At 52.7% G+C, this 70546-nt stretch overlaps 1 protein-coding gene and 1 long non-coding RNA gene across 4 annotated transcripts; one reads left to right on the forward strand and one right to left on the reverse strand.

Annotated features, from left to right (window-relative positions):
• Window positions 1-15772: 15772 nt before the first annotated feature.
• INCENP (inner centromere protein) lies at window positions 15773-43039 on the reverse strand. 3 transcript variants are annotated; one of them, XM_075545622.1, is made up of 20 exons: window positions 42882-43038; window positions 42624-42694; window positions 35496-35642; window positions 34849-34959; window positions 33211-33923; window positions 28669-28720; window positions 28382-28439; window positions 28189-28279; window positions 27477-27528; window positions 26954-27071; window positions 26584-26718; window positions 26159-26170; window positions 21947-22056; window positions 21744-21864; window positions 21375-21497; window positions 20143-20330; window positions 19656-19719; window positions 19443-19529; window positions 17550-17700; window positions 15773-16311 (listed from the first exon to the last, which is right to left on the reverse strand). In XM_075545622.1, the coding sequence occupies exons 3-20, from the start codon at window positions 35633-35635 to the stop codon at window positions 16094-16096; spliced, it is 2544 nt and encodes an 847-aa protein (XP_075401737.1). In that variant the 5' UTR covers window positions 35636-35642; window positions 42624-42694; window positions 42882-43038; the 3' UTR covers window positions 15773-16093. The 3 variants fall into 3 exon arrangements, with proteins under 3 accessions (XP_075401737.1, XP_075401736.1, XP_075401738.1); XM_075545621.1 differs by lacking the exon at window positions 42624-42694 and having other exon boundaries at window positions 42882-43039; XM_075545623.1 differs by lacking the exons at window positions 26159-26170; window positions 42624-42694 and having other exon boundaries at window positions 42882-43039.
• A 3744-nt stretch (window positions 43040-46783) lies between these two features.
• LOC142446266 (uncharacterized) lies at window positions 46784-56059 on the forward strand. Its single transcript, XR_012784040.1, has 3 exons — window positions 46784-46858; window positions 49172-49362; window positions 53163-56059. It is a non-coding gene; the product is annotated as an uncharacterized LOC142446266 (long non-coding RNA).
• Window positions 56060-70546: the final 14487 nt, after the last annotated feature.

The following is a 70546-nucleotide window of genomic DNA, read 5'->3' on the forward strand; positions in this document are numbered from 1 at the left end:
CTTCACACCCCAACTCCAGAGATATACATTCTAATTCTCTGGCGAGGCAAGTCTTAAACTTACCTCAAATTACAGCGACACAGTTCACAGATTAGGTGTCCCACAGGTAGTGCAGGGTGTAAATTGAGGCACAGAAAAAGCAAGGCAGCCGCGCACTGGTCCGATGATCAAAGAGCAGACATGAAAGGCAAGGCTCATGGAGCCATTTGTCTCTCTCTATCCTTCAATTAATCCCACATGTGCTTATCAGCCGGGCTGGCACAATAAACTATCTCACCATGTTTTAGGGAATTAAGATCAAGTTCGCCGTTAGAATTTTCAGTAGCTATTCCACATTGGCTCTTCTGATACTTCCACCAGTTTCTTCTTTAGTTAATTAACCTTTATATCTGGGTACTCCAGAGTTCAAACTCACTGCCTTCAAGTCCATGCTGACTCCTAGTGACCCTCTAGGACAGGGCAGAATGAGCCCCGTGGGTTTCGGAGACTGTCACTCTTTACGGGAGTAGAAAGCCTTGTCTTTCTCCCTAGGAGCGGCTGGTGGTTTTGAACTGCTGACCTTGTGATTGCCAGCCCAAGTCTAACCCACTGCATCAGATCTCCTGCTTCAGGGTTAAGGTGCAGCAACAGAGGAGAGACAAAGGCATATAGAACATTCCTAATGAGCCACAGTTCTTTGCATGGTTCAGCTTCTTTTAGCCTGACAGTCTTTCTCTCATGGGATACTTTCAGTTTGTCATTCAGACATCCCACCTTAGTGAAAACAAACCTGCAAATAAAATACCCCAAACTCACTGCCAGAGAGTTAATTCCCACTCATAGGCACCCTGTAGCACTGTCCCAGTGGGTTTCTGAGATGGTCACTCCCAGCCCCCCTCCCCACTGTTGTCCCCACCAACTTTGAAGAGGCCCAGCTGCCAAGACCTTCACCCCTCTGGGAGTAGAAGTCTTAATTCTGCTATGAATCGAGCTTGCCTCCATGGCAGTGGGTTTTGATTTAGGGGTAGCTTCTGTGGGCTACACTGCCCTCCTTGTGTCATCCATCCTGCTAGGGGGCTGGCCCAGGTACCATTTGGAAAACAACCTAGAATTTGGGGAAGCTTCTCATGCCTGCAGATGTGCTTCATAGCCCATCTCATATCAAGGGGATACTGTGACCCGTCAATGACATGTACAGTCTCTGGATGGCCTGAGACCTTCTCCCCAATGAAGGTGGAAGCTTGGTTCTTCACCATATGTCGTGCCTCAGGAATACAATCTCCTGTATTGGAAGGGAGCTTCAAACGTCCAGAAAATTGGCAGTGATCAGTGGAGTTGAATTGACGTCTGCAAACTTTTAAGCAGATTTACCAATTGTTGGCATTTGCTTCGCTCTACACACTCTTTCAGAGAATTCCAGCCAACACAGGCACCAGCTAGGGTCTCTTGTGGGACAAAGGCTTAAACATCACATTACAACCATTATACCGCACATCAGCCCATGTGCTCTGGCAAGAGCCAACACACAATCATTGGTGAAGCAACGATGAAATACACAACGGGAGGCTTTCCAGTGTCCTAAAGTTCTCCCCAAATCCCGATGAAGCCAGCTGCATTCAAACGATCTGCTGAGCTCTGCTGGTAGGAAATTAGCCCAGCCCGCAAATAGCACCCCAGACGTTTTCTTCCTCCATGTTGAACACGCTGGGAGCCAAGGGCTCCCCTTCCATCCTACGATTCTTTATGGCGTGAGAGGTGGCTGCCTCACCAGCGTGCGGGCTGTTACCAATTCATCTCTCCTCCTTGTACAAGGATTTCACCTCAAGGAAATCTGGAGGAAGAATTGCCTAGAGATGAAAGGGGGTGACCCTGTAGCTTCCACAGCAATGAAGTGTTTCGTGTCTTTTACAATGCTATAGAGCTAGAGGTAGACATCCCGGAAGAACTGCAGGAAGGAGCTGGAAAATTCCCTCGGGAGACAGGCCAGGATCCAGTTGCACTAGAAGTTGTAGGATCCTTCAGTGTCTTTGTATGGCTTCTCTGTTTGCTTTGCTGTTGTTCCACAGACAGACCTTTGGGCCACAGCAGTGATGTGCAGGGGTGGGAACAATAGAAGCCCTGTCCTTTGGAGTTATTGATCCTCAATGTTGTTGGTGGTGTTGATAGACGTCATGTAATCGGTTCCGACCCATGGTGACCTTAAGGACAATAGATAGAAAGACTGCCTGATCCTGCCTCAACCTCACATTGGTCCCTGTGCTTGAACCCACCGGGGCAGCAATGGTATCAGTCTATCTCCTTGAGAGCCTTCCTCTCCTTCACCGACCCTGTACATTACCAAGCAGGATGTCCTGCTCCAGAGACTGGTCTCACCTGACAACACGCACAAAGTAGGTAAGACTGAGTCTCGTCACCCTTGCCTCTGAGGAGCACTCTGGCTGTACCTTCTCTCCCAAGACAGATTGACTTGTCCTTTGATCTGTCTGTGGAACTTTCCATATTCTTCTCCAGCATCTCACTTCAAGTCCATAAATACCTCTTTGGTCGTCTTTAGTCCGTGACCAACTTTCACATGTGTATGAATCCATTGAAATACCCTGGCTTGGTTCAGGTGCACCTGAGTCTTTTCAATACTCTGCAGAACTTGTGTGCAGCAGGTTTACCTAAGCAGCACATCCTTGATCTCTTGACTGCTGCGTCCATGAGCATTGACTATGGATCAAAGCAAGACAAATTTTTTTTGACAACTTCAATGCTCCCTTCCATTATGCAGGATGCTACCTATTGATCCAGTGGTGACGATTTGGGGTATTCCTCAATAAAGCTTATGTGTTTCGTTAGTGGATGCACCCTGAGATTCAAATCTTATTTACCAAGGGGTCAGCAGCCAATTTACCCACTGTGGCTTCCCCCAAAACTCAAATGACCCTGAAAAAAAAAAAGGCGCTCGACATTGCAGTCACTGTGTGGCACATGCCCACTGCTGCCCAGTGAATTCCAGCCCCCACACAACCTTCAGAGCAGAGTGGATCCACCCCATCAGGTTTCCACCGCTGTATTCTTCAAGGTCGCAGGCTGCCACGTCATTCTCCCACGGAGCCGATGGTGGGGTTGGACTCTTCCGTTACTAGCCAGACACCTTAGCGTCCAGGGCTTCCTCTGTTTTTGGTCCCTCATGCCCATGTTTCCTGAGGTCCAGAGTTCATCTCTCTGTTGCTGGAATTAAGACGTTTTGAGCAACCTAGGAAGGGGCTTCAAAAGTTTGTGGGAAAGTTCTATCAGCTTTTCATTCCATTTTGTCCTGAACTTTGGGAAGCCTCCTCCTCTTTACAGCCCTACATGCTCACAGTCTCTTTATTTCGTTGTTGTTTGTTTTGTGTGGTGAGCAACCATGCTTTGTGTGAGGCAGCAGAGGGCTCAGGGGGTGTGTAGTCTCTGGTTGTATGTTTCTCTCTCTGTCCTTTCCCCTCTCTGCCACGAGTGGTGATCAGAGCTTAGCCTCCACCATCTGTTGTCTCCTGTTCTGAAGGATTAGCTCTTGCCACCGAAAGGGGTCTTGCAGCACCCGCGTGAGCTTCAGTTTCCTCTGATGTTCTTGCTCTCCAAAAGTTTCTACCTGTCAAGGAATTCTAAACGCTTCTCCTCAGACCATGGCCTTCCCTGCATCCACTGCAGTGTGATGGGAAGCTCTTTGGGGCTGGTTTGAATGTCGATTTCCTAATTCGGGCGGTGTTTAAACCGATGCTCTACCAACTCGCTCTAATCCCCAGGGGGGTGCTGGCTTGTTGGGTTTCATTGTTGGCAGCTGGGACGATGGACAGGTCGTTGTGATCCCTGTGGGCTTGGGCTGCAGGGCAGTTTGGTCTCCTTTCCTTGAAGCAAATAGACTTCCTTCTGAAACTCTTCTTGATGTTTACTGTCAAGAAGAGAAAGTGTAAGCTCACACTTGGTGGTGTTGACAGAGTAAGTCTACGAAGGGAGGTGTTGCAACATGAACATGCTTCTGTGTCGCTTAAGGGGGAACATCAGCTCAGCTTCCCCATAATGCAGGGCAGTGCCCGCGTCCCTCGTGAGTTACCAAGACCAACAGGTCGAGGAGAGGCTGCGAGGACGTTGGCCTTAAGTTTCAACCCCTGGGCCTTCAGGGATCTCTAAGCTTGGGAAAGCCACGCAGCCTTTCCTAATCTCAGTGACTGAAGTGTCCCCTTGGGAGATGAAATGACAACGTGTGCATGAAGCATTGAACCCGGCCCTAGGGGCACCTACAATGTTCCCCTTCCTCTCCAGACACTCTTCAACCACGCCGCCATCCTCTGCAGTTCACCCTGCTAATACGCCCTCCTCCTTCAGCCCCTACCACCAACGCAACTGCATCCGAGCTTTTATTCCTTGGTCCCCAGCCCCCTGGATTCCTCCTCAGCCTCAGTCTCACCACCATTCCATCAGCCTACACTTCCATTTCTTCACCGCCTCCCCCATGGTGCTGAGCCAGGATGAAAGCCCTCTGTGCGCCTGCTGTGAAAATACAAAAGTCCTCTCTCCCCAGGTGACCAGAGCTGTCAGTTGTAAGAAATGAATACAAATCCCAGTGAAACATGCGTTCTATTGTAGTCACATGTAAAACCGCTCCAGACTGCCAGATTCTACAAGGAAAGGTCACCTTGACATTCCCATCTGAGCAGTTGAGTGTAAGAGAACACATTGGGTGTTCCTGCTGGAGGCCAATCCCTGTGCTAGGTGGAAGGTGAGCCTTACAGCGAAACAATGGTACCTAACTACAAATTATATCCTCATTCATCTTAATTTCTGACTGAACATGGCTGGAATAGACAATTGAATTTTCTATTGTGTCATCTATACGCTAGCTAAACTCACTTAGGTGTAATTGTTTTGTAGATTCCATCACATTTTCTGCAAGCTAGTTTCAAGTAATTTAATTCTTCCTCTCCAGTGCCTTGCCTGCAGCAAAATGTTACACAATAGTGATGAGAGGATATCTGGGCACTGGTCCTGACTGTAGAGACAGTTTGACATTGACCACTAAGAATTTGATTGTACATATTAAGGGCATCTCACAAGTGTGGTCATGAAGTTGCCATATGTTTTTGGTTTTCTCATTTTGGAGGGTATGAAAACCAGGTTGATGAACCTATCGAGTAGAATAAGGGGGTTGGGCTGAGGGGATAAAGGGGTGATGACGTCAAGGGGTTCTTATAGAAAATGAATGTTTGGAAACTGTGGTAGCAAATGCACAATTCTGCTGGACATGATTGGACTAGGGAATGATTTGATATAGGTATTAATCCTAATTAATTTTTTTAAAGAGTGACCTCAGTGCCATCAAGTCAATTCCGACTCAGAATAACCCCATGGACAGAAGAGAACTGCCCCTGCGGATGTCTGAGGTTGTAAATTGTTATAGAATTGTTACAGAAGTGAAAAGCTTCATCTTCCTCTCAAGGAGCGGCTGGCCTTTCAAACTGCTGACTCTGATACTACTAAGTATCAGACTTTCGAGTATGATGAACAAACACAAACCACTCACTGCCATCGACTCGATGGCCATTCACACTCCCCCATAGGACAGGGTGGAATGGCCCCTGCAGGTTTCCGACACTGTTGACGGAGTAGAAAGCCCTATCTTTCTCGCTCCGAGTGGCTGGTGGTTTTGAACTGCTGGCAGCCCAGCATGTAACCACTCTGCCACCAGGGCTGCTGACGAGTATGGAAATGTTGGAAATGGATAAAAAAACCACTTTATCAAATCATGCTCATTCCTACTTCTTGGTTAATTTCCCCACGAATAGTTGAACTATCAAACACATTTTCTACACTGATTGATGTAATATTTCTCTTATATTCTATATCAGGGGTCCTCAAACTTTTTAAACAGGGGACCAATTCATTGTCCCTCAGACCTGTTGGAGGGCCGGACTATAAAAAAAAAACTATGAGCAAATTCCTAGGCACACTACACATATATTATTTTAAAGTAAAAAAACAAATGGGACAAAAACAACCAGCGGGCTGGACAAATGCCCTCAGTGGGCTGCATGTGGCCCCCGGGCCGTAGTTTGAGGATATGGTCAATTGTACGATTTCCAAATGTGAAAGCTACCTTGTACTCCCGGGTAAATTCCGTTTGATTTTAGGTGTATCACCCTTTCCATAGACTTTATTTGCGAAAACTTAGTTAAGGATTTTGACATTGGCATGCATGAAGCATAATGGCATGCAAGTTTGTATTTTTTTCATAATTCTTTTTTCTAATCATTTTATTGGGGGAAACTCTTATCACAATCCATCCATCCACTGTATCAAGCACATTTGTACATTTGTTGCCATCATTATTTTCAAAACATTTTCTATTTGAGCCTTTGGTATCAGCTTCTCATTTTCCCCCTCCCTTCCCCACCCTCCCTCATGAACCCTTGATAATTTATAAATTATTTTTTCTTGTCTTAACACTGACCAATGTCTCCCTTTACCCACTTTTCTGTTGTCCATCCTCCTGGGAGATTATAGGTAGATCATTGTGATCAGTTCCCCCTTTCTTTCCCCACCTTCCCCTTACCCTCCTGGTATGGCCACTATATTGGTCCTGAGGGGTTTATCTGACCTGAATTCTCTGTGTTTCCAGTTCTTATCTGTACCCATGTACATGCTCTGGTCTAGCTAGATTTATAAGGCAGAATGGTGGACATGATAGAGGAGGGGGGACATTAAAGAACTAGAGGAAAGTTGCATGTTTCATTGGTGATTGGCTCATCTCCTCTCTGCGACCATTCTGTAAGGGGATGCCCAATTGCCTACAGATGGGCTTTGAGTCTCCACTCCGCAATCCCCCTCATTCACAATGTTTTCTTTTTTGTTCTAAGTATTTGATGCCTGATACCTTATCTTATCCACACCTCATTATCACACAGGCTAGTGTGCTTCTTCCATGTGGGCTTTGTCCCTTCTCAGCTAGATGGCCCTTGTTTATCTTGAAGTGTTTAATACTTCAGACATTATATCTTTTGATAGCCGGGCACCATCAGCTTTCTTCACATTTGCTTATGCACACATTTGTCTTCAGTGATAGTGTCAGGAAGGTGAGCATCATGAACGCAAATAGAACAAAGTGTTCTTGCATTGAGGGAGTTCTCAATGTCCACCTGCTACCTTAATACTAAACCTATAAATAAATATATGTACAAAGATTTATTTCCCCATTGGCATGTATAAATATATTTACATATGCACATGCCTGTATGTAGACCTCCATAAATGCCCTTTGCCTCCTAGTTCTTTCCTCTATTTCCTTTTGCTTTCCTCTGGTCCCACCATCATGCTCAGCCTTAATTTGGATTGCAGTAATTCCTCTCGGTTACATTGCCCTTGATCAAGCCCTACCAGGCCTCCTCCACCCTCCTTGTCATGGATTTTAGAACAGTTGTTCCCTTGTCTCCACTTCCTTTACCCCACCTCCCCCTCTCCTGTGTCTTTGGTCCTGTTTATCCTCTGGATTGTTTATCTTGCCTATCTTATCTAGATAGACATGCAGAGATAATATGTACAAATAAAAGACAGCAAAACAAAGCAACATAACAAGAAAAACCTACAAATAGTTCCAAGTCTGTTTGTTGACTTTTAGGAGTGTTTTCCAGTGGAGTCTGATGAGGTGCCAAACCCTGGCCCCAAAGTCTATTTTTGGTATTCCCCTCAGGGACTTCATTGCTCTGCTCCCCTTGCTGTTCTGTTGCACCCCCTTAGCGTTCCACCTCAGTGTGGTGGAGTCAGATCAGGCACAATTCCCACACTGTCTCCAAAGCTGTCCCCCACAACACTATGGATCAGTAAGGGACATAGTATCCTGTGGTGGGGCCCGCCCTATGGTCCTCTCTGTGCATTGGCTGCTCTGAGCAGGAATATCATCCTCATGGCTTGGTGGGCCAGGATGTGCTCCACTCTTTTACCCTCCCCATTCATTTATTCCCGTGTGCTCTGATCAGACATGTCCCTCTCCATGAGCTGTGCTTTCAGTGCTGTCCTCTGAAGTACATTCTTCTGGAGGTCTTTTCATAATTCTATTTGGTTCGGCCTTCAGGACAAGGCTGTCCAAACAGTTTAAGCTGGGGAATATCCCTTCCAATTCAATTTTCTGGGAATAGTTGTACAGAATTGGCACCATTTCTTCCTTAAATATTTGATAAATTTTACTACTGATACTTTCTGGGCCCTAAGTTTTATTTGGAGAATTTTAATTACAAAGTCAATCACGTTCATAGATACAGTGGTCCCAGGGTTTACTAAGTCTCAATAGGTGAAGTGCTGTCTTTTGTATCTTCCAAGTAGTTTGCTCATTTTACCAGTATTTCCAAATTTGCTGCCTGTTAGTTGTTTATATGTGAAGCCACTGCTTTTATCGTCTGCAAATAGAAACTCTAGTTCTTTATATTGATAGGTTTTTTTCTTTCCACTCATCAGGACAAAGGACTATCCATTTTACTGATCTTCTCAAAGAACCGGATTTTGGTTACATTCATGACTTGTTTTGTTTTTTAATTTTATTGGGGGCTTTTACAGCTATTATCACAACCCATACATATATCCATTTTGTCAAACACATCTTTACATCTGTTCTCATCATCTTTCTCAAAACACTTTCTTTCTACTTGAGCCCCTGGAATCAGCTCACTTTTCTCCCTCCCTCCGCCACTTGACTTCATTTCTACTTCATTCATTTCTGCTTTAACTTTGCCTCTGATTACACTGGATTTAATTTGTTCTACTTTATCTTGCATCTTGATGTAGAACCTGAGATCACTGAGTTGAGACCCTTTTCTTCTAATACAGGAACTTAGTGCTGAGTTTCGCTTTAGGTGCACTCCAGGGTGCAAATTTAACACACAACAAACATGCACACACACACAAGCTGTACTTACATACACCAGCATGAACAAGTCCAACCAAACCAACCCACTCCCGTCAAGTCAACTATGAGTCACAGTGACCTTGTACAGGGTTTCTGAGAATTTCTAAATCTTTACAGGGGCACATCACATCATTTCTCCAGAAAAGTGACTAATGAACTTGAACTGCCAGCTGCAGTGTGTGGTCAACACTTACTCGACAGCACCACCATTTCCAACTGTATACACACACACACATACACACACACACACACACACAAATCTAGCAATACTTGTATAAAATGTATATTCTAAAATCTCCAAGATGAAAAATCAAGAATAAGTGGAAAGATGTCATGTTCATGTATTATAAGATTCATGATAGGAAACATGTTAGCTCTCCCCAGATTTATCTACAGCTGTAAGGCAATTCAAATAAAAATTTTAACGGGATTTTTGTTCTGATTTTCTTTTGGGATGTTGTTTTAACTAACAGCCGATTCTCAGATTTTTACTAGCATACAAAGCATTGTATTACACAATAGTACAGAATAGTCAACACCATTTCGAAAAGGTTGGAGGAATCACATGATCAGATTCTTCAGATGTATTAAAAAGTCACAGTAATTTTGATCATGGGAGATTTGCCCAAGTACAGACAGACACAGATCAACAGAACAGGGAGTCTAGAAATAGTCCCGCGCAGACACAGCTAATTGGTTTTGACGCTTCCCCCATAAAAAATACACACACACACACATGTCTATATCAAAAGAAATTCTGTGGTGATGTGGAGAAAGGATAGTCTCTTCAATAAATTGTGCTGGGACAATTAGAGCACCATCAACAAACACATACACACACAAACCACACCTTATGAAAAATGAATTCAACAGGGATTACAGATTGAATTGTAATGTGTAAAGTTCACAAAACGGAAGAAAGCAGGAGGGGAAACTTCATCAGAGCTAGTGACTCTCCCTTGTCTTGTTGGGGACACATCTTACGGCTTGTGAACTCAGGCCTAAGGTGGTTCCAAGAGACCCTTTGGAATCAGGTCGCACCTTCAGTGGCACAATTTCCCAAACCGCTTCACCAGCCGTGCAGCAGGTGGGCAGCCGTTGGCTCAGGAGGCTGCGGGCTTGTCTAAAGCGAAGCTGTATCAGCAGCCTAGGTCTAGTGCGGCTATTTGCTTCCATGAATACAGAATTAGATAGTGTCCAGCTACCATTCTTGGACATTTTAATCAGACTCTTTAGGAGACTCCAGGGAAAACAGGAGAAAATGTGGAAAAGAATTTCAAATTATCATGGCATCCACAATTTCTGGAACCACGGAAGCTGGAGGAACCCCGAAAACGATTTCCCTCTGATCACATTTAAGCCCTAAAACAAAAGTATCCATGTTCCGACATCCCTCCATGATGCATAGTCCTACAGGGGACAACACTGGGAACACAGTGTGGGAATTGTGCCCCATCTCACCCAACCACAGAGGCAAAACACTAAGGGCGTGCAACAGAACAGAAAGGGGAGCAGAGCAAGGAGTCCCAAGGGAATAACAAAAACAGACTTTGGGGCTAGGGCATGGCACCCCATAAGACTCAACTAGAAAATACTCTGAAAGGTCAACAAACAGACCTTGAACTGTTTACAAGCTTTTCTTTTTATTGGTCATTGGTTAGGATTTTGCTTTCTTCTGTTGCTGCTTTGCTGTCTTGTTTTTGTGCATTTTATTATCTCTGCAGGTCTATCTAGATAAGATAGGCTGGATAAACAATCTGGAGAAAACAACAGGACCAAAGGTTCCAGGGGGACATGGGAGAGGGGGAAGTGGGGCAAAGGAAGTGATAACAAATCCAGGGACAAGGGAACAACAAGTGATCTAAAATCAGTGGTCAGTAGTGTGTAAGAGGCCTGGTAGGACTTGATCAAGGGCAATGTAACTGAGAGGAATTACTGAAACCCAAATGAAGACTGTGTATGATAGTGGGACAAGAGGAAAGTAAAAGGAAATAGAGGAAAGAACTAGGAGGCAAAGGGCATTTATAGAGGTCTAAATACAGGCATGTACATATGTAAATATATTTATATATGGTGATGGGGACTAGATCTATGTGCATATATTTATAGGTTTAGTATTAAGGTAGCAGGTGGACATTGGGCTCCAATCAAGTACTCTCTCAGTGTAAGAACACTTTGTTGTATTAAACTGGCATTCCATGATGATCGCCTCCCCGACATGATCCTGAAGACAAATGTGTGCATAAGCAAATGTGAAGAAAGCTGATGGTGCCCGGCTATCAAAAGATATAGCGTCTGGGGTCTTAAAGGCTTGAAGGTAAGCAAGTGGCCATCTAGCTCAGAAGCAACAAAGCCCACATGGAAGAAGCACACCAGCCTGTGTGATCACGGGGTGTATCAGGCATCAAAGAACAAAAAAATCTTATCGTTGTGAATGAGGGCGATTGCAGTGGCGAACCAGAGTCCATCTGTAGGCAACCGGATATCCCCTTACAGAATGGTTGCAGGGAGGAGACCAGCCAGTCAGGGTGCATGTAGCAACAAGGAAACATACAACTTTCCTCTAGTTCCTAAATGCTCCCTTCTCCCCGCCAACTATCGGGATCCCAATTCTACCTTACAAATCTGGCTGGACCAGAGGAGGTACACTGGCACAGACAGCAACTGGAAACACAGGGAATGCAGGACGGATAATCCCTTCAGGACCAGTGGTGAGAGTGGCAATACCGGGAGAGTGGAGGAAAAGTGAGGTAGAAAGGGGGAACCAGGTACAAGGATCCTGAGGAATGGACAACAAAGTGGGTGAAGGGAGACGTAGGACAGTGTAAGACGTGACAAAATAATTTACAAATTATCAAGGTTCATGACGGAGAGGGGAGCAGGGAAAGGGAAAATGAGGGGCTGATCCCAAGGACTCAAGCAGAAAGCTAATGTTTGGCGAATGATGAGGGCAACAAATGGACAAATGTGCTTGACACAACGGTTGCACGTATGGATTGTGACATAAGTTGTACAAGCCCCAAATAAAATGATTTTAAAAGATATATATCCGTGTTCTAAAATGGTTTGTGGAGATGACTGTTACCACTCCTAAATATGTTTAAACCATTGAATTGTAGGACGTGTGAATTATGTCAATGGAACCGTTCACACTTTTAAAAGAAAAAAAAAGACGGATATCCCCTGAAGCCATCTGATCCCTCTCTTAAGAACTGCACGCAATCAGCCCCATTCGTCTGTGGCAGCTCGGGCGTTGCCGTGATGCTGGAAACAGTGCCAGCTCGATTTCCCCTTCTAGTCGAGTCGCCCGTGGTGAACAGGTTTCAGCAGAGCTTCCGATCCAACCACAGCCCAGGAAGGAGGAAGAGGCAGAGCATTTCTGGAAGACTGGCTGCGGGAAAACCTTATGCACGGCCAAAAATCACTGTCGGATACAGAGCCTGAGGATGAACCTCTCCGGTTGGAAGGCACTCCAAACCCCTCCAGAGAAGAGCTGCCTTCTCAGAGCAGAGCCGACCTTAATGACGTGGGTGGAGCAATGCTTCCGGGACCTTCCCTTGCTGACGGGACACCACTCAAAATGAGCAGGGACAGAGGCAAGCAGCCGTGAAGAAGCAGAACGCAGAACCGAGGGATATTGGAAGGTGTTCAAAACGACACAAAAATAAAGATCAATGTCCTATAGGCATTAGTGAGCGGGAAAGGACCGGAATCGACCATCTTGAGTGACATGTCATCTGGTTTGCTAACAAATGCAAGGGAAACAGTGCTGCATTCGACATCACATACAGCAATTCAAGAAAAGCGAGGTCTGAGCTAGGGTAACATCTATGTATCTACAAGGAAGATGCGTGACAACAGCTATGATTCCAATTCCCACCCCAACCACGGCAGCCAATCATGGCCACATTGAAGTATCCTCCCAACCTCTGCCATCTGAAACTGACCACACATGCAGTCAAGAAATATTGAGAATCGTATGGATTGTGATAAGAGTTGTATGAGCCCCTAATAAAACTTTTTTTTTAAAGAAATATTGAGAATTGTTGGCAACTGGGATGCAAAAGTGGGAAACGAGGAGAGATCAATAGGTGGCAAAAACAGCCTTGGTGACAGATAGGAAGGTGGAGATTATGTTAGAATCTTGCGGGACCAACAAACTCTATTGCAAATTACCTTTTCCAACAACATAAAGAGGGACCTTTGCCAGAGGGAATGAATACATAGGAACTAAAGTGACTGGGTCTGTGAGATGTCAAAACAAGGCCAGGGGTCGCCTGGAACAGATCAACTGCTCACGTGTAAGTGCCATCGAATCCCTTCCGACCCCTCCGACAATTGTTCCCCTGCCTGAGCCCATGGTGGCAGCCGGGGCGTCAATCCATCTCCTTGCGGGCTGTCCTCTTTCCACTGTCCCCCTCCCCTTCACCATGCATGATACCCTTGTCCAGGGACTGAGCTCCCCTGGCAGTACCTCCAAACAGGTAGAACGAAGTCTCGCCATCCTCGCCTCTACTTCTTCCAAGACAGATCGGTTTGTCCTTTTGGCAAGTCTGTGGTACTCGATCACAGAACAAATGCATCAGTTCTTCTTCGGCCATGTGCAAGTTTAGGTTGCCAACGTTAGGACCTTTGAGAATAACCTGTCTGAATGAAGAGGCCATTTCAAGAAGCTATTTGATACAGGAGACACGCATGACCAAAGGCCGGACAAGTTCAGAGATGTCATCGAGAACATCATGCAGGAAAACAGCAGGTCATCTAAGACGGGAAAGGAAGACCAGAGCAGATGTCGCCGGAGACCACAAGACGCGCTCCTGAACAAATGACAGCTCGGGCCAACGGAAGAAATGAAGCAAAAGAGCGGAGGGGAAAATATCAAAGAGCAACGTCAAAAGATTATAACGAAGAAACCTGGAGAGCCCCAAAAACGAAAACACACTCACTGAATACTTCACGCTGAAGGGACAGGCGAAGGAAGTCAACGCTTGAGTTACAATGTGGACGCATTCGATGAGCACACTACAGAATGAAAGAGGCAGCATCCAAAGAAGTCGATCATTTTCAGAGATGGGGAGTGTATGAGCAAGAGCCAACGGTGCTGACTGAAGACGTCCAAACTGCGGGGAAGGCATTGGCTGAGCACTAGGCTCCGGGAACTGATGAGGTACCGACGGAAATGCTCCACTAAGCTGCTATGCCCAGAAATGTGTAAGATGGCTACATGGCCAACCAACAAGCAGGGATCCCCTAGTTATACCAGTCTAAAGAAAGGTGAGCGAACAGAATGGGAGAATTGTCATACAATCTCACGAATGTCAAAAGCAAGTAGACTGGTGCTGTAGATCCTTCAACAACAGTTGCAGCAGGACCTTGGCAGGAAGCTACCAGAAACCCGAGCCGGATTCCGAAGAGGCCGTGGCACAAAGGATATCCTGGCTGACATCAGATGGATCTGAGGTCAACGCAGAGAACAAGCACGTTTGTGCTTGACCGGCTATGCAAAGACATTTGACTATGCGGGTGCTGACGAACGATTAGGCCCAGAACACGTCGGTGTGCTCACAGAGAACCTACAAATGGACCAGCAGGCAATCATGTGAAAGAACAAGGAAAGGCCGCCTGGTTGAAAATCAGGAAAGGCGCGTGCCGTGGATGTAACCGTTCACCATACTCATTCTGCATCTTGGGCAAATCGTCGGAGAAGCTAGACTCTGCGAAGAACGCAGCATCAGCATTAGAGGAAGGCTCTCTAACAGTGGGCGTGCAGCCTGGCTTCTTACAAACAGAGGGAACTTAAGACGCTTATCGACCAAGACCAAAGACTGGTCTTCACTATCAATTCCAGTTCAGTGAAAACAAAAGCCCTCCCACGTGGACCAGCAGGCACACCCACACTCACGGAAGCGGCAGTCAAGAGATCAGTGTCTGGCATTTGGGCCAATCTGCTGCCAGAGACCTCGTTGATGTGTCAAAAAACAAAGATGCTGCTTGTGGACTAAGGTGCCCTTCACCCAAGCCACGGTGTGGGCAAATACTCCGTGTGCCTGCGAGAGCGGCGCCATGAGCAAGGAAGGCTGCGAAGTGCATGGGGACTACGGGGCTGGGGGAGAAGACTGACACCATCTCGGCAGCCAGCAGAAGCAGCAAGGCTGCCTCGGAGGAAGGCTCCTCAGAAGCAAGGACGGCGACACGTCATCCCAGAGGCGTCCGGGCCCTGGAGAAGGACAAGAGGAGAGCCCTCAACAAGGCGAGGGACACGGTGGCAAGGACTGCGAGGCTGGTGCGGGGCTGGGGAGTATTTTGTGGTTGCTCGGTGGGTCACTCTGAGTTGGAACCGATTCGACAGCACCTAGAGAGACCAGATCAGAACCACCGGGGCGGTGAGCTCATATGAGCGGGGAGGAAGCGCCCCGAGGAGGAGGGGTGAGAGAGGATGGCCCAAGGACTGGGATCGCCACCACTGAATCGTGCGCACGCCAATGGGTGAGCTGGTGTGTTTTGTGGCGCACATTCTCAACCACAAAAATACAATCTATTATGAAATGCAGAAGATGTCACGACCTCCACCCCAGAGCACCCCCAGTGCTCTGCCATCAAGACGGGAAGCACCTTTACCTGCCCTATTGGGGGGAAACACTGAGAGACCCGTGCTCCTCCGCCTGGTTATCGGAGTCGCTGGGGAAGTTACGAGGGATTCAGATCGTGGCCCAGAACTGCTGAACAAGTGCTACCTGGGTATCCAGGTGCTCCTGACACAAGAGCAGCAGCATCTTGGTCCCCAGACCACCCGGCGCTCAAGACACAGGCAGCAGGGACAGGGCCCAGGACATTATGGCAAGCCCTCGCCCCGTCTTCACCATATCCACAGCAGGCTTAAAGGAATATACTTTATTAACCTAGCTTTTCAACACCAGAGGCTAAAAGTCAGCAGAATTTTAACAACCTATTTACAGAGTGAGTGCTGCCTTCAGGCTGGGCTGGCCGGAGGCTGGTTCTAGTCAGCCTCTCACCAAGCCCAGCCTGCAAATAACCTTCCACCCGCAGCAGGGACTCCTGGGCCACAAAGGACAATCCGTACACCCGAGCAGTCCCTTGGAGCTGGGACCGTGGGTGGATGGGCACGAGAGCAGGAGAGAACAGGACAGACACACAGACAATGGCTGAGGGTGCCAGAGAGGGCCCTGGGGGTCTGCCTCAATAGTTCTTCAGGTTGCGAGTCAGGCTGCCAGGGACCCTGCAGGTGCTCTGCAGGGGCGGCGAGTTCCACACGGCGGAGCTGGTGCGTTTGTGGTAGCGGGGCTTGCTCTTCTTGAAGATGTCCTCCAAGTCCAGTGGGAGAATGGTCCCAAAGATCTCAGCGAGGTTCGGGGGATGGTAGTAATGACGGATAATGGCCTGGCTGAGCTGGGTGCCTGCAGGGGGCGTGGAGGGAAGGGATGAGGGTGGGGGGTGGAGTGTCACACCCTCATCAGCCTCTCTCTGAGGCTCCTGCCACTCCCACGCCCCCAATCCAGTCACCCACCCACTCAATGAACCCTGATGGGCGACTATTTCACAGGGCCAGGATGACCGAAGCTGAGCACAGGCCCCCTGTTCATGTGCGACAGGCCCCAGGCCCCACAACCCCCTGGGAAGGAGGGCCCTGTTCTCCCCAGCTGGGTTAAAGCTCTAGGAGGTGACAAGGACCCTGGGTGTCTGGAGGGACATGCCCCTGGCGCTGGCGCGGTCCCAGGCACCTTCCTCAGTGTGTGAAGCCCACCAACAGATGGCCTGGCTTTCCAAGGACTCCCCCAGTTTCTGACAGGGACTGGGCGCAGTCTGGCTGCTGCTCTAACTCGTGTCTGAGTGGAAAGTGTGTGCTGTCCATCTCTGGCAGGTTCCGGCTTTCTCGGTTTACTGGCAACTTGTTTCACCCTCAGGACAGCGGTTCAAGTGCAAGGGGACTGTCCCTCAGCTGACACGGGAGGGGAGCTGCATTATGGTCAACCCTGATCATCAGTTTCAGAGCCATAACCAGCCTGCTCCCTGAACACCTGCCTGAGGACTCCAGTCAGCGGTTAGGGAGGCGCACATGAAGGGGCGGGCACAAAAGCAGGCTGGCTCTGGTGAGCGCTTTCTGCCCTCCACCCCAGCCATGACCCTCCTGGCCCGGCCCCCAGCTCAGCAAACTCTGCAGAGCAGAGGCGTGCGCTGAGCCTGCTCCCCGCCCAGCAGGCCTGGCTCCCAGGTCAGGTCGCCCCTCCATCCCCCACCTCTGAGCATTTCCCGCCTGCCCCAGCTGGCTGGAACCCTAGCACATCTGCCCTCATGGGTCCATACCTCACCATCCTGCTGGGCAGAATGGAGGAGGGGGCTCTGGTCCAAGCTGGCTCACCCAGGGAGATGCCTGCCCCAGGGCCAACCCTGACTTAGGTATCTTTTGACAACAAGGAGGTCCAGCGATGTAGGTCTGGTCCTCAGGTGAGCCGCTGGCTCCAGGGGGACCCCCTTCTCTGGGTGCACGCCCAAAGCCCGGTGGAGCCTGGGCGTCTGGCCAATGCTGGAAGTCTCTCTCCTGTCACTCGGGCACCTCCCAGCCCCTGCAGTGCCCAGAGCCCATGAAGGAACAGGTGGGTGCCCATCTCCCAGGGAACACCGGGCGGCTGCTTACCACTGGCCCAGGCGGGGATGGGCTTCCGGGGGTGGGCCTCATCGTCAGTTGAGTCATCGCTGTTCAGATCCATCCCGTAGTTATCCGGGTTGATCTTGGGCGGGGCCCTGGGCCCTTGTGGAGTCATTTGGTACGAGGTGCATAGTGGAGACTGGAAGAGGTCGAAGTGGCCCATCACCTCCCCACCTCTGCTTCCTGCGCCCCAGGGGCACAGAGCCAGAAGCAGGTGACCCGGCTTCCAGCACCCCCACCTCTCACCCCAATGCAACAGGCAAGAAGAGCCTGCCTTTCAGCAAGAACACAGCAAGCCACCACGCTCCTTTCTCACGCTCAATCCGCGGCACGACACCTTCCAGCCCCGCGGCCGCGTCCACCTGCTCCTTCCCAGCTACTCCAGGACATTCTTACCACCACCCACTTTGCATGGGTTGCTGCCTAGCTTCCAGAACTCCCGACCCAGCTGCAGTGAAAACCCTCCCCAGTCTTGCATTTTGCACGTCTCGCAACAGCAAACTAAGCGGGCTCTCACTACGCTCCATCCTGCGGCTGCGGGAGGGGGGTTGTTCACTGCGGCCAAACTAGTGATTTTGACACCAAAAGCCCCAAACCAACCCCACAGCCCTCACTCAGGTCGATTCCAACTCAGAGGACCCTACAAGGCCAAGGCGGAGTGGACCTGCCCCCAGGGAACTCTTCAGGCTGGGATGGCCACGCCTTTCTCCCTCGGTGCCTCGGGGCCAGTTCAAGCCGCTGGCTGGCTGACTGGCTGTGCAGTTAGTTGCCGGGCACTTAAGGCTGTGCCCCGGGGCTCCTCCAAGGACTGCATCAGGTCGCTAAGTCGGAAGGCGTACAGGTACTGAGATGGGTGGCTTACGTCACACCAAGAAACCAAACTCACTGCCACCGACTCGAGGCTGACTCCTAGCAACCCCGACAGGGTCGAATAGCCCCTGAGTTTCTGACGGTTTCAAACTGTGGACCTTTCGGTTGGCAGTCCGATGGGGAGCCACTAGGCCACCGGGGCTCCTCGTGCCGACATCCGCTAAGTGAAAAAAGCCACACCCACCACAACCGCCCAGTCCAACTCACAGCGACCCTACGGAGGGCTGCCACAACCACAAATCTTTTCTGGACCAGAAAGGCTCACCTTTTGCCGGCAGAGCAACTGGTGGGCTTGGACTGCTCACCTTGCGGTCGGCAGCCCAAGGTGGAACCCACAGGCCCACCCGAGCTGCACAAGTGGGAGGCGAGGGGATGGGTGGGCAGACCAAGCTGTCAGATGCTCCACATACACTGGGGTCATTTTAAACTACACGTGTGTGCCACGCAGGGTGTGTGTGTGTGTGTGTGTGTGTAACAGATATATGAGGGGACGCCAAAAGTTCCGTGGAAAAGTTGGAATTGAAAGATTATGGGGCTTTTTGATGAACGTTTTAAAGCCCTTTAGATAGAAACATCTGGACAGATATAAAGCAAGTCAATCCGAGTTTCTCTCCAAGGGTAGGCGCCCTGGTGGCACAGCGGTTACACTTGGGGCTGCGGTCCACAAAGTCAGCAGTTTGAAACCACCAGCTGCTTTACAGGAGGAAGATGGGGCTTTCGGTCCCTTAAAGAGCTGCAGTCTTGGAAGCCCACAGGGGCAGTTCTACCCAGTCCTACAGGGTCACTGTGAGTGAGCAGGGGCTCGCTGGCCACGAGTCTGCTTTTGGTTTTTCTCTAAGGATATCTTACACACACACACACACACACACACACACACACACACACAACTTTGTACTCAAAGTTTTCACCACACAAAACCCTACTTGTAGAACAACAAAGCACATGTGTCAAAAGTATTCAAACCAAGCGGGCTCCTGACGCCCTTTCTCCTTCCGGCAGGGCCAGCCTCACCTGCACGTCCACGGTGGCGTTGAGAGCTTTGCTGGCCGCCTCCTTGGCCTTCCTCTCCTGCTCCTCTTGCAGCCGCTGCTGCTCTTCCTGGGCGGTCACCAAGTGGGGTGTTAGAAGCCCCCTCCCCACCCCCTGGGCATGCCCCCAGCCAGCCTGACCCTACCCCAGGCCACTCGGTGGGCCTGCCACCCTCAGAGGGGCCCCCCCCCTGACCTTGTGCTTCTTCTCCTCCTGCTCCTTCTGCAGCCGCATGGCCTTCTCCCTCTCCTGAGCCTCCCTGCAGGGCGCGAAGGCCAGTCAGCAGGGTCACCCACTGCCCCGCATCCCCTGCAGCCACCACACCAGGTTCAGGAGGCGCCACCATCTTGTGTTTAGAGCACGCATACAAACGCACGCACGCGCTCTCTCTCTCGGCCTACAGCTGCTTAAACTACACACACACACTCACACAGGGGCTTAGGATGAAGGTGGACACTACATGTATGCACACACACCTCAGCCTGCAGCCACTCCAGCTCCACAACACACACACACACACACACACACACAGGTGCATACACTCAGGAGGAGCACCGGAGTCCCAGCAAACGGTGGCCTGACCTCTCAGCCTGCACAGACACAGACGGACACACACGGACACACACACACACACACACACAGTGACAAGCGCAGGGGTCCCAGCGGGCGGTTGGCAGCTGACCTCTCGGCCTGCAGCCGCTCCAGCTCCCTCTTGCGCTCCAGCTCCTGGCGCCTCTGCTGCTCGGCCAGCTGCCGCTCCTGCTCGCGCTGCTCCGCCAGCCTCCGGGCCTCGGCCGCCCTCCGCAGCCGCTCCTGCTCCTCCTCCTTCCTCCTCAGCAGCTGCTCTTGGTGGCGCCGCTCTTCTTCCTCCTGAGAGTCCCCGGGGGCAAGGTGGCAAGGTCAGGCCTTGGGGAGGCAGGGGGGAAGTCCAGCATAGAGGATACCGTGCCCAGATGCGGGGGCCCCTCACAGACGGCTGCCACAGCCAGCCTGGGACGGCATCCTGCGACTCCTCTTTCATCAGGCCGGGGGGCAGCGGGCAAGCACTCAACTCGGTGGCCTTCTCCCCACTGACAGAGCAGGGCAAACAGCCCCTCGGGCGCCTGGGGAGGGGCTACGTCCATGCATGGCACACACGTGCTGCCCTCTGTGCCTGGGGCACTCCATCAGTGGGGCTCCTGGGTTTGAACCCACCAGCCGCTCTGAGGGAGGGAGGAAGAGGAGGTTTCCCTGTGCTGCAGGGGCTCTGTGAGCGCGTGGCCACATGACTGTGAGGGTGAGCGGAAGGAGCCCTGTGACACTTGGCGGCGGGCTGCGGCACCCAGGGTCAGAGAGGGGGCTGCCTGGGGACATGGAAGAAACTGCCCTGATCAGAACACTGTACCCCGAGCCCTTTCTGTGCCTGCGCTGTAACCTGTGCCTCCTTCCCTAACAAGCCCCTGAACCAGGATCGCCGTCAGCTGTCAAGCCCACGGAGAAAGGGGATGGAGACAGTGAACAGAGGGACGGAGGGCTGTCAGAAGGGTAAAGGGGGGCAGGACGATGGCACCTTTGCCCCTCCCCACCCCACCCTCCGACACACACACACAGGCACTGGCCTCCGGCTGACAGTAGTGGGTAGCCAGCGGCCAGATGCCTCCACATTCGTGGGCCGCAGAAACACAGAGATGGCCAGTCACCTGCCCAAGGCCACCGAGCCAATGAAGGGCAGAGCTGAGAGTGGAACCCAGAGAACTGGGTTCCAGGGAGCTTGCACTGGACCCTCACACTGCCACCTCAACAGAAAGCATGAGAGAGGTCACTGTGGCCCTCCCCACCCCATAGCACTCGCTGCACCTCCTTCGGGGTTTGAAGCCATCTACCAGGGTCAGCCCATCCAAGGGGAGGGCCTGGCGGCCGGCATCCCGTGCTCACCTGCTGCAGCCAGCGGAGCCGGCGGGCCTCCTCCTCCTGCTTCCTACGCGCCTCCACCTCCTCCATCTTCTTGGCCGCCGCCTTTTTCTTGGCCTTCTCCTCGGCCAGCCTCTCCTCCTTGGCCTGCGGAGCCCAGCGCAGGTGCCTGATGAGCAGGCGGGCCCAGCGGGCCCCGAACCCGCCCCGCAGACCACGCTCCCCCCAGAGTCCAGGGGAGAAGGTCCCAGAAGTCAGTCCTGCCCAGAAGCATCAGAGCACCAGCTCCCACGGGGGCTGCAGGGAGAGGTGGGCCAAGACCGTGCACCCAGGTCCTGGGCCGGGCAGACATAGGGGCTCCCACCAGACTCTCCGGGGCCCCCAGGAGCGAACCTTCTCATTCTTCTCGTCAAAGTGAGCCAACTTCTGCTCAATCTGCTTCTTCTTCTCCTCCTTCATCTGCTCCACCCGCTCCCGGGCCTGCAGCACCTTGCGGAGGCGCTCCTCGCGCTTCCTGCGGGCACAGGGCCGGGGCATCACAGGGTGCCCGATGCCCGATCACAGGGGCGGAGCCAGGGGCGGGGCCTGTCACTTACAGCTTCACCTCCTCCAGCCGCCTCCGCTTGTCCTCCTCCACCTTCTGCCTGCGGAGCTGCTCGGCCTCCTCCTTCCGCCGCAGGTTCTCCAGGCGCTGCCGCTCCTTCTCCTGGGGGTGGGCCGGGAGCATGAGCGTGCACAGCCGGGGATGGGGGGGGCGGGGGACGCAGAAGCAGCGGCGGCAGCCCCTCCAACACATGCCCCACCACTCCCCGCCGCCGCCCCCAACCAAGACCTGGGCCTTCAGCTCTTCCCTCCTCCCAAGGGCCTGAGCCGGGAGCACTGCTGACCGAGTCTCGCCAAGACCCGGATGGGCAGCGGCCAGGCCAGGGCTCGGAGGACAGCCAGGAAGAAAGCAGCTCTGGAGAGAGCTTGAAGAATGAGCCTGGAGAGGCCGCTCTGAAAGGCTGGCCCCAAGTGGCGACTCACTATTACTGCACTGTATGTATGGCTTGCGAGCCTGCTCTTTTCTTTCACCTCCAGCCACTCTAACCACCAAGCCCACCCCCATCGGGTAGACTGACAAACAGCAGCCCTCGAAAGGGCTTCCAGGACTGAAAATCCCACAGGCGCAGACGGCACAGCTTCCTCCCCGGGACGGCAGCCAGCGCCTCACCCACAGCGCCACCAGGGCTCCTTACTTATCCACGGCCCCACGGAAAGCAAACGGGTAAAAGGGAACACAGGCAAGAACTTGGATAGGTGCAGGATTGCACCCCTTCCGTAATGCCGCCACCTGGCCAGCAGTTCCACACGGCACCGTTGGCAGAGCTCCAGCCAGGGGCACAGCACACTGGTGCTTGGGACCGCCCTTAGCAGCCCAGACTCAGGCCTGGGCAACATGCTGGGCCAGGCTGGGCCGCCCTGGCTAAGGGTGAGGGCTGCGCCTTACACCTGCAGGGCGAGGGGTGTGGCTGGAGACTGGAGCCCCAGCTGATGGCCCCTTCCGGCCTCTCCCACACTGCTCGGCTCACTGGGGCCTCTGGAGGGGTGCACCCCCACCTGGACACCTGGCCCGGGTAATCAAATCCCAAAGACAGAGAAGGGCTTCCGACGGCAATGCGGGCCACACACCCTTCCCCACCAGGGGCGGCTAGAAAGCTGGCCAGCAGGCAGGCAGCCTTGGGGCGGGGGCATCTCTAAAGCTGTGGCAGCAGGCAACTTGGGGAAGCAGCCTGAGATCTGAGAGGGGTCAGTGCAGGGCCCGGGGTGGGGTTCAGGCTCCAGGCATGGAAAGGGGGCCCCTGACGCAGACACCCCACGTTGGCTCTTTCCCTCTCTTCCTTTCTCCAGTGCCTCGCCCTCCAGCATTCTGGTGACAACAGTGGCAGCAGACCCCAGGGGAGGCCCTCTGATGGCTCCTCTACCTGGGTCCCCTTCACTCCTGCCATGGTTCCCCTGCCCCGGGCACCCAGGCTGTGAGAAAGAGCCATCTTTGAAGCAGGGGAGGAGGGAGAAATCCCAGGGCCACTGGGATTTGAGATCCCGGCCTGATGGCAAGACCGAGAAAGAGACAGCGAGACAGAACAGAGGGGCAGTCCCAGGGGGCTGAGCAGTGGGCTGGCTGCTGGCTCATGGAGACGGAGGCCTCCCCCCCAATGCTGGCACGGTGAACCCAGACTTACAGCCTCCTGAACAATTCAGAGAGGACCTTCCGTTTGTGAACGTCAGCAGCACTGGGTCACGAAGACTCCCCCAAACTGCAAGGGCAGGGGTCCCACACCAACAAACTAACACCTAGCTTGGCTGGACCCGCACCCAGGACAGACCCAACGTCACGGCAAAGACTTTGACATTGGAACCAACGCTGGGACTCCACAGGAAGGAGAGTTGGGACTTGTGGCCCGAACCTAACTAAAAGAAAGGGCACTCATTTTTAAGATGCTGACAGGAAAAGAGCCGGCACCCCAGAACTCTGAAACCGCCCTTCACAAACGCAAGAGGAATCGACCCTCCCAGGTGACGGAAAATTAGCACATTTCTTGCCAGCCGGCCTGCTCAGAGAAGACTGCTACAGGACGCCCTCCAGACAGAAGGGCAGCACATCAAGCGGAACCTTGAGACATGAGGGATGAAGTAACAGAAGTGATCGTTTTCTGGGTAAATAGGAGTCTCCTCCGGCGTTCCTTAAATGTTTGACAGTGCAAGCAAAAGCTGCTGACACAAATGGGAAGCTGTCTTCAGAGGCTGGACGTGTGACATAGGAGACGCTGCAGCAGGCCGCTGGGTAAAGGGCCCTCCGTGGGGGTGAGCTCACGCTCTATGCCCCGGCCCAGCTGGTACGGTCCTGATTCGAAATGAGCTGGGAAGAGTATGGAAGACCCAGAGCAGCACCACCAACTCTCAGGGCGGCAGGGTCTGAATCAAAGTAACTGAAAACCGTGCCAACAGCAGCCACCCACCCTCAAAAAAATAAATAAATCGCAAGGGAAGGAAACAAAAAAAAGCAAAAGAAAATGAAGTTCCCAGGTTACGCGAGCCAGACAGCCCCTTTCACTACATGTCAATGTGCCCTGCCCTCAATTGGAAACGTGTCTTGTTTCAAATGTTCTGGAGAAAACAAGGCTCGGAGACTGCTCGTTCCCTTTTTACAGGCTGCTCCTCTGCCAGCCCTCAGCAGTGGCTAGGCGGGCCCTGCCCCTCAGGACCCAAGAAGCCCCTTCAGCCTCCAGAGGCCCCCAAGGAGCAGTCCCTGTCCACCAGCTGCCGTGGGCACTCACAAAGCGAAGCCCCGTGAGAGGCGAGGCGGGCTGAGATAGATGCTGGGCACACAGCTGTCTGGCCCATCAGCTCTCTATGAAGCATCAATGCAGGTCCCAGGTTGTTGCTGAGGGAACTTGGGCCCGGAAGTCGAGTGGAGCTGAGGTTGCTACTGGGACGTTAGCTCTTCATCCTTCCTGGGCCTCTCTGGTCTCTAACCAGCCCCCCAAACGCCTGGCTCCCCAGAGCAGGAAGTGTGGCGTCCTGGCCCTCTTGCTCATCACGATGAGGGCCTGAGGCTGTCAGTCTGGCTGGGGCGCTTCTCACGGGAGGTGCAAGTGCAAGTTTTAGTCCCCACTGAAGGCCTGGGTGCCTGGCTGGAGCCTGTCGGTAGACCATGTGGGCCCATTGGAAGGCACGCCATCATACCTGAGCCACTTGCCAGGTCCAGGCCCCGCCCTGCCCGGAGTGCTGCTCGGCCCAGGGTGAAGGCAGAAGCCACAAAAGGTGCTCTTCAGGGTGTCTATGGCAGAGGTCCTCAACATTTTTAAACAGGGGCCAGTTCACTGTCCCTCAGACCGTGGGGGGATGGGGACTGGACTATAGATTAAAAATAAACTGAGCAATTCCTATTTACACTGCACATATCTTATTTTGAAGTAAAAAAACAAAATGGGACAAAAACACCTGGTGGCTGGATAAATGTCCTCGGCGAGCCACGTGTGGCCCGCGGGCCATAGCTTGAGGACCCCTGGTCTATGGGATCTAAAAGGACAGCGGACAGGCTGTGACCCTGGCGACTAGCCAAGGAGACCCTGGGGAGCCGGCCGTCCAGACTGCCAGGCCCCCGTTCCCCAGGGGCTCCTTGTTCCGGCTAGGAAGCTGACAGACTCAGCGCTGAGGATGCTGAGAAGAGAACAGAGAAAGGCCTGGCTCCCAGAAGCCCCTGTAGGAGCCACCCCCCCCCCCCCCACCACAGTTCAGACCGGGGCTCCTGGGCCCACTGCTCCACACCCCTTCAAAGTACAGCTCAGAAAACTCAACACCCCCTGCCATGGAGTCGAGGCCGGCTCACGGCGACCCTGTAGGGCAGAGTCGGACTGCCCCCGTGGGTTTCCCATGCTGGGTTTCGAGTGACTCACTCGCCGCCAGGGCTCCCAGGCTGGTGCTAACCTCAGTGGCTCTGGGTTCACACAGACCTGTCAGTTCTCTCCGCAGCCCACACAGTCTGAGGGCAAGCTGGGGGGCATGTCAAGCGGTGGCCCTGGTGCACAGCTGCAGGTCACACACACACCCCACCTGCTCAGGGAGGCTTGGGGACCTATCCCCTTGGGGTCAGGGCCAAGGTCAGAGAGGGCAGCCTCCCCCCCGGCCACAGCCCGGCTCCCACCTCCCGAAGGCGTGTCCACCCACCGTATTAGTGTCCCCACGGGTGCCTGCTTGCAGGGAGGGCTACAGCGGGGAGTGCTAGGTGGAGCTATGTTACAGGGGCATAAAATGGCTTTACTTACGACAAAGCTGCACTGTGGAAGGAGACAAGGAAAGCCAAGAGTTAATGCAGGGCTGGGCCACAGCCCATGGGGCAGTCATGCTCAGGCCAGGCCAGCGAGTCGGCTGGGGTCTGCTGGGCACCTGCGGTGGCACTGCACCGTCTTACCCAGCCCTCGGCTCTCAGAGCGAGTGCATCCACCCGGGTCCCAGCTAAGCCACACACCACCCAGAAGCAGGGGGCAGTAGGCAGTGGCAGGTCAGTGGCCCACCTTTCTGACCAGGGCTCTGGCCCTAGGCCACAACTGGGCCAGCCACACCCACAGGCTACGGCCCAGGGCCCGCAGGTCAGGACAACATCCCAGGTGTCCCAGGGCCACAGAGGGTCAGGCTAGCCCTTGACCATCGCCCAGCCACCCGGGGTCAGAGGAGCCTACAGGGGCCTCACCTTGGGGTCCACACGCAGGGGAGTGTTCCGCTTGATGAAGGACTTCATGACACTGCCGCGGGACGCAGAGGTAGGGGTCATGAGCATCTGGTTCTTCTGCACGGTGTGCAGGAAGGTCCGCAGGGGCCGCACCACCTGCAGGCGAACAGGGTCAGACCTCAGGGTGGGGTCAAGCCCAGGGGAGGGACCTGGCCAGGCCAAGATGAGGTCAGGGTTCACAGGGCGGGGCCAGGCACAGTGGTGGGGCGGGGCCAGCCCTGGGGGTGCTCAGGGAGGTCAGGCACAGGGGCTGGTGCAGGCCTGAGGGCAGTCAGGCCCAGACAGGGTCTGGTCAGGCCGTAGCAGGCTAGCTTGGTGGGGTGCCACTCACCTTGTTGGCTGGGCAAGGTGGGGAGGGGGTCTTTCTCCGGGGGGGCTGCAGCTCCTCATCCTCCCCCTGCTGCTCCTCGTCCAGCTCGTTAACTGCCTGTTTGTAGCTGCGCTTTCTCCTGTTCGGGTGCGGGGGTGTCACAGGTGGATCCACGGGGGTAGGGGGGAGTCCTGCAGCCCCCTCGGGGATCCCCACTCACAGCCCACCCACGGAAGGTCCCTCATCCCTGAACAAAGGGGCCCTGCCCACAGGGATCCAGGACTGGCCCCCTGCTGCCTAGTCAGCAGGGACATAGCCAGCTCAAAGTCACGGAGGCAGGACAGAGGGGCGGGATCCACTGGCAGATCACCCCACTCCCAGGCCAGCGTGTACCCCAAAGCATCGCCCACTGCTTCATTACTTCAGAGCTCCCACTAAGAAGGGGAGCAGGGGACCCTGACCATACCCGCCCCCACCAGCCTGGCCTCAGGTCCCACAGCCTGAGCTGCCTGAGTCTGTCACCCAGCCCCTTCACTGAGCACACCTGACACTCTGAGGCGGCTCCACGGGTCCATCCATCTGGTCGGCCCTGGCCTCTGTGAAGAGAGCGCTCTTAGAATGATGGCTGCAGGGACAATGACGGCAGGGGGACAGGGGGCCTGCAGAAGGGACATGGACAGACACACGGACACACACACACACATGCACGCACACTCCAAAGGCAGACACCCGAGCAGCCAGTGGCAAAAGCTGCAGCCTGAGCAATGACTGGTGCCGGTGCTGGCCCTACCTAACACCAGAGCTCTGTGTGGCCTTTCAGGGACAGCCCCCCAAAGGGGGCTGTGGGGCTGGCCAGCCCATCATCCCTGAAGCCCTCGTAACCATAGGACAGCCTCCAGGCCACCCCCAAAGTGGCAGCAGGCAGGACCCCAGGCCACCTCCTGCAGGGGCAGGCACCAAGGGACCCCTCCCAGCACACAGTTCAACCTGCTGCCCCTTGGCCTGTGGCTCACGGCCGGACCTGTGAGTGTCCCCTGCCCATGCCCTGCCCCTGCCCAGTGTATCCTGCCCTTGCCAAGCTGGAGTCACTCGTGTGGCACTCCAAAGGCAGCTCCAGCCTACAGGGAGATGAGACACATAGACTAAAAGGAGATGGGGCTGCCTGGGCACCATTTAGCTGCCTCAGCCAGCCAAGCTGTGGTCAGGAGAACGGCCATACAGTGGGCATCTGCCTACGGCAGGTGGGGACCGCTCACCACGGGGCCTTTCAGGGGACTCCTGGTCACTGGCAGCGGTGTTTTTAGTGGCGCTCCGGGTCAAGAGAGTCTTCTCTTTGATATTGGGGACCTATGGGTAAAACCAAGGCTCTAAGGGTCTCCACCTGGTACTCTCGAGCTGAGGGTGGGCCCAGAAGTCCCTCAATTCCCCCTCCCTGGCCTGCCTTCCTACCTCCGGCTCCTCAGCCTCCAGCGGCTCCGCCTCCGGGCTGGACTCCCTTCTCTCGGGGCTGAAAGGTGGGCAGGTGGCATTGTGGGACTGCCCAGTGAGCCCAGACCCCACCAAGGAAGCCCTCCCACCAGTCCCTGGGGAAGGGTGCAAAGAGGGGTCCACCTCCGAGGCCTGAACTGAGCCAAGACCCCCAGGAGCAAAGGCCAGCAGCTCTCTGGAGGCCGAGGAGTCCAGCTGCTGGGGGTCTGCCTGGGCGCCAAGCCCTCCCCAGCACAGGCGTCACTCACATGACTCTCGGGGGCACCTCCACATTCAGGAGTCTCTCCAGGTAACTGTGACCTGTGGGGAGACAAGGACCCTTTCAAAGATGCTGTCAGGGTGCGCCGCCAGAGCCCCCCAGCCACAGACCCTCTCCGCCTACAGCCCCCACTCTCCACTGCCCACTGCCCACAGCACTTGGCCCATCACCCCACACTCAGTGGAACTCGCCCTGACTCCTCGCCTGGGTTGCGAGTATCTTGAGACCAGAGGCCAGGAATTCCTGGGGTACAATTTCGGACCCCAAGAGTCCCCAGAACACTTTTGGGGACCCATGAGCCTGGACCTCTTTTCACCGTAATAGTAATTATCGTTGCCCTTGACAAGTGCGTTCAGACAGATCTATACAGATGGCACAAGGGCAATGGTAGGTGAACTGCCTTCTTGGGAATCAGGAGCCCTGGTGCCACGGTAGGGCAGGCGCTGGACTACCAACCAACAGGTCGGCGGTTCGAACCCATCACCCTCTGGGCTCAGATAAGGCACAGGCTGTTTCCCTGAAGCTGCCCAGCCTCGGACACGAAGTGGAGCAGCTCTGCTCTGCCCCTCACTGAGTCTGAATCGGCAGATGGCGGGAAGTTCGGTGTTTGGTACTCTTCATTGCGAAGAGTGAGGAGGACATCCTGAGGATGCTCAAGGATTGTAGCCCTCAGCGTGGATGACCACTCAATGTCAGCAAGACCCAAACCCTCACAACTGGACCAGCAGACAGCATCATGGTAACTGGAGACGAGACTGGCGTTGTCAAGGATTTCATCTTGCTTGGATCCACGGTCAATGCTCATGGAAGCATCAGTCAAGAGATCAAGCGGGGCACTGTCCTGGGTAAATCTGCTGCACAAGAGCCCTTTGGAGCACTGAAAAGCCAAGGAGTGACTTTGAGGACTAAGGTGCCCCTGACCCAAGCCATGGCATTTTCAGTCACTTCTTAGGCACGTGAAAGTCGGACTTAGAATCGGGAAGGCTGCCGAAGAAGCCGTGTGTTTGGGTTGACGTGCTGGTGAAGAACACTGACTACGGTGTTAGGAACTGCCAAAAGAACAAACAAGTCCGTCTCAGAAAAAGTCCAGCCAGAGGGCCCCTGAGGGCGGCCCTGAGGGGCAAAGGTGCTGAGACTGCCTCATATACTTTGGGTTGTCAGAAGAGATCAGTCCCTGGAGATGGGCATCATGCTTGGTAAGGGCCAGCGACAAAGAGGATAGCCCTCGACAAGATGGACAGACACAGTGGCTGTATTGATGGGCTCAGACATAAGAGCAACCATGAGGAGGGCGCAGGACCAGGCCGTGCGTGTCCTGCTCTTCTGTGCACAGGGTCGCTGCAGGGCACAACCAACGCAGTGCCACCAAACAACAGTATCAGATAAATGAACTGTGTTGGCATTTGGATGCTCTGCATGCCTCCATGAAACAATACGTCCCTAAATGACACCTGGCTACAAGACCCATCCAAAGGTCAGTGTCGATCAGCGTGGCATTGACCGTGATTGCAGACTGACTGCACCTGACAGTGAACCTGAAGGCCCATCCCTGTGGGCAAAGAGCTACCTTTCCAGCTACTAAGATGCTCTGTCCCCCTTTGTCAGCTGTGAGGGAAGCCCTGGTAGCGCAGGGGTTAAGCGCTGGGCTGCGATCTACAAGGTCAGCAGTTCAAAATCACCAGCCACTCTGGAGGAGAAAGAAGGGGTTTTCTCCCTGAAAGTGACAGTCTCCGAAAGTTTCCGGGCACGTCTGCCCTGTCCTACAGGGTGGCTTGGAGTCGGATGGACCGGGCTGCTAACCATAAGGTCAGCAATTCGAAGCAAACCAGAAGGCGAGAGATGAGACTCTGCTCCCGGCGAGTTGGCATCTCAGAAACCCACAGGGGCGGTCCTGCTCTGCCCTAAAGGGGTGCTCTGCATCGGCACCGACCTCGCAACCTCAAGTGGGCCAGGATCTGGTCACGGCCAGACTGTCTTCTGCTTTACCCGGGCAACGGAATGCAACCGTCAGCGCAGAATCCAGCTGTCTTCGTTTTAAGTCCTCGCTGAAGTTTTGTTCCGAAAAAGTTATTTTTCAATTACAAAAAATAAATAAAATGCTTTCTTAGCAAATAGTAGGCTTATTCCTTTTTTTGCTTTGTCTTAAACCTCTGTTTGAATTTTTAATACATGAGTGCAGACCGCACCAGTAACCGAGAACCCCGGTCAGTCATCGAGAGCTCTTTGTGGGTCCCATGATTTTTTGGGGGGGGGCAATGAATTTTTCATCTAACAGGAGCAGAGGTGGAAAGGCAAAGACCAGAGGGTCCTGACCAAAAGCACACATGCGTGCGTGCATGCGCGCGCACACACACACACACATTCTTGAGGCAGGAGAAGGTGGCTTTTGCGGGGGAAGTGAAAGGCGGCCACCAGACCACTGGGCTGGGCATTCTGAGTCTGGGGGCCATGGCCACAGGCACAGCTGAAGCAGAAGCCCCCGATGAGGCCTAGCCCACAGCCACTGCCGGCAAGTCGGTTCCGATGCCCAGTGACCCCACAGGGTGGAGCAGGCTGCTCCTTAGGGTTCTTGAGACTGTAAACGGTTAGGGAAGCAGGCAGTCTCACCTTCCTCCCAGGGGCAGCTGGTGGGTTTGAACTAAGGAAGAGAAGGGAAATGCACCAGGGGCTGGAGGAGCAGATGGGGACATTCACCATGAGCACTTCAGCTGTACCCTCTGGGACAAGGAGGGCAAGCATGGGGAGGGGGGAAGGGGGGTCAAAGGCCACCACTCAAGGGGCCTGTGGCTTGTAGATTTGGGGTCAAAGAGACTGATGCTCGGGGAACACAGAGCCCAGCAGCACCAGGACTGCCCAGGACTGTTAAGTGCCAGGTTGCGTGTGTCATTCGGGGCTCAGCGCCAGGCTGGTAGGCTGGGAGGTTGACCCCAAGGAGAAGCCTGGGGTGGAGACTCCAAGCCTCCCCGCCATCCAGTCAATGCTGACTCACAGCGACCCTACAGGACAGGGCTTAGAGCTGTGACCTGGCCGACTAGCCTCCCACTGCTCAGGCTGCCAGCCCCAGACCTGTCTCCTGGAGCCGACTCCGGCCTCAGGATACCTCCAGGACAAAGGTGGACCGTCTGGGACCTTCCATAAATCCAGACAGTGTGCCCACTGCACGTCTACACACATCCAGGGCTGCGTGCAGCACAGGCGGGGCGCGCCAGCGCCCAGGGACAACCTGCCAAGGTTATGTAGAATCCACAGCCTGCCTGCCGGGACAGGGGGAATCAGGAGAGACTCCAGTCGGAGGACCCCATGAAACCACCCTCAAGGTCACAAGTGGGAGGGCAGGCAGCTGTGGATTCTACGTAACCAGACACTACCATGAGCTTATGCCTTCGCCCAGCCTCTTCCTCGTGTCCCCCCTCCTCCCAGCAGTTGTCCACTTAGTGCCAAGGTCCTTCTGAGGGGCCCCAGCCATCTCTCGGTCTTGGCACAAGCCGTTCGCTCCACAGGGAAACCCCCACCACATTCTTGCACCTGGCAGAACTCCAGGCATCCTTCCAAACTCCCCAGAGGGTCCAGCCTGCGGTGCTCACTTGACACTGGACATCCCCATCTGCTCCTCCACAGCCCTTTGTGTCCCCTCTCTTCCTTAGTTCAAACCTACCAGCCGCCCCTGGAGGAAGGTGAGGCTGCCTGCTCCCCTAAACCTTTAGTCTCGAGAACCCTGACTCCTCAGGTGGCCCCGTGGCTTCCCCCACGGATCCCGACACTCCCTCCCACTGGGGTACAGCTCACATCACAGGCCTGTCCAGGACCGCTGTTCCACTAGCCAGAGAAGCCCTCCAGGGACCCTGGGGTGACGCTGCTATCACCAGACAAGGAACTGCAGCCCGCGGAGATTCTGCAGCCTGCCCAAGGTCACACAGTGAGCCAACCGCCAGGCTATGGGACAGTGTAATGTCAGAGTCAGGGAGTTGTGAGCCTCCGTAGGATGGGGGCAGGGGAGGAACGTGCCAGGTCTGAGTCCAAAGACCCAGGTTCAAGCCTCAACATGCCATGAGCCACATGGTCATGGTGGCTGGCCTCCCGGACCTACCCCTGCACTTGTGAAACCCAAGTACTGGATTGGGCTGGGCTGTCCAAAGAGATGCCACTAGCTACATGTGGCTAGTTAATGTCCAAGCTCAGCAGGATTCAAATTCTCACTGCCATCAAGTCCGTTCCGACTCCTAGGACCCGAGTGGACGGAACAGACCGGCCCCTGGAGGTTTCTGAGACTCTAACACTTACCTGGCCTTTCTCCCTTGGAGCAGCTGGTGGTTTTGAACTGCTGACCTTGTGGCTGGCAGCCCCATATGTAACCCCTATGTAACCACGACGTGCCAGGCCCAGCTCCTGAGTGACATTCGCCATCTCTGGCCTATGGGACATTGCCGGCCCTGCGGGACCCCTGGAGCCTTCAAGCCATGCAGGGTGGCAAGACCCACCCAGGCAGCATCCCCGGCCCCCCAGCCGGCCGTTTCAGAGCCCCAAGACTCACAGATGATGCGGGCAGAGGCGGCTGGCTCCTTGGCGGCCGCCTTTCTGCTGGACCTTCTGACGGCGTCTTCCTGCTTGGGCTTCAGCTGCTCCTCGGGGGCCGCGGCGATCAAGCTGCGACGGACGGAGCGCCGGCTCTCGCGGGCACCCGAGAGCGTGGAGAAGTTATCTGGCAGGACCGGGGCCAGCACTCGCTCCCGCCACTGGGAGTCCGGGGACCCGGAAGAGGAGGTCCGGGCGATCCTCAGCTTGGACACGGACCTCCCGGCCCCTTGGCCCTTGGGGCCCTGGGGGGTGGCCATCAGGGAGCTCACAGCCACGGCCTCTGCCTTCTTGGGTGTCGGGTCCTCTTCTGACGATGAGACCCCCGGTGAGGCTGGAGCCCGCGAGGACTTGAGCCGGGCCAGGTACTGTTCGGCACTGCGGCGCTCCTCGGTCCTTATCTCCACCGAGAGCATCAGCTGGCCATGGGCCAGGGTATGCTTGGGCTTCCTGGTCAGCATCATGGGGGACTCAGAGGCGGGCGAGGTCTTAGCTGAAGTCATGGTCGTGGTCACTGCGGCGGCCGCCGCCGCCGCAGCAGCAGCAGCCCTGGTCAGCCGGCCCACGACGGCGCCACTCTCGCCGGCCACCGCGGGCAGCTTCTCCTGGTCCTTGCTGCGCAGGCGCCGGGAGCTCCGCTGGCTGCTCCTCCGAGACTTCCGGCGGGACAGCCTGGGGGAGCGCAGAGCAGAGGCTAAGGCGGCAGCCGCCCCACAGAGGACCCCCAGAACTGTGTCCAGATGGGCGGGGCTTTTCGCTCTCTGAGACACAGTGGGTGGGTTCAGACGGCTGACCTTCCAGTTCGCAGCCAAGCGCCCAACCACTCAATCACGGGCTCCCAGCAGGGCTGGGGCACCCCCAGACAGAACCGTCCGCGCAGGGCTGGGGTACCCCCAAACAGAGCTGTCCACACAGGACTGGGGCACCCCCAAACAGAGCCGTCCACTCAGGGCTGGGGCACCCCCAAACAGCTGTCCACAAGGGGTGGGGCACCCCCAAACAGAGCCGTCTGCGCAAACGGAGTGCCTGCTGGCCATGGCTCTCAGTGTAGCGCAGGCTTTGCCACCTCCAACCACATGACCCCTAGGGGCTCTGGTCCGAGCCTGAGTCTCCCGACCTGTGAGCTGGGGCGAGTCCCACTGGGGCAATGAGGACAACTAAGAAAACTACCGGGCCTGAGCGCACGCTGTGACACACCCCCCTCGGCGGCTTCGCGGGTATTACTCCCCCCGCCCCCGAGGGAAACTGAGGCTGGGGAAGTGGGAAGGTAGCCCAGGCATATAGCTGCCTTTGAAGGACTGAGTCAGAGTTGACACTCAGACTGCCTGACCCCACCACACACATACACACATACACACACACACACACACACACACACACACACACACAGAGGCTACAGTCTGGCTGACTCTGGTCTGGGGTCTTTGTCACCTTCAATTCCCCCAGCCAGCCCCCCAGCAGGATCCACGTGATGCCCTCACAACCCCCCTCCAGCAGGGGCTGGCCCTAATTAACACCTGGGGACCCAAACTCCCCGAGGGGCAGGATGGCTCCACAGGCACCCACCCCGGGGCAGCAGAGACTGGACCCCTCTCACCTTTTCCGAATCGGGTCTCTGTTTTCATCCTGCACAGAGGGACGTCGCTTCTTCCGCCGGTTCTTCTGAGAAGGTGTTTTGGGCATCAGCTCCGGCTCCTTGCTGAATTCCCTGCGTGGCACAAGGAGGTGGCTGCTGACTGGGTGCTGCTGCCCCCTTGGCCACCTTTCTTGGCCCACCCCCACCCGGCACAAGGGCTTCTCCTGCTGACTCGCAGGGGGTTACGGCTCTGCCAGGCCTTCACCCCGAGAGGTGAAGCCAAGCCCAACCCAGAGCACCACTCAGAGCCACAGCCAGGTCACACTCTGTCCCTCTGTCTCCCAGGGGCGGTAGAGGGGCAGGGTGGCGCATCTGGGGTCCATCACAAGGGAAGAAGAGGTTCCCTGTCGCCCTCCCTTTTCAGCAAGGAAAGGACGCAGCGCCTGTGCTTCCTCCGATGGCCACCAGGGGCTCCCGCCAGCTTTGGCAAAACACCAAGCCAGGGGCTAGGCCTCTCCTCTCCCCCACACCCACCACCCACCAGGGCAGACACACCAGGCACTCCGCAGGGACAGGCTGTCTGTCTGTCAGGCCAAGACTACCATGTCCCTTCAAGGGCTGTCACAGCCAGGCAGCTGGACACACCCGGGCCAGACCCCTGTCCTCACCTGGTGAACATGCGCTCGGCCTCCTCTTCTATCTCCTCTAGCCACACCATGTCCTTGTTGTCCACATTGCAGACAAACTCCATCAGCTTCCGGTCACAGAGCTCCAGCAGGTGAATGGGCCCCGACGCTGAGGTCGCCATGGTGGCTCTGTTTGGGGACAGCGGGGCTAAGGGTCACAAGGACTCAAGGTCGGGCTGTAGACTTCTCCAGAAGAGCTGGCCGGTACTTGGAGCTGGCCTCCACCCTGTCCAAACCCACTCCCACAGCCCCCTGGATTCTAAATGCCCATGCACCCTCCCCATTGCACATGACGGCCCTTCCCACTCATTCTTTTCAAACCACACGCACTCACGCACAGTGACATGCTTGTCCCCATAAGGCCACTCTCCCCAGCCGCCTTCGGTACCCACAGTTCCCCTTACTCCAGCAGCCCATCTGCGACCTGGCGTGACAGTAGTGGTCTACAGAACTGGTGTCTCCACACAGAGAATACTGTTTAAGGGACCAGAGACCTAAACAAAGCTTCTCGGAACAGGGGTGACGGAACAGTGCCAACTGCCATCCTGCACGCGAGCCCACTCTCTCTCTACCTGCCCTACCAAGGGGGCTGATTCTCACAATCCTGCAGGGTCTCCGGACCACCAAACGCCTACAGGCCACCTGAGACCAGGCTGGTTGACAGCAAATAAATCTACCTTATTAAGAGATCGGTGAACAGAAAGAAATAAATACACAAACAAACAAGAACCCACTGCCACAGAGTCAATTCAGACTCATAGTGAACCTACGTGCGGTTTCTGAGACTGTATATCTTTACAAAACCAGACAGCGTCCTCTTTCGCCCACAGAGTGGCTGTTAGGTTTGAACTTCAGACCTTGCAGCACAGCAGCCCCCATGAACAAAAGGGGCTCTGCATTCCAAAGTGAGAAAGGAAATAAGAGGTCCAGAGACTGCTCTTCTCCAAGGACCTTCCCGCATCCTGTTCCTTAAACTGAAAAGCCCTAGAAACAAACTGCGCAGGCTGGGGGAGTAGATATACAGTATCCCACATTTGAGAGAGCTTGCCTACAAATACTGGGCAGGGAATGCAGAAAACCAACTCTCTTATTTTTTTCTTAAATCATTTTATTGGGGTCTCATACAACTCTTATCACAATCCATGCATACATCCATGGTGTCGAGCACATTTGTACATTTGTTGCCCTCGTCATTCTCAAAATATTTCCGCTCCACGTAAGCCCTTGGTATCAGCTCATTTTCCCCCTCCTTCCCCGCTCCCCCTCCCTCATGAACCCTTGATAATTTATAATTATTTTGTCACGTCTTACATTATCCGATGTCTCCCTTCACCCACTTTTCTGTTGTCTGTCCCCCAGGAAGGAGGTTATATGTAGATTCTTGTAATTGGTCCCCCTTTCTACCCCACCTTCCCTCCACCCTCTCGGTATCACCACTCTCACCACTTGTCCTGAAGGGATCATCTGTCCTGGATTCCCTGTGTTTCCGGTTCCTATCTGTACCAGTGTGCATCCTCTGTCCTAGCCAGATTTGTAAGGTAGAATTGGGATCATGATACTTGGGCGGGTGGGGAGGAGGAAGCATTTAGGAACTAGAGGACAGTTGTATGTTTCATCGTTGCCACACTGCACCCTGACTGGCTCGGCTCCTCCCCATGACTATTCTGTAAGGGGATGTCCCCTTACCTACAGACGGGCTTTGGGTCTCCACTCTGCACTCCCCCTCCTTTAAAATGATAAGATTTTTTTGTTCTTCGATGCCTGATGCCTGATCCATTCAACACCTTGTGGTCACACAGGCTGCTGTGCTTCTTCCATGTGGGCTTTGTTGCTTCTGAGCTAGATGGCTGCTTGTTTACCTGCAAGCCTTTAAGATCCCAGACACTATCTCTTTTGAGAGCCACATTTTGATGCACACATTTGTCTTCAGCGATCATGTCAGGGAGGTGAGCATCACAGAATGCCAGGTTAATAGAACAAGGTGCTCTTGCATTGAGGAAGTTCTTGAGTGGAGGTCCAGTGTCCATCTGCTGCCTTAATACTAAACCTATAAATATATGCACATAGATCTATTTCCCCATCATCCTATATAAACATATTTACATATGTACATACCTGTATTTAGACCTCTATAAATATCCTTTGTCTCCTAGTTCTTTCCTCTATTTCCTTTTACTTTCCTCTTGTCCCACTATCATGCTCAGCCTTCATTTGGGTTTCAGTAATTCCTCTAGGTTACAATGCCCTTGATGAATCCCTACCAGGCCTCTCACACCCTCCTTGCCACTAATTTTGGATCACGTGTTGTTCCCTTGACGCTGGGTTGATCCACACCACCTTCTTTCCCCCACCTCCCCCTCTCCCATGTCCCCCAGAACCATCGGTCCTGTTGTTTTCTCCCCAACTTTCTCTTAATATCTTAAGAAGCTAGTGGGGAGGGGAACAAATTACAAAATTGTAGGTGAATGGATATATTGAATGGTGTAAGACAGGGGTGTCAAACTGGAACCCTCAGGCCGCATGAGGCCCCTGAGGTAATTTTTTGTGGCCCACGATGCTCTGAAATAAAATGAAAATAGGAAAAATCGTTATGAAGAAAATAGCACTTAGGGGAGATCGAGGCAATATCGTGCACACAATTCCCTCATTACATTTTATTTCAGAGCTTCATGGGCGACACAAAATTACCTTGGGGGCCGAATGTGGCCCTCGGGCCGCTAGTTTGATACCCCTGGTGTAAGTCATGGGCAATAATAAATTTTAACAATAAGGGCTACTGGGGGGTAGGGTGGAGGAGGGAGAGGATAAAGGGAAGCTGACACCAAAGAGTTCAAGAATGAAAATGTTTTTAAACTGACAGGTGGCAACAACTGTATACGTATGCTTGATCTTATTGATTGACAAATTGCTACAACATCTGTTAGAGCTCCCAATAACCCGCCACACCAAGGCAAAACACTAAGGGGGTGCAAAAGAACAGCAATGGAATGGAGCTGCGAGGTCCCCAGGGAATGCCAAAGGTGGACTTTGGGGCCAGGGCATGGTGCCCCAACAGAATGGGCTGGAAAACACTCCTAAAGGCCAACAAACAATCCTTGAACTAACTACAAGCTTTTCTTTCTTGTTGTGTTTTGTTTTGCTTTTTGTCATTGGTTTGTGGTTGTTTTGTTGTATATTGTTGCTTGGTATTGCTCTGTCTTGTTTTTGTGCATGTTATTATCTCCGCAGGTCTGTCTAAATAAGATAGGCTGGATGAACAATCTGGAGGAGAAAACAACAGAACTGACAATTCCGGGGGAACATGGGAGAGGGGGAGGGTCAGGGAAAGGAAGTGGTGTTAACAAACCCAGGGACAAGGGAACAACAATTGATCCAAATTGGTGGTGAGGAGGGGTTGGGAGGCCTGGTAGAGCATGATCAAGGGTAATGTAATCAAGAGGAATTGCAGAAACCCTGGTGGGAACTGAGTATGATAGTGGGACAGGAGGAAAGTCAAGGGAAATAGAGGAATGAGCTGGGAGGCAAAGGGCATTTAAAGAGGTCTAGATAAAGATATCTACATATGCAAGTATGTTTATGTATGAGGATGGGGAAATAGATCTATGTGCATATATTTATAGGTTTAGTATTAAAGTAGCAGAGGGACATTGGGCCTCCACTCAAATACTCCCTCAATGCAAGAATACTTTCTTCTATTAAAGTGGCATTCTATGATGCTCACCTACCCAACACAACCACTGAAGACAAAGCGAGTGAATAAGCAAATGTGGTGAAGAAAGCTGATGGTGCCCAGCTATCAAAAGATATAGTGTCTGGGGTCTTAAAGGCTTGAAGGTGAACAAGCAGCCATCTAGCTCAGAAGCAACAAAGCCCACATGGAAGAAGCACACCAGCCTGTGCAATCACTAGGTGTCGAAGGGATGAGATATCAGGCATCAGAACAAAAAAATCTTACCGTAGTGAATGAGGGAGTGAGTGCGGAGTGGGAACCCAAAGCCCATTTGTCAGCCACTGGAGATCCCCTTGCAGAGGGGTCTCAGGGAGGAGACAAGTCAGTCAGGGTGTGATGTAGCAATGATGAAAATTACAACTTTCTTCTAGTTCCTAAATGTTTCCACCACCACCATCACCTCCCACTATCATGATCTAAATTCTCCCTTGTAAGTCTGGCTAGACAAGAGAATGTACACTGGTACAGACAAGAACTGAAAACACAGGGAATCCAGGGTAGATGATCTCTTCAAGACCAGTGGCGAGTGGTGATACTGGGAGGGTAAAGGGAGGGTGGGTTGGAAAGGAGGAACTGATTGCAAGGATCTACATGTGACCTCCTCCCTGGGGGACGGACAATAGAAAAGTGGGTGAAGGGAGACGTTGAACAGGGCAAAATATGACAAAATATAATTTATAAATTATCAAGGGTTCATGAAGGAGGGGGGAGCGGGGAGGGATAGGAAAAATGAGGACCTGATGGCAGGGGCTTAAGTGGAGAGCAAATGTTTTGAGAATGATGAGGGTAATGAAATGTACAAATGTGCTTTATACAATTGATGTATGTATGGATCGTGATAAGAGTTGTATGAGCCCCTAATAAAACAATTTTTTTAAAAGTTAGAGTTGGGGAAAAAATAGCTCCCAATAAAATGATATTTTTAAAAAGGATTATCTCATAAAATGGAATAAAAAAGAAGCTAGTGGGTTAGGTATCCTAAAAAAAAAACACCGCCATTGAGTTGATTCCAAATCATAGTGACCTTATAGACAGGGCTCCTATGCTCCTGTGGGTTTCGGAGATGGAACTGTTTATGGGAGTAGAAAGCCTCATCTTTCTCCTTAGGAGCGGTTGGTGCTGTTATAAAAGCATCACACAGCAGCCCCAGGCCAGGAGGGGCTTCTAGTCAGAGCTGAGGTTCAACGGATGTCCCAGGTGGGTGAATGAAAAACAATTAACCTAGTGAGTGGTCAGTCCCAAGTCACCATCATAGCAGCACATCTCTGGTCATGGAGGTGGCCCACCACCTCCAGCTACACCCTCAAAGCTGGGAAGAACCATACATGTGTAGCTCAGCCTCCCTGCCTAAGATAGAAGGTCTTGGAAGGAAGGTCAGGGTCACTGACTGCTTAGGCCTTGACAGAGCCTAAAGTCAGCTGTGGCTGCAGCCCCTAGGACTTCCTCTGGGCCGATTCCTCTCGCTCACTCTGCTGTGGGCACCTGCCCTGGGTCTGGAACATTCTATTTCCCACACTGTCCAACTCATTCCTATCGCTTACACGTTGGTGACCCAGGTTCACCTGCCAGGATCTTTGAATTTCAGTTCTCTACAAGGTCTCTATAGGGTCACTGTGAACCAGTTCTCTAGTTTCTATAGCAGCGGTTCTCAACCTGTGGGCCGTGACCCCTTTCACAGGGGTCATCCGATTCATAACAGTAGCAAAATTAGTTATGAAGTAGCAACAAAAATAATTTTGTGGCTGGGGGGGTCATGACAACATGAGGAACTGTATTAAGGGGTCACGGCATTAGGAAGGTTGAGAACCACTGCTCTATAGGGTCACTAGGGGCCAGTACTCTGCATGGTCTCTATAGGGTTGCTATGAGTCAGTTCTATGGGTTCTCTATGAGTCAGTTCTCTGTGTGGTCGCTATGAGTCAGAATTGACTTGATGGCCGTGAGTTTTGTGTTTCTCAGATGTGGCATCGTTGATCTGCTGGCTTACTGCCTATCTCCACCCACTAGTCATTTCCCACCCCCACCCCAGAGTTCAGCCCTTGAAAGATCAGAGCTTCGCACAAAGAAAGACTTGGTGAGCTCAGTAACTCTGCACCTAGAAGTACACCTTGCACAGGTACACCACCACCCACACAACCAGACACGCAGGTACACTCCATCAAGCCGATGCCCCTCACAGAGACCTTTTAGGATGGGGTAGAACTGCCCCCCCACCCCCGGGGATTTCCAAGGCTCTTAACTCCTGATGGGAGGAGAAAGCCCCGTGTTACTCCCATGGAGTGGCTGGTGGTTTTGAACCGCAGGGCTTGTAGCTAGCAGCCCAACATATAACCACTATGCCACCAGGGCTCCTGCAGGTACACTACATGAGTTCATTCCGAGCAGGTCAGGGCACGCCATCCCCTCCAAAGCCCAGCTTCCAGGATAGTGCGGCAGGAACCGGCAGGGTCACGTGGGCAGGATCACAGCGCACCTTCTGCTGGGCAGCCAAGCACAGTGATGGGCACAGCTCTCTCTGCCGCCATGCCTTCGGACCCCACCCCAGCCCCTGGGCATGCCAGAGCACAGCAAAGCACAGTACGTCAGACATCAGACCAAGGTCAGCAGAGAGAACTGTTTAAGGGAGCGCAAATAACAAAGATCCACAGAGCTGCTACAGAAAGTAAGCTTGTGGGAGGAGCTTTGCTTGGTTTCACGTTTGGGGTTTCCTGCACCAGGGGAAGTTTAACAGATCTTGCCATCCCCTTTGAAAGAGGGTCACCCTAAGTTACAACAGTGCTGACTTTGACAAAGGTGCTGCCCTTAATTTCTTTCCGCCATACACCAGATCCGAGACCCCAGCGCCCATCTGTGCTTCCTGAGCGCACAGCCTACAGGAAGCTGGGAAGCGAACCCTCCTCTACACCTCGGGTGCATGGTGCAGGATAAACGGCACCTGTTTCGGGGATCCTACTCCATGCCTGGTTTATTCTTGTATCGCAACCTCCCGGCCACCCGTGCACAGAGGAGGAAACTGAGACAATGGGAAGATAAACCAAAGTCACCCCGCCAGTTGGGGGTGTTGGCTGGATTTGAACTGTGCTCTGTGCCACCCGCCCCCCCCCCCCCGAGATTTCCGCCTTTCAAAGTCGGTTTCTGCTTTCGGGGCACTGTCCCAGCCCAAAGGGGCTGGATGGAATGGAATCGCTGACAGCAATAGAAAACTGACAAGGGACAGCACCTACCCCCGCCCCCCCCCATTTTTGGTCCGTTTAAATAGCTGCTCAGCTCCACGGGGGCCGGGTAAGGGGGGCTAGCTATACAGAGACTACAGATACCAAGGAGCCATCAAATTACTTGGTCGGTTTCGAGCTTCAGCGTCCAAGCCAACAAAAACTCACCGAGGACCTTCCAGTAAAAAATCGGGGTGCCAGGCACGGCGTTGGGGGGGGAGCGGGTATTCTCTCGGAACCTGGGGTTTCGGGGGAAAGAAAAGGTCACCTCGACACTTGGAAGGGGTGACCCTACGTTCTCGGGGTCGCCAGCGGCTGGGGGAGGGGGTTGAGAGGAAGGGTCACGCCCCCGGTCCGGAGTCGGCGGGAGGAGTCACAAATCGCCCAGCACCCCCGTACCCCGCGGCCGGCCGCGCGCGCACTCACCTGAGTGTCCCGTGTCTCCTACGTGCGACTGCGATCCGAGTCCGGCGGACTCCCCACCCAGCCCGCGGCCGCCCAGACCCGCACGGCGCCGGGCCTTCCCACTCGCAGCTCCGCAGAAGCAATGGGTCGTGCAGCGCGGGCGAAAGCTACGATTTTCAAAACCGAGGGCTCGGCCAATCCCCGGCAAGTTGGTCTGGGCGACTGTGAAACTCTAAGCCAATCAACTCACGAGAATCTCCAATCCGCTCGCCTATTGGCTGGAGGCCCTGTCAATGGGCGGGACTAAGAGGCGAGGAAAGGAAGCGTTGAAACTTTAAGCTTCCTCTGCTTCCGGGAGCGGCTGCCCACCAGTCAGGAAGGAAGTGGCCGCGGTGAGAGCAGCGCGCGCAGGACTCCCCACGCAGAGGACTACAAGCCCCAGCGTGCACTGCGAGGGCCCCGGGACGCAAACGCGCTGCGGGCGTTAGACTCCGACGTTGGGCTGGGAGCTGGCGCATTTTGCCCTGGCATTTCTGTTCCCAGCCTTTTTCTCCTTACAAAGCGGCGTATTTCCTACCTCTGCAGCTTTTAAGAGGACGTAAAAAGAAAACGCCCTGCAAACCGCACCAGAGTTTTGTTTTACTGTTGGGCCCTCTGTTTCTTGGGCAATCAGAACCTAGATCTCACCTTTCTTTAGGGCACCGGGTCTCAAGCTGGGCACCTCTATCCTCCCTCCTTGGTGGTGTAGTGGGTCACTCGTAGAGCTGCTGGCCGCAAGGTCGGAGGTTCAAATCCGCCAGCCACTCTGCATGAGCCAGATGAAGCTTTCTGCTCCCGAACAGCCTCGGAAACCCCCAGGGCAGGTCTACTCTGCCCTATTGGCTCTCTATGAGTCGGAATCCACTCGGTGACAGCGACATTGCCCCTCAGCAATGGGTTGTGTTTGAACCTCTAACCTTTGGGTTGGTTGTCATCTTTTCGGAAGCCGACTGTCACACAGAGGTCTCCCAGAGAGATCCTGCAGAGTCCCCACACTGAAATATTAGAGATGTCTTCTGACAGTACAATAAGGGAGGAGGAACCACAGGGATAGATTAGGCTGGAGTGGAATTATGCTACATAGAAGCAGTGAACAAGTGTATCCCTTAAGGACTCTGAGCCTCTGGGTACCAGGTCCCCTGGAGATAAGGGGTGCCTGGAATGTGGATTCCCTGTGAGAGCAGGGACTATCTTTATGTCTGCCCAAGGGGAGCGATGGGCCGTTGGAGATGTCTGCCCCCCAAAGCAAGCAAACTCACTGCCATCAGTGGAGTCCACATCATAGCGATCCCTAGGGCTGTCGATCGATCGTTACTGCAACAGATAGCCTCAACCAGCTCCCTCTGCGCAGCCAGTGAATTTGAACTGCTAGCCTGGGTTAGCAGTGTAATACATAACTCACCTCCAACATTTCCACAAGAGCCCCTTGACTCGCTGCCATCGCCTGGATTCTGACTCCTAGTGAGCCTACCAGGCCTTCGAACTGTCCCTGTGGGGTTCCATGAGATTGTAAATCTTTGAAAGAGTAGACAGCCCCATCATGCTCCCTTGGAGCAGCTGGTGGTTTCAAAGCGCTGACCTTGAGATTCACAGACCAACTCATAACCCACCCAGGCTCCTTAGCGACCCTATAAAGGGTTTCTGTAGCTTTGAATATTTTTAGCAGAGTAGACAGCCTAGTCTTTCTACTGGGAAGTGGTTGGTGGGCTTGAACCTAGTAGTCTCCAAATGTTTTAGCTCTAGTGTCCACTAAAACAATAAATAAATAAATCTAGGCATGTCTTAAAAAGTAACCGCCAAATTTTGGCCATCCTGTCAGTGATTGCTTCATGTTCGGTGCGTTGCAAGTTTGGGACATGCTAAAATAAGACTTGCATCATACTCTTAATGCAATGTGATCCTCACTACCACCCATTTGAAGGAGCCCTGGTGGTGTAGTGGTTACAGGTTGGGCGGCTATCCAAAAAGTCAGCAGTTCAAAACCAACAGCCCCTCCTCGGGAGACAGATGGGGCTTTCTACTCCCATAAACAGTCTCAGAACTCATGGGGCCAGTTCTACCCTGTCTTACAGCGTCACTATGAGTCTACATCAACCAACTCAAAGGCAATGAGTTTGGTTGTTTGGTTTTTTTTTTTTTGGGGGGGGGTTTACCACCCATTTGAAAAATACATGCACAAGCTCTTCTTCAACAGAAAACTTTACATAATTCCCTTTTCTTTCAACTCATTCACATTCCACTTCACATAATTTTATCCTAATACACTATTTTTAACATCTTCACCAATTAAAAAAAAGTTACCAAATCAATACCCAATCATGGTGACCCCACTCCACTCATGGAGTCAAAGTAGAAAAGCACTCCATGGTGGGGTGTTTGTTTTGTTTTTAAATATTCATGTATATGTAATTATTTTTATCTTTTGCATTTCATCTATAAAATTTTGTGAGGATTGATGGCTCATGGGCTGTGCTATTTAGAGGTTTATGTCAAATTGGCTGAGCCAGGATTCTCGGTGGGTTAGCACTTAAGACTCAGTAATCCTCCATGATGAAATCTAATATAACGTAACCACTTCTTCCCTGATGGCGTCTGCTGTAAGCAGCCAGCCAATTGAGAGAAAGTCTCCTTGGAGGTGCCGTTATCTGCTTCCAGTACAAGTGGGTGCTATGGAAAAGCTTGCTTGCTTTTTGCTGGGTCTGGATCCAACATCTGCCTTGTCATCTGACCTTTGGTTCTTTGAACTTGAGCCAGCAGCCTGTTGTATTGCCTGCCAATCCTGGGAGTCATCAGCATTCATCCGTCATCTTATCTACTGGCCCTAGATTCATTCACCTCTGCGGCCATCTGACCTGCCTTAGATTCATCACCTTCTGCAGCTACACCACTCACAAGTAGCCTCTAGCCTCACATCTGGCCCACGGATTTGGAACTTGCCCCCCTCTACGACTGTGTGAGCCATTTGCTTGACATCAACTATTGATCAATCTGAATGCTGGTGCCATAGTGGATTGGATTTGGGCTGCTAAACTCAAGGTCAGTAGTTTGAAATCACGCACCCCCTCTGTAGGGCAAAGGTGGGGCATCAAAGTAAAGAGGTTCGAAGACCCACAGGGGCAGTTCTGCCCTGTCCTACAAGGTCGCGATGAGGTGACATCAACTCGATGGCAGTGAGTTTGGCCGAGTTTACCTATAGACACATAAAAATGCTCTGGTTTTGCTTCTCTAGAACCCAGCCTAAGACACAGCATTAGCGATTCACTGAATTCTCCTCTTCCAGGCAGGATGTCTGCATTTTACCCCGGCCACCACACCTCATGCACCACCTCCTGTCAGTCAGGGGTGGTTGGAGTGACGCAAGCATGCTGAACAGGTCGCAAGACTAAATTGGACTTGGAAGAATGGTCTGGCGCTCTAATTCCAAGATTCAACGAAAGCCCTATCGATTTCAACGGGTCTATCCACAACCGGTCATGATGTGAGTGCAGGACAGGGCAGCGGTTCTGGGCAGCATCTTCTTCCATTGCGTAGGGTGAGGTCAGGCCGGCTCCAAAGCCGCTAACCGAAACAATGTGTCTGCATCTTAGCCTACAGATCTTGCCTCTTGGTCCACAAGGCCTACACTGTTTGCTCGTTGGCCTTTTGCAGAAGCCGTCTACTGACTCTCTTGGGAGACGACTTCCAGTAGTCATTCCAAAGTCATTCCACAGCGAGATCTCTGGGTCAAGGCCGCAGCAGGTCCCTGGGCGCAGGAGCCTCTACCCAGATCAAGGGCTGCGCGCCAATGGCGCTCAGTCTCCCGCAGGGGGCGCGTGCGCAGCTGAGTCCCGGCGGCGGTTAGTTCTGCGCAGGCGCAGGCGGTGTGCGGCCAGTTCCGCTTCCGGGTCGGCGGTGGCACGTGGGCAGTGGGCGCGCCGCGGCGGGCTGTTCCTGTCCCAACCGGGCCGTTTACACCGCAGGTTTGGGTCGTGTGTGGCCGGGCCCCCCGGCCGGGGCGGGGTTCGTGCTGATGGGAGTGGGTGCTTCTGGGGGCGGTTCCTGGCTTCTCTAGGACTCCTCCAGCTGATCCTAAATGAGCTCTTAATTGTTATGAAATAAGCCAAAACCTCGCTGCGATCGAGTAGATGCAGCCTCACAGGGACCCTGTAGGACAGGGTAGAACTGCCCTGGGGGCTTCTGAGATGGTAACTCTTTGGAGTAGAAACGCCTCGTCTTTCTCCCGCAGATTGACTGGCTGGGTGGGAAGGGGGTGGGGGGGTTTCAAACTGCTGTCGTGGTTCAATAACACGCACACGGAAACGAAATAGCTCCACTAGTTAAATGAAGACACTCCTGAAAAACCAGCTCCTCCTTAGGTCTAGCTCTGGGCTGCTGGCTGAAATGTTGGAACCCGAATATGGGGTCCTGCGGAAGTAAGGCCTGGCAATCTGCTCCCATAAAGATTACAGCTTAGAATACCCTAGGCAGTGAGGGCGGGGCAGGGGCAGTTCCATTCTATCACATGGGGTCACTGAGTCTTAATAACACACACACACACACACACACACACGCACCCTGCCCTTCCTGCCCCTTCCCTACCAAGGCCTCTCTACAAGTAACCATCTTAAAAGGCAGAGAAAGCCTTTTATAAGAATCATTTTATTGCTTTACCACCCAAGCCCTAAGCTTGACTACGAAGTCTGTCTTTAAAAGATAATGGGAAAATGGACCCTGTGGTCCACTCTTGCATCTGGCAGCTTTCAGCCTGGTGTTGGTGAGATTGACTCAGGCAGTTTTGCCTTCCCCCTCCTTACTGCTTCAGCAAAATATTCCTGAGCGAACGTTCTGCTTGTGGTTCTCTCTGCTGCTGGACACTGGACGGGTCTCCAGCTGCTGACCATTCCACGTTTACCCTCTCAAGCACTCTCCCTTTTCCACAATGGGCCAGCACCTCAGAGAAGTGCAGCCATTTTCCCAAGCTTGTGGAGGTAGTAGAGTGGTAGGGCTAGATTGGATCCATCAACCCTGACCCCTGAGCCCACATTCTGCCTCCTGAGAAGGTCTTAAGAATGTTTGGGGTAGGACGAAACAGAAAGGAGCCCTGGAACCGGCCAGGCCTTCCACGAGGAACCTCTCTGTGCCAGGACCGGGCCCTCGCTGTGTTTGCCTGTGTGTTTAGTCAGCGTTGGTGGTTGTTTACTGTTGAATCGATTCCAACTCATAATAGCCCCCATGACAGAGTAGAACTACCCCCATGGGGTTTTCTTGGTTGTAATCTTTGTGGGAGCAGGTGGGCATCTCAGACTGCCTTCCACAACCAGGAAGGGTTTTTCATTTTGGTTTGAGCCACAAAGCACCTCATAGATGCCCGGGAAGGCAGGGAGGAAAGAAACTTCAGGGTCAAAAATGTCCCCACATGTGACCTCATGCTAGCCACTTCTTTAACATCATGCCGTTCAAAATTTCGACCGACAATTTAAAACCAAGATACACAGGCCCGCCTCTCATTTACACTAGAGTCTCAATTTCTCCAAAAGGTGACAAGTTTGAGAGAATGTACCCTGCCTTGTCCTTCGGAGACCCTTAGAACATCTTCTTGGCACATAATTAGGCAGAGAGATGTCGTCTGGACAACTTGGCAAATTCACGATGAGAAGATGGATCCACAGATGGCCATTCAGCCCCCTTGGCCCCCTTCATGCGAAGTTTCTGTGTGTTCTGAAAAGTCCAGGCCCATGGCATTGGCTCCCTCCAAGATTCTAAGAGAAGTCGATTGTGAGTTTCCCCCTCCACACTGCAGTTCAGTTTAGAGTCGCTGTAGAAACCAGGTGGGGGCACAGAACCCGAGAAGATCACCTGTGCTCTGGCACGATGCCCTAACACCTTGTGCCGTAGCACAGTGGACTCGCAGCACGCTGAGTGGAAGGAAGGTTTGTAAATGGAGAGGCAGGATGCTGACGCTGGAGGAGAGCTCAGGCTTTGGAGCGATGCCCCAGCAGCACTACTTTGTGGCCTTGGCCCAGTTCCCTTATTGTTCCACTGGGACAGTGGGACCATGGGTTGTCAAAGATGCATCCCCGCAGAATCAGAGGTTCATAAGGAGTTATCATCCCTTTGGAGAGCATGTTGGCAACGCCTAGTAGTTCTAAAGACACACCTGTGAGTCCCAGCAGTTCTTCTCTAGGTTTGGACCTTACAGCAGTGGTTCTCAGTCAAAGCTGCATGTTCACACCACCTATGCCCCAAAACAAAACTCCAATCCCACTGCTGTTCCATTCATTCTGCCTCCACAGGGTTTCCAAGGCTCTATATGTCAAGCGCCGGTTCTGAACATACAAAAGACAGCCTTACAAGTGTGGAATGGATAAGAAGACTTTCAAGACTCCAAGGGCAGAAGCCATGATGGAAAAGAAATCATGGATGTGTTTGCCTGTGGACCTGGCAGACCCTGTGTTTCCAAAGGCATCACACGCCAGGAGAAACGGTGAGCCACAGGTCTGTAGGAACACTGTGTGCATCAAAGGATGAGCATTCGGCACACGCGTGCAGACACATTCATGGGTGAAAGGCCAGCTGCATGATGACTGTGCCTTGATGAGAAGGCCAGCAGAGAAGTAGGTAGGCACAGTTACACAACAAATGTCGTCGGGGATAAACAGTGCGACAACTGTGCTAGAGGGTCACCATGAATCAGAATCAGCCTGACAGCCATGGATGGGGTAATAGTGGGGGGGGGGGGTTAGGGCTATGAATTAACACGAGTCATCCCCTAAGCAGGTCGAATGAGAAAAGGCAAGACTTCCAGAATGATAGTGTGGGACAGCATCGGTCTGAAAAAGGGGTTGAAACTCACAAATCAATGCCACACGTTTCCAAATGCACACATCGTCATACAAGCCTAAGTACATACATGGGTCAAAAAGAGGATCCTGAATTTGCTCCTAAATGATGTGGTAATCATTTAAGGTCTCAGCTGAGTCATAAATAACACACATGGTCGGCGTGTTGCTAGCTATAACTTGCACATGTCTTAAAAACGATTCCCTCGCCATTGAGACGGAGCTACACGTTAGCACTGGCGTCTCTGAGGGACATCATGCTTTCGAGAGTCACAGTAGCTTCCTTGGTGTGAAACCTCGATCTGAGAAATGTGGTTTTCTCACCGGTGACTTTGAAGAGAAGGCAGATGAGGTGGCGGAGAAGCCAGAGACAGGGGGTTACCCGTTCCAGGTGAGGGCCCAGTGTGTAGTAAATGCCGTAACTCGAGAGCCCCTGGGTGGCAGAAAGGGGGGAAGCTTTTGGCTGAGAAGCCATAAGTGTCAAGTTCAAGTTCACTCAGACGAGCCTCAAGAGAAGGGCCTGGTGATCAGATTCTGAAAAATCAGGTGTTTCAAAAGTCAGCTGGGCTCCACGATGAATTTATTCTCTCTGTGTTTTCTCCTCTTTTAAAAAATTCAACTTTTAGGGAGAGGAGGGAGGGAAAAAAGGAGGAGCTGATCCCAAGGACTCAAAGGAAAGTAAATGTCTAGAAGAGAACGATGGAATATATGTGCAAATATGTCGGATACAATTGATGTATGATTGTAAGAGTTGTAAAAGCCCCCAATAAAATGATTTTTTTAATTTAACTTTTTATTATGAATGAGGCACAGGCTCACAGAGATCATCAGTCTTACGGTTCCTGCACATTCTGTGTCAACTCACCCCTTTACTGACACCCCCTCCGCCAATGCCCCACTTGTCTCTCTGGGTTTCCTGTTTCCATCCCTCCTCCTTTCTGAACCCTCTGGAATTTGTCCTTGGGTACCTGTTGCCTTTTCCCTCTTAAATGGTTGATGATTTGGACCAAAGGAACCGCTGTCATTTCTTGAGTCCCAAACTCACTGCCTAGTTTTTAGTTCCTCTCTCTCCTCCTGGGTGGAGTCTCGGTAGTGTAGTGGTTAAGCACTGGGCCCAGATCCAGATGTCAGCAGTTCGAAACCACCAGCAGCTTCTTGGAGAAAGACTGGACTTTCTACTCCCGTAAACAGCTACAGCCTCGGAAACCTACAGGGGGTCACTATGAGTCCGCATTGACTCGATGGTGGTGAACTGAATGAGTCTCCTCCAGGAACCTGGGGGCTACCCTGGCCTTAAGCCTCTCCCTTTCCCTTAGCTTTCCACAACTGAACCCTCGAGATTTGGAGTCACCAGCTGCTCTTCTAGCTCATTGTGGGTTAACTTTCTAGAGTGGCAAACCCTGCCAACCTCACTGCCACAGGTCGATTCTGACTCAGAGCGACCCTGTGGGCCAGGGCAGCACTGCCCCTGTGGGTTTCCAAGGCTGAAAAACTTCATTGGAGCAGAAAGCCTCATCTGTCTCCCTTCGAGCAGCTGGTGGATAGGAACCACAGACCTTGAGGCGGCATAGTGGGTTACATGTTGGGCTGCTAGCTTCAAGGTCGGCAGTTCAAAACCACTAGCCACTCTGAGGGGAAAATGATGAGGCTTTCTACTCCCCTTAAGAGTTCCAATCTCTGAACCCCACCGGGGAAGTTCTACCCTGTCCTATACATGTTCCCCAAAATATCCACTTGGGGGCACCAGAGCGCAACAGTGGCTCACAAAGGGCCCCTGTCCTGCCCTTCCAAGCCAGCCAAAGCCAACGCTGTGGAGTGCTTTCTAACCCCATGTGACTAGGAGATCTGCTCCCTGGGATTTCTGAGGCCATGAATCTTGAAGCAGCTTGTCTCTTCTGTCTCCCAGAGAGCAGCTGGTGGGTTTGAATCTGACTTTTCAGTTGCCAGCCCAAGGCTTAGCCAGCGTGCCCCATGTCCCTGGTACTCCCGTAGAAAAGGAACTGCGTTGGTTCGTGGCCTGAACTGGTTTCCTCTGCAGGGCACTAGAGACTGTCAACCCTCATGGGAGCAGATCCAGGCAGTGGGGCTGATGGGCTTGAACCGCCAACCTTGGTAGCCCAAGCTCTACCTGAGAGCACCACCCGGGTATTCAAAAAGTTCATGGGAAAATCCCACTTGCTTTCCATTCCACTTTCCCACATACTTTTTGAAGCCCCTTCGCATAGACCCAGCGAGGGGACCACACACATATTTAGGGTGGTTATTGCTGTTGGATTGACCGCGCTCCTCTCTCAGCACCAAGACGAGCCAGCTTCTGCTCCGAAGAGATCGGTCGCCTCCCTCCCCCACTTTCCACCACCCATCCCTTGTAACCACCAGACACCACCACTCTCTGGACTTCTGAGAACAGCGAGCCAGGCAATCGCTGCCCTTTTGTGATGGGCTTAGCTCACTGAGCTCAAGGGCTTCCACATCCACTCAAGTTGAAGATGCTTCGCCACCACCTCCTGTTCTTCAGAGCTGGGCACGAGCACAACTTCCACAGTTTGTTCTTCATGGACGCCCCGAGGACTGCGTCTTGAGTGGCGATGGTTCCTCTGGCCTGACGGTCCATAAATTCACTGACCTGGCATCGTCGTCCTGGCATCGCCCGATACCCAGAGTCCCAGTTAGCAGGCACCAAGGAGCTGGTTGTGCCTTTCCTCACCCCCTCACCCCACCTGTCACAGTGTGCCACTGGGACTGGTTTCCCTAGAGTCCTTGTGGTTGGTGGTTGGCTGCCTTTGCCTTGGCCCCGACTCACGGTCCCCTTCAGGGGCACAGCCGAGCACCACGCTCACAGTCCTGGGTAACTTTGGTACCTTTGCGGGAATGGCTACAGCCAGGATGTCATGGCATCTCTTGGAGAGTTTCCCACCATTGTTTCCCGGAATTGATTCTGAACTTTATTTTGATCAACTGCTTCCTCCCTCTTCTCCACCTCTCTCTCTCTCTCTCTCTCTCTCTCTCTCTCTCTCTCTCTCTCTCTCTCTCTCTCTCTCTCTCTCTCTCTCTCTCCTCCTAATGTCCCCCAACATGAAAAACCGCTTGCAGAGATTACAGTCCAGGAGAGCCCTGAGAGGCCATGCCATTCGGTCCCATTGTGTGGCTCTGCTTTGGCATCAACTGAAGGGCTGAGAGCAACAAGGATGCTCATGGGCACCGATGCCCGGGGTGTGCTTTATTCACACAGAGCAGCTGGTGGGTTTACACCAGTGACCTTTGGGCTAGCAGCACCCCCGGGACACTTTCTCCATAAAGAATGCTGCCTGCGACTGTCCTGCTCTGAGACACGTGGAGTTGCCAGGAGTTGGGGTCCACGCTGCAGCCACACACATGGGGTTGGCATCGCTGTCCCAGGGTGATTCCGTGGGCCTCGGGTAACCAGTTCCGTTGCTGTTGGCAGGTGCCATCGACTAGGCAGCGACCCTGTGGCCCGGAGAGCGGAACGCTGCCCACCCCTGCTCCGTCTTCATGGCGATTCCGATGGTGGCAGCCCCTATGTCACTCCATTGCGGTGTGCGTGGGACTTCCTCAATAGGGAGGCCCCCACACAGATATGCCCATGTCCTGTGAACCGTGAAGGTGACCCCATTTGGAAAAAGAACCTTGACAATAGATGCAGCCAAGTTAAGGGCACGGTCCTCCCGGATGCCCCTTGAGGACTCCAAATCACGGGAGAGTCCCCTGTGAGACCGAAGCGGCTAAGAAACAGAGAGAGACCCCCACGTGGAGGAGGAAGTCAGATGGAAAAAGAAGCCAAGATTGGAGTTGTACCATCACAAGTCATGGGGACGCCTGGGGCCTCCAGAGCTGGAAGGGTCTAAGGAGGACTCTCTCTCTTAGGACCTTCGAGGAATCGGGCCTTGGCCAACCTCTTGGTTGGGCCTCCACCCTCTGAGCATGGGAGCGGACACACCCTGTGACCAATGGGGGTGCTTTGCTTGTTTCCGGCTGCCACGGAGAACCAACAGGTCACCCACCCAGAGGCTTGCACGCTGGACCTTCTACACATAACCACTACGCCACCAGGATTCCATAGCACGCTGGACCTTCTAGCGCCTTCCTCCACGAGTCTCGACTCCAAGCCCAGGAGCGCAGTCCCCGGATCTCTAGGCTGCAAACACTTCATGTCTCTCTCTTGTGCATTTGACACCGGCACCCCCATCCCCCACCCCCACCCCCACCAAGCGACCTTCCTCGGAACTCCTGCACCCATTTGCTGTGTGCTCACTGGGAAGCTGTATGCTCCCCAAGACGTGGCCATGTCCCACGTGTTTGTCATGTTTCCACCACTGGGAAGCTAAAGAACAGGCGCTGGGGGCCCACTGCCTGGAATCACTCACAGTACTGAAGGGCCGAGCTCGAACTCGGTGAATTGAGTGAGTGGTGGGGAGCCCAGGAGCCCAGGGGGTGGGACTGGGGTCACACAGCAGCGGACTCAGGGGTTGTGCTGCCTTTGAAAGCCCCCGGCTGCTGCAGATTGGGGGGTGTCATTTTGGCCCCTTCTGTTTCCCAAACCCAACCTCGAGCTTCTTCGACCATGCTGGTCTTCCTGAGGCTGGTCACCGTGGACAGGGTTTCTAAGCCTGGCTCTCCGAGTTGTCCTGATCAAAGGAGGCCACCAAGATGGCAGGAAGTTCCGGGGTTTTGTAACTCAGTGACCGTCACTCAAGCTCCTTCACGTCTGCTGTGGAGTCTCTTTTCCCAAACAAAGAGGTCCCTTGGGCCTCATCAGAAAGTTCAAAGAATCAGAGACACAGCTGGGACTTCAGAGCTGCCTAAAGCCGACTTCAGAGTTGGTTTAAACTGGTTCTGCCCATGGAGCAAAAGTATGTCCGGAAACGATGGTGGTAGCAATTGTACAATTCTGCTTGAAGGGATGGAACTGTAGAATGATATGATATATATTAAACACACAAAACAATTTAAAAACCAGTTCTGGACAGAAGAGAAACCACAAGCATCCCTAAGTGCATACTCAGGGAACGGCCCTTATCACCAAAAGGTTCGCGGTTCAAAGCCCCCCCATAGGCCCCTTGGAAGACTGGCCTCCCGATCCGGGGCACAGCTCTACTCTGGCACATGTAGAGTCTCCGTGAGCCAGAATCGATGCGATGGCAGCTGTCTTCTGGTCCTTTGACACTGGCATGGGAGTCGGGGAAAGGTGGGGGCTTACCTTTTCCTGAGGCCAGGACTCTGCTTTTCTTTCCTTGACTATTGTGTTCACCCGCCCCCCACCCTGTGACTTTGCCATCCAGACTTCTTTGGGGTCCCAAGCCCCGCTTGGGCTGTTAGGTTCTTTTCCACCTTCTCGGAGAGTTGTTGGTAGAGCCATTGGTTCCGTTGCAATTCATAGCGACGCGGTGCACTGCAGAGCCAGCGCCACCTGCTCCAGTGCCGTTCCCGCAAGGGTCTCTTGCAAGTCCATCGTGGCGGCCACCGTGTCAGTCCTCTTTTTTTTTGCTGATCCTCTATGCTACCAAGCACGATGCCTTTCTCCTGATAACCTGCCCAAAGTACTCGAGAGGACACCTTGTCCCCTGAGCTGCTGGAGAAGCATTCTGGCTGTACTTCTTCCCAGGCTGAACCGCTTGCTCTTCTGGTATCCCTGCTGCTTCCAGTATTCCCCACCAGCACGATCACCGAAAGCCATCCATTCTTCCTTCGTCTTCCCCACGACTGTCCAGTTTGCCCGTGCGTATGAGGGGATTGGAAACGCCGTCCATGGCTTGGCTCAGGCGCCCCTTACTCCTCCACGTGACCTCTTTATTCTTTCCTCCCCACTGCCCCTCTACGTAACCTTTTTATTAGACTGTCAATCCTCCGTGAGGTCCGCAGGACTCCCTCCCCACGGAAGACAACAGGATGCCCCCACCTGTTGCTCCCCCAGAAGCCCTTGCAAGGGACTGAGGGCAGGGCTGGGGTTGACTTCTTGGACAGTAGAAGGAGCGTGTAGCCAAGAGGACAATACTCAAAAGACGGCAGAGAGAGCTCTGTTTTCCACGTCGGGACTGTTTTTTTGTTTCGTTTTTGTTTTCCACTCCTTACGCAGAACAGAAGAAAACTGAACGTGGAGCAAGCAGGAAGTAGGGTCAAGATGAGTCAGGATCGAGGGCAGGGAGTTTGGAGAATGGAGACAGTGACAAGGAAGTGGGGAAATAGCAGGTGGAGACAGGAAGGTGGCGCTCTTGTAGTGAAAATGTGAGGTTTACCAGCTGGTCGGGTTAAAAAAAAATTATAGAAACAAGTTAGGGAGATCTATAAAATCTTAATGTCGACAAAATAACAATGTATAAATTATCAAGGGCTCATGAGGGAGGGGGTAGCGGGGAGGGAGGGGGGAAAAAAAGGACCTGATGCAAAGGGCTTAAGTGGAGAGCAAATGCTTTGAAAATGATTAGGGCAAAGAATGTACTGATGTGCTTTATACGATTGATGTATGTATATGTATGGATTGTGATAAGAGTTGTATGAGCCCCTAATAAAATGTTTTTAAAAAAAATCTTAATGTCACAAAGGTGCATGTAGTGAGCGGATTTGGGGTGCTTGCTACCCCAACAGAGTGAAGACGCAGGTAGATTTTCTCTCTACATCTTTCTTCTTATTACCTGAGGCAGGTAACACTGGACTCGGAAGTAAGAACGATTATGAGGTGGCACAGGACCTGGCGATGTTCTGTTCTGCTGTGCAGACAGTCGTGGTTTCGGGGATTTTTTAATGAAGGGGAAATCCACGTGGATGAAGCCCTGGTAAATCCCTCTGACCGAGGACCAGGGATGGGAATTGTCTTGCTAACACACAGAATGCTTTGGAAAGTGAATGGTTGCAAAGACAATTATGTTAACATTTAACATCTTATCTTTGGCTCTCCTTTGGGCCCATTTTAAATTTGTTCTAGTTTTTGATAATTCCAGCTTTCTTTCCAATTGGGCTTTTTTTTCCTTTTTGATTGTAGTTGGGTTTTTGTTTGGTTTGGGGGTTTGTTGTTGTTTTGTTGTTGTATGTTTTCCGCTATGTGAAACCCACCACAGGTAAACCTATGGAGACAGTCACTAGATGACTGGCTCCTTGGGAGTACGACGGGGGAGGTGGGGAGCTAACCGCATTGAGGACCAGAGAAAGAACATGCTCTAGAACTGACTGTCGTGATGATTCTACAGCTCCTTTTTATACGGTTGAACTACTAAATTGTATGATATGTGAGTTCTATATCAAAAGCTATTTTAAAAAAAAATAATCACAAATGAGCTGATGCCAAGGGCTCGAGTGGAAAGCAGATGTTTTGAGAATGATGATGGCAACAAATATGCAAATGTGCTTCACACAAAGGATGGCTGTATGGATTAGCATTGTACAAACCCCCAATAAAATGATTAAATAATAATCATCATCACAGCCTCAGAAAAATCCAATAGAGGGTCGCTGTGAGTTGGAACTGACTCATCGGCTGTGGGTTTAAGTTTGGGGTTTAATATGTAGTCAGGACTTAACATACTATTATTGTTACCTGCCTTGCTAATGATTACTAATGCAGGTGCCTAGAGGGCATAGTCATTAACACTCTCAGTTGCCAATCAAAAGGTCCGCGGTTCAAACCCACCAGGCACCTTGTGAGAAAAACACCACCACCAGTCTACTCTCTCCCATAGGCCTCTGGTGCCAGAATCACCCAGGTGGCCGTGGGCTTTGGGGGCTTGTGTTGTTGTTTAGTTTTTGGTTACTGAGAATTATTCCGAGGGGGAGGACCAAGGAATCAGGCCTCCATTGTGTCCTTAAGAAAAGGTGCTGGTATGGAAGAAGCACACCAACCTGTGTGATCACGAGGTGCCGAAGGGATCAGCTATCAGGCATCAAAGAACAAAAAATCATATCAATGTGTGCTGACCTCCCTGATATGATCGCTGAAGACAAATGGGTGCATAAGCAAATGTGGCGAAGAAAGCTGATGGAGCCCGGCTATCAAAAGATATAGTGTCTGGGGTCTTAAAGGCTTGAAGGAAAACAAGCGGCCATCTAGCTCAGAAGCAACAAAGCCCACATAGAAGAAGCACACCAGCCTGTGTGATCACAAGGTGTTGAAGGAATCAGGTATCAGGCATCATCAGAACAAAAAAAATCATATAATTGTGAATGAGGTGGGGAGTGCGGAGTGGAGACCCAAAGTCCATTTTTAGGACACTGGACATCCCCTTACAGAAGGAGGAGGAGATGAACCAGTTAGGGTACAATGTAGCAACAATGAAACATACAACTTTCCTCTGGTTCCTGAATGCTTCCTCTCCCCGCCACTATCATGATCCCAATTCTACCTTACAAATCTGGCTAGACCAGAGGATGTGCAACACAGGGAATCCAGGGCAGATGATCCCTTCAGGAGCAGTGGTGAGAGTGGCGATACTGAGAGGGTGGAGGGAGGGTAGGTTGGAAAGGGGGAACCAATTGCAATGATCTACATATCACCTCCTCCCTTGGGGATGGACAACAGAAAAGTAGGTGAAGGGAGACGTCGGACAGTGCAAGATATGACAAAATAATTAATAAATTATCAAGGGTTCATGAGGGAGTGGGGAGGGAGGGGGAAAATGAGCTGAGGCCAGGCGCTTGGGTGGAGAGCTGATGCTTTGAGAATGATGAGGCCAATGAATGCACAAATGTGCTTTACACAATTGATGTATGTATGTATTTTGATAAGAGTTGTATGGGCCCCTAATTTTAAAAAATAAAGAAATAAGTAAATGTCTAGAAAAGAATGAGGGCAACATATATACAAACATGCTGGATTCAATTGATGTATGGATTGTGTTAAGAGTTGTATAAGCCCCCGACAAAATAATTTTTTTAAAGAAAAAAAAGAAGAGTAGGTGCTGGGGTGGGAGCAGGTAGCTGACACTAAGGGCTCAATAGAAAGCAAATGTCTGGAAATGATGGCAACATATGTACAAACATTCTTGATCCCATTGATGTATGGAATGTTATAAGAGTTGTAGGAAGCCCCAGTAAAATGATCTTTTCATTAAAAAAATTAAATGTAAAAAAAACAGAAAATTAAAAAATTTAAAAAATCCACTTCCCTTCTTCCCCGTGATCATTGTTTCAGCACCTGGACGTGTCAGACAAATGAGTCAGTTGGGATGAGGTCACTAATTTTCTCGGGTCAGACGTGCATCAGCCCCACTCTGGGGGAGGCCAACGTGTTCGCTTCATACCTCACCGGGAACACTGGGCAGCGGGCTCTGGCAGCATGTCCTGCCTCCTGTGGTGGCCAAGAGAGGCTCCAGGGAGATGGCAGCATCCTTCAATCCCTCTGGAGGTTGTTCTAAGGGGAAAACACACACACACACACACACACACACACACACATGCAAATATAATTTCTAGAGGTCCATCAAGTCTCAGACAGGACACAGACATGCCATCGCATCCAGAGGAGGGAGACCGTCAGCAGGAGACCGTCAGCATCTATGGGTGCCTAAGGACTCACAAAGGAATCTGTCACAAAACAAAAGAATCAGTCACAAAACCATGACTGGCGCCAGCTCAGATCTTCACAGTTGCAGGTGGGTGGGACTGTGGAAGTGGAAAAGGGCCCATGATTGGAGTACGGAGCCTACCACAAATTAGGGAAAGGGGCCCAAATCGGGATGTGCACACGTCTGCTTGCAACATTGGGGCCAGGCCCTCCGACCACCACGGTGGTGGTCAAGGGATGACTCATCAGTTTACAGCAAGGGCAAGTCCAGGCAAGTTCCTGGAGCTGCTGGGGAGGGAGGTGCTGACCTCACAACGACCACGTCCACAGTTGAACCCTCCAGCCATGGGGCAGGAGCAAGATGAGGCTCCCTGCTCCCTGCAGTATTTATAGACGAAGAAACCCTGTCTCGGGGCACTCTGTGTCAGAATGGGCTTGATGACAGTGGGCCTTGGGGTTTGTATTCGAGTTGGGGACTGGCCAGGGAAGTTGCCAAAAACTTACTCAGCCTGAAGGCAGGGTTTGTTTTGGGTTTTTTTTGCATTGCCAGTCCCTGGTGGCAAGGTTGGCAGTTCAAAACCACCAGCTCCTCCTAGGGAGGATAGCTCTTTCTATTCCCGTAAACAGCTCGGGTCTCTGAAACTCACCAGGGCAGGTCTAACCTGCTCCACAGGGTCGCTGGGAGTCGGCATCGACTCAATGGCAGCGAATTTGCTGTTTTGAAGTGCAAATCTATGTGGAGACTCGACATGGATTTGAGGGTTCCCACTGTGCATGCAGCCTTCTGCACACCTAGTGCTTAGGGGTTAGCTCTAACAGGGGTGAAAACGCTAGCCACGGGCTGTCCTTTGCCTGTCTGCCCTGGAGTTGGCTCCAGCGACGCAATCAGTGGCGCCCCCTGCGTTTCCGAGTAGAACTGCGTCCCTAGGGTGTTTAATGGCTGACTCGCCAACAATCCATGCCCGTTGGGTAGAATCCAACCATCAGCCCCACAGACGGCAGCGAACACATTAACCATGTGCACCGCCCGGGAACTGCAAGCGCTGGAAATATCTTTAGGCGTTTCATTCGTACAGAAAATGAAGTTGGCAACTGCGCCAGGACTTGAGCAAGGGCACACGCGCACAAACGCATACACACACACACACGCACGCATGCACACACACACACACGCACACACAGGACAAAGAGCACGGTCCCGTGCTCAACTGACTGGCAGAGTGCTTAAGGAGGGCTCACATCCTGAACTCCTTCAAGCGTGAGGATTTCAAATGACCGTCCAGAAGGAGACTGCGTTGTCTACATTTGGCATTAAAAGGAGAACACCTGCCCATCTCAGGGTGGCTGGGGATGGGAAGTGGATGGGGTGCAAGGGCGAGAGCCAGCGAGATTGCAAAGGTCCAATCCATCCAGGCGAGGATCTATTCTGGGAGTAGCAGAGTAGAGGGGATCAGTTGGAGAAATGTTATTTATCTCTTGTTAGAGTAATTAACTTCTTGTTTTTGGAAGCATCCCAACTTCCATCAAAGTAGAAAGACTAGTCTGACGAGCTTCTGGGTGTCCAGCACCCCGAGGCACCGGTTATCAACATTCACACCTGTGAACTTGTAAAAAAGGAGATTGATAGGCCTCAGAGATTGAGTGGCTGGCTGCCATGACCAGCTGCTCTGAAAAGGATCGCCTGAGAAGGTCCCGGATAGAGAGTGAGAGAGAGAGACAGAGAGAGATGTGGAACCAAACCCAAAGTCATGATGATGAGGAAGAGAGAGCGGAAGAAAGTGGTCCCACAGGGCCGTGGCATGTGAGGCTGGGTCACCGACGGGGGCAGCACCAGTGACTCTCAGCCATGTCTAAGACAGAGCGGTGCATCCAGAAAGCCCACCAGCCCAGCCCAGCCCAACTGAAGCCCTCAGTCCCATGCAAACCCAGGCCTCTTCAGACGCACTAAGCCACAGGCTGATGGCTCAGAAAGGCCAAGTGGGAAGCAGGGAGACCGCAGGCCAATGGATCCACGTCGGTGGAAGCATGACAGGTCACCAACCGCTCTCAGGGTCAGATGGCCCACATAGGGCCGCCCCTGGAGGCAGGCAGAGTCCCAGGAAGAAATAAGGCTGTTGTGCAGCGGGGGGGGAGGGGGGGGGGAGAAGTCCCCAGTTTTTCCCTTATAAAAAGGACACACACACACCAAGGATGCAGCATCAGGCTGTGATCTCACTGACAGGTTAGATTCCACCTCTACCTCCACACAGGTACTAGCCAGTGGACGGACAGTCTCACTACCACGGTTGGGGCGTCTGGTTGGGTGGGGCTGGATGAGGTGAGGTGGGGCTGGACAGGAGGGCAGGTAAGAAACCTGGCCAGTCTGGAGAGAGATGATGACCTGAGGAAGCAGAGGCTCTTGGGAAGATGGGAGCTGTGTGGTCCGTACCCCCCACCTCCCAGTTCCTCACACAGCTATCTACAGGCGAGCAGCAGGACTTGCCTTCCGCTAGACTGGCCCAGTCTGAAGGCATCGCGAGGTGAAGGCTCTGAATAGAACGCAGTCCGTGGTGCTTCTGTGGGACAATTCTCACCTTCCACGTGGGAGACCCGGGTCTGACTCCCAACCAATGCACAGCCCCCACCCGGCAGCCACTAGAAGCTTTCATGTTGCTATGGTGCTGAACAGATGTCCTCCCGTGGAACTTCCAGGCTGAGAGACTAGGAAGAAAAGACCTGGTGACCTACTTCCCCAAACCAGCCAACGAAAACCCTGTGGACCATGTGGGTCCAACCTACAACTGGTCTCGGGGGTGGTGCAAGGCCAGGAAGTGTCCCAGCCTGTTGTGGACAGGGCTGCCCCGAACAGGGGCTAACTCAACAGAGAGCGAAAAGAACACCATTACCAGAGGCCCTCGTGTTGTCCTTCAAGTGGGTTTTGCCCTTTGCGGGTTTCTGAAAATGGGAAACAACCACCTGGCACTTTCCCCAGCAGAGAGCTTTACTAGACGTGTGTGTGGAAGGACACAAGAGAGTCTTCCGGGAAGAGACTAGAGAAGCATGACCCAGGCTGGTGGTTCGGCCTTGGGGGGCCTTGAATGTGAATCTCGTGATCTGCTCTGCAATGCTTCAGGGAATTCACAAAATAAATAAAATCCTTAGAAGAAGGAGAAGGAGAAAGCTCGACATCCCTCAGTCACCCACAGCCTTTCCTCCCTGGGAGAGTCCAGGGTGTAGGTCCTGGGGGCAGACGTGCCTCCTTGTTCATCAAGAGGAATCTCTGCAAGTCAAGAACTCCGGCCAGGCTAACCTAAGGAAGGTGCTCTGGGTGGATGATTTCCCATTCCAGTCAAGGTCATGCTGCCCTGACTGGTCTCCCTTAGGTTTCTGCTCTCTCGCACTATTTGAAACCATGCTTTCCCTGCTCGCTTGATCTTCATCACTGAAAAGTGGATCTTCTTGGTGGCAACTCTGGGAATTACCTGGATCAGCAAGGGCGCCTCTTTTCATTCTGGCGTTATGACCCGCTTAGGGTGGGAGGTATCGGGACATCGAGACCTGAGTCACTACCCCAACAGCCCTCTGGGAAGGCTGCTGCTCCCACACAAGGGCATGCTGTCCTTCCCATTCCGGGCAAATCAAAGCAATCTCTCTCCCTCTCTCTTACTAGTCTACCAGCCTTCAAGACCCATCGCCTGGTCTTCAAAGAAGCCTGTCTAGACCCACAGTAATCTCTGGTTATTTCCATGATGAGGTGCGTGCCCCTTTGAGAAACCTGTGGCGCTGTTCCCATCGGCTGGTTGTTATCTAGAAATGTCTGTGCTGCGTGCGGTCTCTCCCGTGGGACTCCTTAAGGACGTGCTTCTTTCTGTGCCTAGCGTAGCAGCGAGGAGCCCTGGTGGAACCCTCCTGGAAGTGCTCAGCTGCTAACCAAACGAGCTGAACCCATCAGCTCTGTGGAAGCAACACGGGCAGTCGGCTTCTACAGAGATCGACGGCAGTTCTACTCTGTCCCATAGGCTCACCGCCCATGGGAATCCACTCCACGGCAGTGGGTTGCGGAAACAACGGCGGATCCGCAGAGGTTACAAAGTGATTCGTTCAGAGGTGGTGGATCTATTTCGTTGTTTTGTGTCTCCGTTTAGCTGCCTGCTCAAACACTGGAGACTGAGGCCTACGGAAAAGCAGTCCCTCCCCTCTCCCAACACATTCAGGAAGGTTTGAACTGACCACCTCAGCGATGATACCCTGGCATGAGAGGGCAGCTGAGAGTCTGTCCCACCCCAGCCTTGGGTAGACATGACCCCTGGGTAAACCCATTCCAAGAGTCTTGTTCAGATTTCTGAGACTTTAAACACTGAAAACGTCAATTCAGCCTTGTGGAGACATTGCAAGCCTCATCCATCACGGCTGGGAATACAAGGATGGTGTTCACCATGCTATCCATCCTCGGATGAGTGGATAAGTAAAGTGTGGTGCTTGTTGGTGGTGTGTTAGGTACAGTTGAACCAGTCCCACCTCCCGCCTGGTCCTGTGCCATCCTCGAAACTGTTCTTAGATTTGAGCCCGTTGTTGCAGCCACTGTGTCCATCCATCTTGCTGAGGGCCTTCCTCTCCTTGAGGTCTGTGGTAGTTACGTAATTTCTGGAGTCCAGCCTGTCAATCAGGTCACAACCTGATGGCACTTCCTTGTGGGTGTGGCCTGGGAGCCTCCCCCCTCTCTCTGCTTTTGCCTTCCTTTGGCAAGCCACAGCTGAGACCTGCCAGAGCCCTGTGATTCTTCCACTGCCATTGGATCCACAAGACTTTTCACCTACCAGTCTGTGATCTTCCTACATTTTGCACCATTGCATGTGCTGCATGAGTCTGAAGAGGGACTTATGGGCTAGTATTAGACTTATGGACTTGAGTTGGACTGGGCTGGGCTGTTTGCTTGATAGATAATTACTCCTTGATATAAAGCTTTCTCTTACACATATACGAGTGTCTCTGGACTTGTTTCCTTAGTCAGCCCGGCCTAACACAAGGGCCTTCATCTTTTTCACTGCCTCTCTACTTTACCAAGCAGGATGTCCTTTTCCAGGGACTGGTCTCTCCTTATAACACATCCAAAGTACATGAGACCAAGGTTTGCCATATTTGCCTCTAAGGAATATTCTGGCTGGATTTCTTCCAACACAGATTTGTTAGTTCTTTTGGTAGTCCATGGTATGAGGCCATTGAAAATACCTTGACTTGGGTCAGGCACACCTGAGTGCTCAAAATAACCTCCTTGCTTTTCGACACTTTAAAGCGGTCTTGTGCAGTAGATTTACCGAATGCCATGCGTGTCTTCTGATCTCTTGACTGCTGCTTCCATGAGCATTGCTTGTGTGTCCAAGCAAGACAAAATCCTTGACAACTAACTTTTGGTGCATGCAATGAATACTATGGGATTGCTATGTGTTGGAAATAACCGCAACGGAAGTGGGTTTTTATACCGAGGAATGAACCTCTGATACATGCTACAGCAAGGATGAGTCCTGACAGCGCTTTCCGGGGAGAAATCAGTCAGTCGCAGGAAGGCAGATACAGTATGACCTCACTTATAAGAAATATCTAGACGAAGCAAAAAGAGACCAAAGTTTATTGGTGGATACCAGGGTGGGAGGAAGGGGCAGTTGGGAGTCGTTGTTTAGGGAGCACTTTGTTTCTGTAAATGGCAATAGATATTTTTTCCCCACAACACAGCAATTTAAAAACAACTCCAAAATCCCTGACCTCATGTCTTTCAGAGTAGAGGCTTGTCCACATGGTTCTCAGTGACCGTGCCCTTCAAACGAAGACCTCTAGGCTTCTGCCTCTGAGTGGACTCAAACCACCGCCCTGCTGCTTAGTAACTAGGCATGTAACGTTCAAGCCACCAGGGAGCTCTGTTGTTGCATCTGTGTTCTACCACACTCCTGTGTCAGGTTGTCAGGCTGTAGTGGCTCCTGGGAGCTGCTGTGCAAAAACCTGGAGTTAGAAACCCATCAGGGAAGAACATCCCTGACATCCAAGTACCAAAAAGGGGGGAAAAAAATCCAAGTCTCGTGTGTTAGGCAGGGTTCTCTAGCGAAACAAAACCAGGACACTTATGAATATATATATATGAATATATATATATATATATATAGATAGATAGATAGATATATAACTATCCCACAGGGTTTCCCAGGCTGTATAGATATAGAGATAGGTTTATACAACAAAAAAGAACAGAACAGCTAATTAGTCCACACAGCAGTATAGAGGGCTCCGTTCAACTCACTTTTGTGAAACAGTTAATATACCAAAAGTCCTTCAACTCATGAAGGCTGCTGGTCCAAGGTCAAGGAGGCAGACAGCAGAGTCTGCCCTCAGGCTGCAGACATCAGGGTGAGTCAGCAACAGTTTGTACCAAGGGAGCTTAGCAAAGCAGGCCCTGCTGGGAGCTGGAACTCAACTGATGCACGGCGACAGGATCCACCAGCCTCACGCTCAAGTGATATGCTCACCAGGTCCCCATGACGAAGCAGGTCTCCAGGCAGCCAGGTCTTAAGGGAGACTCAAGCTCTAGCAACATGGTCTATGGACTGGCTTGGCCCACAGATAGTGCAGCACATGGTTGGAGGAAAGAAGCTCAAGCAGCAGCAAGCTGGTCCGATCACCAGGGAGGAAGAGAGAAGGGAGGAGGCCTTGGAAAGCCAGAGGTAACTCTGGAAGCATTCACTCATCTCGTTTGGAAGATAGCCAAGATCTTTGGAAGACAGCTACTTGGCCAACCCATTGGAGAGATCCATACTTCTGCCAAGAGGGAATGGAACGGAATGTGGAAATCACCCAACAGGATCATCTAAAACACACCCAAGAGACACTCTGCCAAAGATAATTTTAAAATAGTTGCCACACTGTATAACGGGGCACTGATAGAAATTCAAGCCAGATTCAGAAGCGGATGCCAAAGGAGAGACACTATTGTTGATGTCAGCTGAACCTTGATCAAAAATGGAATGGAGACAACCTGAAAGATATTGACATGTAACAGAGTAAAACTATCCCCCAGGGCTTCCCAGGCTGTTTTTTTTTAAAGAGCACATTGCCAGGTCTAGGTCCTGTGATACCTCTGAGCAGCTTTGAACCACCAACCTCTGAGTTAGCAGCAGATTAGTAAGCAAGGATTACTCAGGGCGCCACCAGGATTCCTTATATAACATTCTGTTTAGAGTTTAAAAAAAAAAAACAGTGCGTACCATTTTTCCATCTCCTCCTCCTGCTCCTCCCTGGAGAACCCCAATCAACAACGAGGTGGCTGGACCGTGTTTTGAATGAGCCCGTGTCTGTAAGTGGTCACTTCTGCAGGAGTAAGGCGGACCACCAACGGAGAAAAGGCGGCAGCCTCATATCTCAAGGACAGGAGAGGTGCTTGTCACACCCCCACCTTTGCAGGTGAGGCGAGAGAACACCTGAGGCCTTGTGAAGCAAGCATGAGGCACGTGCCCAGGCGCCAATGGCAAAGCGTGGGCGCCCACTGTTCCTGGAGACACCCCACCTGCTCTATTCTTTCGAGGTGTCCACGCCTCCAATGCTGGCTCAGCCACGCGCCCTGACCGCTTGCTTTTTTAGCGGTCTGCGGGATCATGTTGTGACCCAGAGTTGCCCAATTACCTGATCAGAGAGCCGGTCTGGCAGGCCTGCCTCCTGGGCAGCTGCCAGAGGACAGGTTGGCTTAAAATTCTAGCACGCAGCAAACCCTATGCTTAACAGAACAAAGTGCTCCCTGGCCCTGCAGTCTCCCCACAATTGTTTTGTGGAAGCCCATCTTTTTGGCCACTGTGTCTGTCCATCCAGCTCATGGAAGACCTACCCCTCCACCTTACCAAGCACGAGGTCCTTCTGCAGGGACTGGGCTCTCCTGACAACTCGCTCAGAGGACATTTTTTCATGAGGCCACTGAGCTGCTGCTGGGTTAGGTTTGGTATTCTACACTGGAGCCACACCTCAAACTGCCAGCAGTCACAAGTCGTCCTCCTGCCCTCTTGTTAAAAGCACGGTTATAAAAAAAATAATTAACAAAATGGGCAGGGAGGGAGTTGCTAGGGAAGGGCAAGGTGCCCAGAGAGAATATTGTGTGGCCAAGACATAAAATCCTAGCTGCCCCACAAAGGTGAGTTCATGGTCAGTGCCCTTGAGGAACGGATTGTCTGTGAAGGAAGCAACTTGTAAGCACACACACACCCCACCACCACCCTAAGGAGACACTCCCTTTATTTGCTGTGACGGTGTGGAGGAAGGGAGGGGTGACTACGGAGGAGGAAGTTACTAGGGGACTACTGGAAAGGGAGCCCGGGGGGCTTAGCGGTTATTTGTTGGGCTGTGATCCACATGGTCACCAGTTTGAGACCACCAGCAGCTCCCTGGGAGAAAGACTGGGTTTTCTACTCCCGCGAACAATGTCCGTCTCGGAAACACATGGGAGTCGCTGCGAGTCAGCATTGACTCAATGACAGTGAGCGGGGGCTAGAGAAGAGATGAGAAGAGGCCCAGAGTTGGAGCTGCAGCAGCGGGGTGGCTGCTGGGAGTGGAGGTAGAGGCCTTGGCAGATGAGGCTGGAATTCTAGGGTGTCCGATGCCAGATAGATTTTGTGAGTATCAGCGAAAGGCAATGGGGAGTCACAATAGGTTGATTTTTGTTTCTGTTTTGTTTTGTTTTTTGATAGTTTTACTGGCATGTAATTCACATCTCATACAAGTCAGCAGTTCAATCATATTAAGAAGAGTTGTACGAGCATCACTGCCATCCATCTTAGAACCTCTTCTTCTTTCTTGTACTCATTGTTAAAAGCTCCCCATTGCCCCCCAACCTCCAGCGCCATACTCGCCAGGGACCATTCACCCAGTTACTGCCTCGACAGAGCAACCAGTACTGGATTTCATCAACAGCAAAACATACAGAAAGAAACCCAACAACAGTAAGAAAGCAAAGCAGAGAGAAACCTCCTTCGAAAGGAAAGCAGAAAACCTGAAGAGCTGGAGCACATTTTAACATGGCTCAGAAGAGCGATCCAATGATACAGGTGTTACATTTTAACCCACCTGCATTGGCCGTCATCCGCTTTACAAGGCCCTCTGCACGCTGGCACGGCCATTCCCATTCCCGGTCTGTGGTCAGAGGGCATTCGCAGGAGACTCAGTCCGCCGTCACGCACAGCCTTCTGCAAGCCGGGTGGGTGTGCATCGTGGACGCTCTGTGGTGGCTCTTTAGAGGGCACTTGGGGCAGGACTCGGGGGTAGCAGGGAGGAGGGCTCTTTTCATGATCAGGTGGTACAAACAGCCAACACACCCGCTGCTAACCAAACAGCTGGGTGTTTGGGTTCACCCCCGAGCATCCCAGAAAGAAAGGCCCGGTGATCTACTCCTGAGGAATACACACGGGGTTCCAGTCGGCCCCACGGCAACTGACCACCACCACAGCCATTTGTCTCGGCTCTCCGAAGGGGAGCACAGACGGCCCGGCAGTTACTGTCCCCCCACAACAGACAGAGAACAAAGCTCATTCCTGTTACGGGTTGAATTGTGCAGGCCCCCACCCCCACCCACACACATACATGTGTGTGTTGAGATCCTCACCCCTACACCCGTGGATGGAATCCCATTTGAAATAGGGCCATCTTTGTTAAGATACGTATGGGTTAAAGGGGGGTGGGTGGATGACGACGGGGGATGGTTGAGCCCATAGGGGTCTGCCGAATGGAATCTGTACAGAAGGAGATTGCCAAGCTGTTTTACTGCAGGTCCATTGGGTGGGTTTGAACCATCCACCTGTAGGTTAGCGGTCTGCGCCACCCAGTAGGTTTAGCATGAAGTTCATCACTTCCCAGTCAGGAGGGACATCCCAGGCAAGGAAGCAAAATGCAAAACTCTAAAATCCAGCTCACTGCCGTTGAGTGGATCCCGACTCATGGCAACCCTATAGGTGGGACTGCCCCTGTGGGTTTCCAAGACCATGCGGGGACCCTGCACGGGAACAGAAAGCCATGTCTTGTCTGCCGAGACATAGACACAAGCAGCACTAACTGTGGGAGGAGACGGTGAGAGGGGGAAATGCACGGGGAAGATGGCCTAGGATAGAAACAGATTGGGGCTGCAGAAGCTGAGAGAAGAAGCCCCCATCCAGAAGTGACAGGACAGGCCATTCCATACAGACTTGAGGCCTCCTGTGTGAGATACTATGAGCTCGGACGCAAACGACCGCACATCGAGTCAAAGGAAGCATAGCCCGGTCCTGCACCACCCCCGCCATCGCTGCTGTGTCATATGAACTGCTCTTCTCTCGAGCCATGTGCTAGTGGCATTCCTGTGGCTGCCACCCAGGAAGCTGAGCGGCACTTCCCCGACTGTGACATCACATCCAGGAAATCCAGGAAGGGCCTGGCCCTGACCCTGCTTTGACCCCTAGGGAAGCTGGTGGAAAGAAAAAGGGGCCCATCCAGGTCCTGCTCCCTAACCCTGTCTCCTACTGCCTGTCTCCACGGCAGCTGGGGACCCAAGGGGGACCTCTAGGAGTGGGTTCTCCTGCCCCACCCCCTAGGGTCGCAGCCGAGGAGTGACAGTCCCACAGAAGCACAGCGCTCAGACTTTCACTGTCACCCAGTCGGCTCATAACGAGCCTATAGGACAGTGAGAACTGCTCCTGTGGGTTTTCAAGGCTGAAACTCTTTAGGGGAGTAGAAAGTCTCCTTTTTTCCCAGCCAAGGGCTTCGAACTGCTGACCTTGTGGTTGCCAGCCCAACACTTTAGCCACTCGCCACCAGGGCTGCTGGAGCAGAGCTAAGGCTCTGTGGTGGTGGGGTTTTAAGGCTCCACATGTGCCCTTTGCAAAACCAAGGGAAGCGGATAAAGAAAGCCCCTGCTGCCACATCGATGTGGACTCAGAGCAACCCTAAGGACAGGGTAGAACTGCCCCCTGAGTGTCTGACGCTGTCACTCTTTATGGGAGTGAACAGCCCCATCTTCGCCCTGCACAGCAGCTGGTGGTTTTGAACTGCTAACCTTCCAGATAGCAGCCCAAGGTGTAACCACTACACCCCCAGGGCTCCAGAAGGGAGGTGGGGAGGCTGCTTTGTTTCATGAATCTTTTCGGACTGCGTCCTACAGACAAGGCCGAGGCAGTGCTTCCCAATCTCGGGGGTGCTCCAACAGGTTATACCCCGATGTTTGCAGGGCGGAGCATTGCTGACCTATTTGCACTTAGCATAAGTTTACACCATTTGCCAGTCAGTCTGCAAACAAGTCTTTAGAAGAGCCGGCTGCACCAGGTGATTGGGCTGGAAATGGCCAG

The sequence above is a fragment of the Tenrec ecaudatus genome, chromosome 4 (assembly GCF_050624435.1).
Source record: "Tenrec ecaudatus isolate mTenEca1 chromosome 4, mTenEca1.hap1, whole genome shotgun sequence".
Lineage (NCBI taxonomy): Eukaryota > Metazoa > Chordata > Mammalia > Afrosoricida > Tenrecidae > Tenrec > Tenrec ecaudatus.

Coding starts and splice junctions, on each gene's coding strand:
- INCENP (XM_075545621.1), bottom strand. CDS start 35,635: ATGGCGACCTCAGCGTCGGGGCCCATTCACCTGCTGGAGCTCTGTGAC. Junction 26,719..26,953: donor CACCTTGCCCAGCCAACAAG/GTGAGTGGCACC, acceptor GTTCGCCTGCAG/GTGGTGCGGCCCCTGCGGAC. Junction 19,530..19,655: donor AGGAGGAGAAGAAGCACAAG/GTCAGGGGGGGG, acceptor GTGACCGCCCAG/GAAGAGCAGCAGCGGCTGCA.